Source organism: Acomys minous (genome assembly GCF_964271855.1).
Source record: "Acomys minous genome assembly, chromosome: 16".
Taxonomy (NCBI): Eukaryota; Metazoa; Chordata; class Mammalia; order Rodentia; family Muridae; genus Acomys; species Acomys minous.
Genome location: NC_140498.1, coordinates 89,060,106 through 89,125,828, shown reverse-complemented (window position 1 = coordinate 89,125,828; position 65,723 = coordinate 89,060,106). Strand labels below are relative to the sequence as shown.

The following is a 65,723-nucleotide window of genomic DNA, read 5'->3' as shown; positions in this document are numbered from 1 at the left end:
CTACACACACACACACACACACAAACACACACACACACACACACACACACACACACACACACACACACACACACAGAAATAAATAGATGATAGATAGATAGATAGATGAATGGGAGGAACAGTTTGAAAGGAAGAGTGCCTGAGGAAGATCCCAACGCTCCCCTTTGGCCTCCATAAACAAACGTGTACATGTGCACACACACACAGTGTAGCTGGGCACAGTGCACATACCTGTCATATCAGCATTGAGAAGGCAAAGGCAAGGGGATCTGTATTCGAGGCCAGCCTGGGCTACATATTGAGACCTTGACTTGAAAAAAAAAGAGGGAGTGGGGGAAATTAGAAGAAGGGAGGGAAGAGAAAAGATAGGGAATGGGAGGAGGGGAAAGACAGACAAGAGAGAAAAAAGCAGGACTGGGAGTGGGGGCCAGGGCCGGGTGGGATGCTTGGCACGGTGACTCAGTGGCAGGGAATGTACGCTTCTGCGCAAGGCCCTGGTTCCATCTCCGGCCATGGGAATAAAAAAGAGAAAGAAGCCAGGGCCATGCAAGAACTGCGTGCATCGTCAGAAACCTCTCTTCCACTTGGCTGGGACCTTCAGCCCCCTGAGGCTGCCCCACTAACCCTTGAAGTCCTGCCCCGTTTACCTGTGGATGTTCCAGACACTTTCCCTCCTTCTAACTTCTAGTGGTCCCCTAACTCAGCCTCCCAAGCAGTCCCCCCACCCCCCACCCTACTCCACCCCCAACCCTCAACCCCCCCCACCCCCCCACCCCCGCTGCCGCTGCCCCTTGGCTGCTTAAACTGTTCTCTCTCCTAGAAAGTGAGGATTCCTGACCCCTCTGTGCAGAAAAGGCATTTGACTAAGTGCTGAGCTTGGCTGTGGAGAAGGCTTAGCCAGACCCCCAGCCTTTGTGAAGGGATTACCAGAGCTAAGGCAGGACTTGTCTGTAGATCCTTTGGGGCGGAAAAAGCTCTGGAAAGGTGTTTGGTGGGGGGGGGTGGTGGTGGTGGTGGTGGCTAAGCTAGCCTTGTATAAAAAGAAAAAACATTAAAGACTCAAAGGACGAGATGGGGTACTCAGAACTCACTCAAGGGGTATAGCTGGGGTGGAATTTTTATGTTACATTTTGCTTTTGGAGGCAGGGCCTTATTATCCAGCCCCAGGCTGGGCTCAAACCTGCCATCCTCCTGCCTTGACCTCCCAAGTGCTAGGCTTATTATAGGTGCACACTGCCCTGTCCAGGTTAGCTGGATCTAACGTTTTATTTTTAACTCTGTGTGTGTGAGCATTTGCACATGCATGTGGGTTCTGGTGCCCAAGGAGGTCAGAGACATGGAAGTCCCTGAGCTGGGTTGGTCATGGATTCCCTGTTGTGGGTGCTGGGAATTGAACCTAGGGGGCGTCTGCAAGAACAGCAAGATATCTCTCCAGCTCCGGAATAGGCTAATTTAGGTTTTTGAGACTGGGTTTCAGGTAGCCCAAGCTAGTTTTGAACTTGCTAATTAGCTAAGGATAGCCTCCTGCTTTTACCTTCTGAGTTCTGGGTTGGTGTGTACAGGTGTGGCCACCATATCTAATTTAGGTGGTGGCTGGGATCGAAGCCAGGACTTCCTGCTTACCAGATGCGCTCTCTACCAACGTGTATATATATATATTGCATTATTTTCCAGTGCTAGGGAAAGGTTATAAAAGCACCCTACGAGGGCTGGAGAAATGGATCCGTGGTTGGATCAAGTCCCAGCACCCACATGGCAGTTCACAATTGTTTGTAACTCTAATTCCAGGGGATCCATGGCACCAGTCATGCAGGTGGTATATATATGCAGGCATGCAGGCAAAATACCCATATGCATAAAATAAAATAAATAAGTCTTTTTTAAAAAATACACTCTACCACTGAGCTATATCCTTAACCCTAATTTTTCCCCTTTGTTTGCTTTGCGGGATGTGTATGTGTGTGTGTGTATGTATGTATGTGTGTGTGTGTGTGTGTGTGTGTGTGTGTGTATGTATGTATGTGTGTGTGTGGGTGTGGGTGTGTGTGTATGTGTGTGTGTGGGTGTGGGTGTGGGTGTGTGTTTTGGTCAGTCTTGTATGTGTTCTATACTTCTGTTCCTGCCTCTGCCTCCTGAGTGCTGGGGTTAAAGGTGTATGCCACCAAACCCAGTCCTTTTTTTTTTTTTTTTAAGGTTTATTTGGGGAGAGATGGCTCAGTAGTTAAGAGCACTGGCTGCTTTTCCAAAGGACCTGGATTCAAATCCTAGCACCCATATGGCAGTTCACAACTGTCTATAATTCCAGGTCCAGGGGACTTGACACCCTCACATAAATATACATGGAGGCAGAAGATCAATTTAAATACAAATTTTAAAAAGATTTATTTTGATTATTTACTTTTAAAAATGATTTATTTACTTTTATTTTATGTGCATTGGTGTTTTGCCTGCATGTATATCTGTGTGAAGGAGTTGAGTCCCCTGGAGCTGGAGTTACAGGCAGTTGTGAGCGGCCATGTGGGTGCTGAGAATCGAACCCGGGTCCCCTGGAAGAGCAGACAGTGCTCTTAAATGCTGAACTCTCTTTCTAGTCTCTGTTTTCATGTTTTATTGTTTTCAACTGTGTGTGTGTGTGTGTGTGTGCACGTGGTTATGTACATGGTTGTCTGAGGCCCAGATGTGTCAGGTCCCCCTGGAGCTGGAGTTCCAAACTCCTGATGAGTCACCTGATCCAGGTCCTGGGAACCAAACCCAGGGCTCTCAAAGCAGTAAACACCTTAACCACTGAGCTGCCTCTCCAGCCCCTGTTCGTGTACTTACTCTCTGAGTCTTTCATTATCTCTCTTAAAGGACACTCCCCCTGCCTCCAGCATATATTAAACCCTCTCTATCAGGATCCTATGACCTCAAAGCCTGTAAGAGAAGCAGAGATAACATGTCCTTTTCTCCCTTCGCCCTGCAGTCAGTGACCCTATTGGATTTTTGAGTCTCCATGTTTGATTTCAAGTCCGACCTGATGCCTTTTCACTGTCCCCACCCCCACACCCCACCCCTGCACCCGCACAGCCTGTCTACCCATACCTTCTCCAGCCCTCAGGGTAAGAAGGAACCAACTGTCAGATCCATCCAGGAAAAAGAACTCTGGAATGAAGGGCCATTTGTCAGGCCTAGACTGTCCCTAGGAAGCGGAGCCAGCAGCTATGAACCCCACCAGGGGAACCCTCCAATGATTAGCAAAGATTCCAGATTCCTGGGTCTTGATAGCCTCCTGCCTCCCAGAAAAGCTGTGTGCGTGCATGCGTGTGTGCATGCGTGTGTGTGTGTGTGTGTGTGTGTCTGTCTGTCTGTCTGTCTGTCTGTCTGTCTGTCTGTCTGTCTACTCGCTCCCAGGAGGCCACTCACTACTGTTGCCCAGCTCTTATTCAACAGCAGGAGCCTTCTGATCCCTGCCCAGTCCTGTGGGTCATTGCAATCCCTCAGGAGTAAGAGGTTGGCCTTTGATCCCTGACTAAGAGCTGAGGGCAGGGACTGCAAAGATGAAGGATGAGGGAGGCAGATAGGGATGATGAAAGGCAGGATGCAGGGAGCAGAAAAGAGAGTGAGAGAAAGAAGGCACTTAGAGAGACAGGCAGAAGACAACAGCAGACACAGGGACGGGGAGAGACCACTAGACAACCAGAAAGACTGGGAGAGACCTGGGGTCAAGGCCAAGAAAGGAGGGAGAGAGAGAGAGAGAGAGAGAGAGAGAGAGAGAGAGAGAGAGAGAGACAGGTAAAGTCAATCAAGGAAGACGACAGGGAAGGGAGTGAGTAGAAAGAAATTGACAGGGGACAGGGCAGAGAGCAAATAACGAGCTGGATACAGACTTTATGCTCTGGATGAAGGTGCAAGATTATATAGTAAGGTGTAAGCCCTCTGTTAAAGCATAATTGAGCCGCCCAAACACACAGGTCCTTGAAACAGCCTCCAGCCCCAGGAGACTTGGCTTCCAAAACCATCAAGAGCATCTAATGCCAACAACTTAGAGAGGTTAGGTATTGGGTCGACTCTCAGAACAGAAAGGGTCTTCCAGATACCTCCAACTTGGCCCCTGGGGTAGAGGGTCAGGGAGCATGCAGCATGTGCCAGTTTCCCTTTGTGGTTGCCCTCACACTGAAGCTATTCCCCTTCCCCAGTGCGCAGGCAACGCTGCTGGGATACTTGGATGGCTCAGAAGAGGGCTCTCCCCTGCTTTTCTTCTCCCAGAGTACACTTGGGCAGAAAGAGGAGGGAGAGATGCCAAACTTCCTGAGACTACTTTTAGAGTGATGGGGTGAAACGGTGGAGAGAAAACCCTTGCCCCATTCTTATCACTCCCACACCCCAAGAAAGCATTTTATGCTTTAAAGTATTTATTCGTGTGTGTGTGTGTGTGTGTGTGTGTGTGTGTGTGTGTGTGTGTGTGTCTGTCTGTCTGTCTGTCTGTCTGTCTGTCACACCTGTGGCAGTCAGAAGATAACTGTGTGGCGTTGTTTCTCGCCTTCCAACCTTTGCATGGGTCCTAGGGATTGAATTCGGCTCATCTGGCTTGTGCGGCAAGCCTCTTTATCTGTTGAGACATCTCAAAGGTCCGAGAAAGGTATTTCATTTATTTTTTTTTTAATTACGTTATTTATTTTGTGCATGTGTGTGCACATGTAGGACACATTTGGAGGTCAGAGGACAACCTTCAGGAGTCAGTTCTCTCCTTTCATCACATGAGTCCCACAGAAGAAACATCAGGTTTGGCTGTAAATGTCTTAACTGGACCCCAAGAAAGGTATTTTAAATGAGGCATTTTATTTTGTTTTGTTTTGTTTTTTTCGAGATAAAATGAGGCATTTTAATGGTAGCACATAAAAGGATTCCTTCGTTGTTTTCTTCTTCTTCTTCTTCTTCTTCTTCTTCTTCTTCTTCTTCTTCTTCTTTCTTCTTCTTCTTTTTCTTCTTCTTCCCGCCTCTCTCATCCCTTCTCTTTTTCTTTCTCAAATACTTGTGTTTGTTTTGCCTCAATAAACAGCTGATAGTTTGTTTTAAAAGAACATAGAGGGAGGGGTGCCTACAGGGCAGACAAGCACTAGCTCTGTGTGTGTGTGTGTGTGTGTGTGTGTGTGTGTGTGTGTGTGTGTGTGTGTATGCACGTGCCTCTCCAGCAAGTAACAAACAAGGACCTGCTTCAGGTACAGACAGCTGGGCGGGGATGTGGAGGAATGTGAGGGCAGATTTACACCTGTCCTCACAGATACTATGAGGATGCTTAAGGCCTCCAGAAATGACCCTTGGTGCCGACTTGTCTGGAAGTCATCAGCGGGAGTTTTGAAACAAGAATCTTCAAGTGGGCAGGAGGGCAAGCTCAGCCCAGCCCCCCCTTCCTCCCCCCCTCCCCCTGCCCCCTCCCCGTTCCCCCCCCGCCATGCCTCCCTCATGAGGGTCCACCTCGCTGAGCCTTCCATTATGCAGGGCAGCCTAGTTGCCTACCCACCCCACCCCCTCCTTTTCAATCAGCCGATATCAGCACTGATTTTTCACTCCCACTGAGGGCTGGACTCTGTGCAGGATTAGCAGCCAATTCCTGGGGCCACTCCTTTCTTCCCCCAGGAGCTCAGTCTGGCCCCACTCCACCAGTTCCTTCCCTGCCATCAGCCTCCCTGGCCCACTGTCCAGACAAATGAGTGGCTGACAATACCCAGATGTCCCTGGAATCCTGCTCCTGGTCCCCACACAGTGCTAGCCTGCAGGAGTCAGAGCCTGGACAGCAGCACTGCCCTGCCTGAAACTTGTTGCCACCTCTCAGAGGCTGTTGAAAGCCCCACTCAGCAGAGCCCTTCAGGATGGGGACCCTGGAGCCAGGGCACTCAGAAGGGATGTTTGACACCTACACTGGGGACTTTGAGTCCCAGACTTTCTGCCCCAGGACCCATAGAGGTCTAGGAGGGTTGAGAGGGGGGCAGATTACAAATTGTACAGATACCAGTGAGGACACAGGGGGAGATCTAATACTTTGCAGGCATCAGAGAAGGATGCCGGCCCAGCCTTCATTGATTTGTTGGTAAGACGAGGAGGTGATAGAAAGACTACTGTGTGCGACATTCATGGATGTCTCAGTTGTTCAACACATAAAAAAAATTTTTGCTTTGATGTGTGTGTGTGTGTGTGTGTGTGTGTGTGCATGTGTGCACACCACATGTATGAGTATTCATGGAAGCCAGAGTGGGCATAAGATCCATTGGAGCTGACTATATAAGCAACTATGAGCTGGTCCATGTAGGTGCTGGGATCCAAACTTGGGTCCCCTGGGAGGCTAGCCAGTGCTCTTAACTACCTAGCCATGTCTTTAGGCCCTGCACACATTTAAACAAGCAACTCACTTTAGTCAAGGTGCATCATGGTTGAAAATAAAATCTTTAGGCAATTCTCCCTGGATATCTGTGGGAGGTTAGTTTCCAAGACTCTTATAGATGCCAAAAAAGCCCCCAAGATCTCATAGTGACTGGAACTGGAATTTTGACGCTAGATTAGAAGAACCCAGGGCCTTTTGAATGCGGAAGTGTGCCCTCTACCACTGAGCACACACCCAGCTTCTGCAGACGGCCTCTAGCTGACTTAGGTTACCTAATAACATGTAAGCAGAAGATCTCCATCTTTGGGTTGTGAACCCTTTTGGGGGTGTCAAACAACTGTTTCACAGGGGTCCCCTAAGACCATCAGAAAACCCAGATATTTACAGTATGTTTCACAACAGTAGCGAAATTACAGTTATGAAGAAGCAACAAAAATAATTTTATGGTTGGGGGGTGGGGGTGGTGTCACCTCGATATGAGGTGTTAGAGGGGGTCGCAGGGTTAGAGGAAGGCTGAGAACCATTGACGTGCAGCGGAAATGGCAGCTGTCAGGAGATAAGAAGAAGATATCCTCCTGGTGTGCCATATACACCCAGTCGCTTCTCTGATCTTTCCCGTGCATGCACCACAGCAGACCTGGAAGATGGATGAGCCGGGCAATACAGATGTTCAAGCCCAGTGGCTTCCCGGGATGAGAAAGAAACCAGAGAAGGCAAGAAACAAAGCCACAGAACACAAGAGCCGACATCTGACAGGTGACTCTTGCTGATGGGGAGGTCGTATGTATGTGAAAAGGAGGAGAGAAGAACTTCATGGATCATGTCAGAAAGACTGGCTGGGAAAGCTGACGTGATCTCCTCTGGGCCTTGGTGCCCCAAGAAGTGGGTATGCGATGGCTCGTGGGTTTTGTTTTTGTTTTTGGTTTGGTTTTTTGTTTGTTTGTTTGTTTGTTTGTTTGTTTTACTAGTTGAGTGGTGGTGTCCCGTGTTCAGATTTAGATTTTCTAGGCTCTGAGCTCATTTGAATCCCAGCTTGAGCCTTGAGCTGTCTTCTCTCCACCCCGTCCTGCTAATGCCTTTCTGTCTTCTCCAGACAGGAACAACGTTAGCAGATGTGCAGGTCTCTGTGGATGCTTCCGCAGACAGAACAAGGCGTTGCTTTACTTATGTAACAAGTCTTGCTGTAGCCTAGGCTCACCTAAAGCTTGAGATCCTTCTGCCTCCTGCCTCCCACATACCAGGATGGCAGGCATGCAGCACCACACCGGGCTAGCAGAATCTCTTTTATTTATTTTTCTTTATTTTATTTTATTATTATTATTTTATTTTTTATTATTATTATTTTGGTTTTTCAAGACAAGGTTTCTCTGTATAGTCTTGGCTGTCCTGGACTTGCTTTGTAGACCAGGCTGGCCTTGAACTCACAGTGATCCACCTGCCTCTGCCTCCCAAGTACTGGGATTAAAGGCATGCATCACCATGCCCAGCTCTAGCATATTCTTTTTTAAAGACATTACAAGATGATGTTAAATAAGAGAAATACCAACATATAAAGGAAAGTCGGGTGTGATGGCTTCCGATGTTGAAGGAGGATTGTGAATTTGAAGCCAGTCTGAGCTACATAGAAAGTTCCAGACTACTCTGGACTATAGGGTGAGACACCCCCCTATACGCATACACACACATACACACACAAAATCTTTGGCTCAGCAGTGGTGGTGCATGCCTTTGATCCCAGCACTTGGAAAGGGAAGGCAGAGGAAGCCTGTTCTATTCAACAGAGTTCCAGTTGCCCAGTCAGGGCAACACAGAGAAACCTTGTCTCAAAAAACAAAAACAAGGGCTGGGCATGGTGGCGCACATCTTTAATCCCAGCACTTGAGAGGCAGAGGCAGGCAGATTGTTGTGAGTTCAAGGCCAGCCTGGTCTACAAAGAGAGTCCAGGACAGCCAAGGCTAACACACATACACGCACACACACACACACACACACACACACACACAGAGAGAGAGAGAGAGAGAGAGAGAGAGAGAGAGAGAGAGAGAAACTTTCAAGTAGGCTGATTCAGTGCCAGTCAGTCTGGGCTACACACTAAAGAGACTGTGACTCAAAATTATCAAAACCCAAACCTTACCGAATTATCTTTGGGCTATGTACACAGCATGTGAATAAATCTTATTTTATACATGGGTCCCATCCACAAAATAGCTCATTATTATATATAATCATATGTCCTAAAAATCTACAAGAGAAAAGGAAAGAAGGAAGCAAAGCAGGAAAGCAAGGCAATCCTAGTTGCTTGACGTGCCTAAGGGTTGGGGATGTAGCTCAGTTAGTAGTGTGCCTGCTTGGCATGCATGAGCTCTGACTACAACCTCCAGTACCACAGAAATGAGCTGTGGTGGGGCACACTTGTAGTCCCAGCACTCTGGAGATAGAAGCAGGAAGAGCAAGGGCTCAAGGTCATCCTCAGCTATATATGGAGTTCCAGGCCAGCATGAGAAACATGAGACTCTGTCCCAAAATAACAAACAAAGCAGCCAAACCTAATACTTAATTACTCAACACTACCAACATGCTCCCAAGTTAGGCTTGTGCTCTGAGACTCCTCGTTAAGTCACCTATAGCAAGGCTTCTTTTTGAAAGGCAACTGAGGCTTAAAGAGAAAGGCCAAAAGATTCATTCAGAAGTCCTGGGCACTCGGTCCCCACACTCTCTGAAGGAGGTATACCAGAACTCCATAGGCGCAAGTCTACAAAAGCATAGAGCATCCTGGAGCCCACAAGCCTACACAGAGTCAACCGCCTACTCTGAGTGTCCACCTGCCAGATGGCACCAGGCAGGGCTTCCAGCTACTGGCCATAAAATAGTTGTGGGTCCCACGTAGGGGACACTAGAGTTACGAGAGTTGGAGAAGTGTCCAATGTGTTCTTGCACACAGGGAGAGCTGAGAAGGAAGCATGAGCCTCCTCCGGGAAGCAACCAGTGGAGACTCCAATCCTGAACCTCATTCATACACTGTAGCTCTACCACCAGCTAGCCCTTTTACAACCCACCCACCGCTATCTTTTCCTCTTTCAAAGGAGTAGGGAAACTGAGGTTCCAGGCAGTTGGCTTTGTAAGCACATCAGAAACCTCAGCCTGCAGAGCCTTTGGGGGGAGGTGAGAGCAAGTCTGGAGCCTCCAGTGAGAGACAGGAGGCTAAGCCTTAGGTTGCACAAGTACCTTCCAGCTTTGAGCCAAAACAACAAAGGAAGAAAATGACCTGGGTTCCAGCTGCAGTCTGAGGCCAGGGTTGCCTCCGCAACTTAGATGGGAGATGGATAAGTAAGCATATCCCAAGACAAGGATGCAGGTAGCTTACCTGGGTGCCTGAAGGAAGTGGCAGGGACTTTGACCTTGACTTTTGAATCAGAATTTTGTGCATTTGGGGAAAGAGAGTTGGAAAGACAATTGAATGGGAGAAACACACACACACCACACACAAACACACACACACACACACACACAGAGAGAGAGAGAGAGAGAGAGAGAGAGAGAGAGAGAGAGAGAGAGAGAGAGATTGAGATTATATAAAGGAGGTAAGGGTAAAGCAATGGCAATCTGGGGACACTCTTCTTGTCTCTTAATGTTTGCTTTGCTATCTGACTAAGGCAGGAATGCACTGGTGTCTTAAGTCCCTGATGAAACTGAAGCCAAGAGAAAAGGCATAGCTAGAGATGGGAAATTCAGCCTTTCCTCTCTTTTGCTGTGGGACTCCAGGAAAATGACCACAGCTGTCTGAGCACAAGCAGGTTTTGTGACTTGTGTCTCCCCTTGCTCCTTCCCAAAGAGCTGCTTCAGACTGGATGTTCACTGAGGCAGTTGTTTGAGGAGCTTGTCAAGTGGGATTCCAGATGGCCTCAGTAAATACTGCGTTAAATACAGGTCTTAACTTCGCGAGGGAGGGGACACAGGCTAGCGTTAGCAAGCATCCTCAAAATCTTTCATTACTTCAGAGGGCTGTGGCATCTCGGATTTGGACCTCGGATGCAAGAAGGAAGAAGTCTACCTAGGGACATACACGGAGTAAAGAGAAGACAATCTCAACCTCGATGGATGGAGTGTGAGGGAACTGGAGAGAACCGGAAAGGAGAGAGAGAGAGAGATGGTGATGGCCAAGATCAGAGAGGAAGAAAGAAGCCAGGACAGAAACAGACCGAAACAGACAGACGTTAGGAGGAGCGCAGCGCGCAGGGCGCCGGGCCCAGGCGTCCAAGCCGAGCTTCCCGCCGCGCCCCACCCGGCCCAGGTCCAGCTCCCCACCGACCCATTGACCCATTGGGCTCGCACAAAACCAACGCCCCAGGAGTCCTAGCCAGACTGCTGGGGTTTGATTCATTTCTTGACTAATTATCTGGAGCTCCGTGGTCACTTCTTTCAGGGTTCAATTAATTCGCCGCGGGCGGTGGCGAAGAGGCTGTGCTGAAGAGGCGCCGCCTGGAGCCCTTTTGTGAAGGATTGTCTGGGCCATATTGATTACACACACACACACACACACACACACACACACACACACACACACACACACCATTTTAAAAAAATCTTGGAAGATCTCCATTTCCAGAATTTAGGGTTTGTCTTCCTGCCACACCCCTGCCCTCCACCAAGCCATCACCCTCCTGGATGATGCACAAAGCTAGCTAGCATGATGTTCCATTGGTGGAGTGCTTGCCTAAGTTTGCTCCCCAGCGCGAGAAACCTAGTACTGGGAGATGGAGTGAAGGCAGGGGGTCGGAAGTTCAAGGTTGCTGCACAGTGAGTGATGCTAAGGTCACTGGGGGGAATGCATACTCATCAAGCATGCAAAAGCCATTGGGATAGAAAAAGCTCAGGTAAGAAAGTAAGTGTGCAACCCCGGGTTCGATTTATCTACGTGCCTCGCTGCTATGTCCATCCATTTGGTTGACTGGGGAAAATGAGCTTCCCTGTGAAATTACCTGCCTCCTCTGATGTCTGATGTGTGAGAAAACTGAGGATCTTCCCGACCCCATGAGGACTTCTCAAAATTTGTAGCTTAAAAAACAAAAACAAACAAACAAAACCCTAACTGCTAGTTAGAGCTAAGATGGTCCAGAGTCTGATTCCAATGCTAGAGAGTCAAGGATGCTTGGGAAACCCTGGGTCTAGGTGGTACATGGAAGCCCTTTGCCCAGCATGGGAGGAGGGTGTGATTTCCCAGTCTTGAGAATGGAGCTGGATACTCAGCTGGGTACCTGGGAGCTAAACTTGAAAAGCCACCTTTTGGGTGGAACCCAGCAGGCAGGCAAGAGGAAGATTTGTCAGTTTCTCAGTAGATGGAGAAGGTCCCAGTCTATTAGGTTGACCTCACAGTGGGGTGGTCTGTCTCCTTCATCCATCATCCTAACAAAGTATAGGGGAAAAAAAAATACAGACAAAGGAAGTGAAAGTGCCTCCCTTCCCAAAGCTGCTGGGAAGTGGCCCGAAGATACCAGAATCACTTCTGCCTAACAATCATTCTCACCCTTTTTCATTCACAAAACAAACAAAACTCATCTGTTTTCTGAAACAAATTTTGAAGAATTTGTCTACTTAGTCCATCAACAAACACGTGAGGATCACATTACCTGTGCCAGAGAGTGCGCTAAGGCACTGGGGAGCTGTTGGGGGTGGGGTGGGGCCAATGAGGAGTGGAGAGAGGCTGTTATTTTAGCCTCCTTAGACATCTAGAAAAAGGTTCAAGCTACTCATGAAAAGCTACTACTTAAGGAAAGTGCACCTGCTGCTGGGTGAGGGCATTTAGAGCTAAGTCTGGAGTCAAGTAGATCTAGGGAAGTCGGGACTGTGATAGCTGCTAATACCCTGTGCCAGGTGGGGACTTGGCTGCTGGACCCCTGTTTCCGAAGTCCCCAGAACTTTCCCAGGACTGAAAACTGCCCAGCCCTACACCACCTCCTGTTCTGTGCTACCTTTCTTAAGACGTTGGGCGGAAAGTCCCTCTCCACAGCCATGCTTCCTAGATTTTAATTTTTCTCATCTTCAAAATGAGCTAAAAACAATAATAATAGTTCCCTCCTCCAGCAAACGGAACTCAGAATGATAAACCCAAAAGGAATCCCCACTTGAGCTTCCAGAACAGCGTACAATGTCTGGGACTTTAATCTATTCAGCAAACTCTTGGTGGATGTTCTGGTGGGTTTTCCCAACCCATATACCAAGCTTTGTTTCTCTTTACCATCTTAGAATAGGTTTTCTTTTCTGAGTCTTGTTTTACACATTAGAATCCGTTTGGAGAAGTATTAATTCCTTAAAAACATATTTTGAAACCAGACACTGTCCTTTTGTTGTTTTTGGTTTTGTTGTTTATTCTTGCTATGTAGCCCAAGCAGGCTTCCAACTTGCTGTAATCCTCCTGCCTCAGCAGCATATACTACCACAGGCAGCCTAAACTAAAACTCCCCCTTTAGTCTCCCTCCTTCCCCCCCCCCAACTCTCTCTCCTCTTCTTTGGCATTCATTCCAACCCAGAATGACCACTTACTAAATACTTAACGAATGCCAAGCTCCTAGACCCGGTTCTGATGAAATCGGATCTGCACCTAAACCAAAGAAGCTGTGATATGTGCCTTGAGAGTGGTTGTCTCTCCCAAGATGGTACCCGACGCTGTGCACTTGCTCAGGAAGTCTTCCCAATGGGGTAGATAAGGCTTCCCTCTGGGTTTGAAGCAGCGATGGTTTTGAGACAGAATCTTGAGGGGGAACCCCCGGCTGGCTTCAAAGTCCCTTAGTAGACTAAGCTGACCAAGACGTGTCCCCCTGACACTGCTTCCTGAGTGCTAGAATTATAAGCCTCAGGTTTAGACTTAGCCTGAGGTTAAAATTGTCTTTTTTAAAAAAGAGTTATTTACTTATTTATTTTGTGCATTGTATGCGTTTCCCTGCAGGTATCTAAGTGCCAGATGCCCTAGAACAGGATCGTTGTGAGGCGTCATTTGGGTGCCAGAAATCAAACCTGAGTCCTTCGCAAAGGACACCGATCTCTCTTAGCCACTGAACCATTCCTAGGACCACTGAAGCCGTCTGGCAATCCGTGGTGTCCAGGCTCCAAGTTGCCCTAAACCCCTCAAAAGTAGGCGTCCTGAAATCGGAGTAGACGCAGACCACCTCCAGGTCCACCATTGCCTTCCCTTCCCTCCCGTTCTCTCCCGGTTCCTAGCACACCTCTGGCGTGTCCCTCACTTCTGCCCAGCGGCGCAGAGTGAGAAGGGACGGGGCGGGGCGGGGAGAGGCGGGGAGAGGCGGAGGGGGGCGGGGGGAGGGAGGAACACACACCCACACACCAAACTTTGCAGAAAAGGGGCGCAATGTTTTAGGATCTGAGAAACCAAATGCCTTTTGCGTGTCTTGGTTTCTGCGGATTTCTCCCCCCCCCCCGCCCCAACCCATGTAGGGTGCAACTGGGGCAGGTGGAGTCTCAGAGACCCAGGCGCATTCCGTGAATCCCTGTCCTTTCCAATCTCCCCAGAGGATTAACTTTCTAGCTCTGTCACTTATTAGATGACCCTCTTCTTTCCGGGCCTTCCCGGTTTTGGCCTCCTCAACAGTCACCGAGGAGTCTCAAAAACCGGGCCTTCCCCCTCCCAGCCCCCACGCAACCAGTGTGCCCCAAGAGATTCTTTCAGACCTTGGGAGGCACACGGAGAACCAGGCTCCGCCCGCCATGTTCTCCCCAGAGCCTCCAGAGGAGCCTCTCCAGGAGCAAAAAGTGGAGGGGGTCCCTAGTGGGCACCAGTTCCCTCTCCTTTGCTCTCCCTCAAAATAAGACACCCCTGTCCTCGCTCTGCCTAGGGCTGATCGCACCCCCACCCATTATTTACACACAACGTGTACAACCGGCAGGGAATGGTTCAAAAAAGGGGGAAGAAAAAGAGTTTGCAACACCACACCCCGGAGTCTACCCTGTGGCAGCTGGAGGGTTCAACCTGGGCTGGGTGACGCTCTCAGCTCCCGGCGCTGCGGACATGTTAAGTCCTGTCTTTCTAATTGTAGCACCCATGACCTTATACTGGCTGTAGTTGGGCGCCTAGACGCTCTGCCCCTACATGCAACGCAGACTGGGAAATTTTCATCCCCCTGCTTCCGAAAGGCAGCTTCTCCCTGCACCTAATCCTGCAAGCAAAGGCGGAAAAACACTACTTTCATACATGAGGGATGTTATCGCTAATTTTTTTTGGAAATGTGCCTAGGCACACACATATTACATATATTATTGAGCGGGTTAGTGGGAGATTTAAAAACATCGAACTTTTGCGAGGAGGGCATATTCTCCAATTCCCTGGTAATTTGTAACAGACAGGCTTTATTGCTCCAAGAGAGGGTAAGTGTGTAGTTACAGCGTTAATTTAACTCTGTCTATATGGATCAAATAGGCGAGTGCCCGTGGGGTGCGATTGCAATGCGTTTTTTAATCAGAGATTTAATTTCATACTCTGAGCTACTTAGAAAGCCCATATGTATACACTTGTACCCACAAAGAACATTTGAGAAATACAGATGTGATATTCTCTGACGTTTAAATTGTGCAAAGGAACACAAGGTCAAAGTTGCACCAAAGCGCATCTCAGTAAACTCCGGAGACTGTAGGTGGATCTACGCTGAAGTTTTAGTAGGATCCAGACTGCGAGCCAGACCCATTGCTCTGGATTTGAATTTGAAGCTTGTCTTCTCTTACCTCAACCAAGGAAAACTCTCTTCATCCCTAATTCCCCACGCCTTTCATTCATGGCAGGAAAGCTACCTTCTCACCCATGCCCATCACTAAATAAATGGATAAATAATAAGGTTTCTTTAAAATGTGCCTTTCATTCATATATATTCTATTCTGGCCCTTCCAAAGCACCATAGCCTACAGCCAAAAGGCCTTTCACCGACTTCAACAATTCTTCAATTCTAGATGGAGAAATGAAATCGAGAAGCCTGTTGGGGTTACTCAGGGCATGAATGCAGGAACATAAAAGCGAACAAAACCCGTCATATTTTAACTTGTCTAATAGAAAAATCTTAACTCCACTGGACCGTGTTTCCTCGTCTTCCTCCTGTTTTCAAAAGGACTACGGTGTGGGGGGGGTGTTGGGGGGGTAGGGGTAGGGGCCGAGGCACTTGGAATGAAAACAAAAACAAAAAAACAAACCAAAAAAAAAAAAGGGCGATATTTACACCTGCGAACTTTGGATGGTTGTATTCTGCCCCAATTGGTTTAATTGTAAATCTTTTCCGCATGGCCCTAACTCTTGGACCTCGAGCCCTCTGAGCCGTCTGGGTTTAATAATGCGTCCCCAGCACCCCCATCAAGGCCTAGCTGGAAAAAAAAAAATATAGACGATTCCCCCAGCCCCACCCCCATCCTACTCAGAGGTAATTAGAGCAACCATCCCTGCCGCCCCCTCCCCAAACCAAGATCCAGGAACAAGCAGACACGTGGAGCGCTCTGAAGACCTAACGAGGAGGAGGTAGCCCTTCCTTCTTTCTCTCCTGGCACCTTTGGCTTGGAGATGGGGCAGCTACAAGGTTAGCAGGTTTCTAGAATCAGCTGCCTCCCAAAAAACCGTGAAGGGACCCAGCAACAGCGGGCGGCCAAGGCCGCTCCCCCGACCGCAGTCTCTCCGCTTCCAACTCGCCCCCACTCTGCTGTTTGTCTCTCCTCTCTCTCTCTCTCTCTCTCTCTCTCTCTCTCTCTCTCTCTCTCTCTCTCTCTCTCTCTCTCTCTCTCTCTCTCTGTCTCCCCTTCTCCTCTCTACCCAGCGACAGTTGTTTGTTTAATACTTTGAGACACTAGAGATCCGTGCCTATATTTCTCCCACTATTTTCTTTCATTTTTCTTATCTCGCCACCCTGCAAGGTTTCCTCCACTCAACCCCGATTTATTCTTAGCAAGCGGAGCCTGGAGTCAAAAATGAAAAGGAAAAATTGTAAAAATTTTTGATTATACCACTCTTTTGGAGGGGGTCTCTTCCCATTACATCACTTCAACGTCGTTTTTTGTTCTCAAAGATAAAATAAATGAATGAATAAATAAAAGACCAGTTTACCCGGCTAGTGAGGTGCTGGTGCCAGCCGGTCCCGGAGCTGCAGGAACAGAGCAGGTAACCTGCGCTTAGTCACCTGCGCGGATTCCCGGGCCCATCTGGACCTGGTCGCGACCAGAGGCACTGGGAAAGGACACCTGAGTGCTGCGGCCCTTTGAGTGGCATTTGGGGAGGGAGCCCAGGCCCCGTGCTCCACCTTCGGGTGCAGTTGGAATCCGAGGCGTAGCGTGTTTTCTGGGTCCGCGCTCAACAAGGCCTGGGTCTGCACCGAGGTTGGTAAACCTTCCGTGCTTGGAGCCTAGGTAAGCAGGGAGAGACAATCTGTGAAACCCCCACCCCGCTGAGGAAAATTACTGAAAGTCGCCTCTGGTGTGCTTCAGCCGCTCCTCACCCGCAGCCTCTTCCTGGGGAGGCCGGGGAAAGGGCGAGCGCACGTTCCTCTCCGCTGCAGGAGACGGAATCTATCGAGTCGGAGGAAACTCTCAGGAGAAGCGCCCTTACAACCTCCAACATTCTCTTATTACCCGGTTTCCTCTCCACCCTCTAAAAGACAAATGACAAACTCCCCCCTCCTCCAAGAAAGAAGAAAGGAGAAACTTCTCGGCGCTGTGTATACTCAAAGCTCAAACTAAGGGACCTTTAAGGGATTCTAGGATCTTGCCTAAGTAAGGCCTCCAGTGGGCACTGGTCATTTCTTCCATACTGCACAAAATGCACGGGTGCTGGGTGTTCATGCTTGGAATATACAGGGTGTCTGGGTGGAAATTGTAGAGGCGGCTAGTCCTCCCGTGTGTGTGTGTGTGTGTGTGTGTGTGTGTGTGTGTGTGTGTGTGTGTAAAAGTGTTAGGGAAGTAATTGCCACCTCTGACCTGTTTGTACCTTTCCCCTTGCTGAACACTGTCCTCAGGTATAGAAGGTGGAGGTGGCTTAGGGGCTACTGCTTAATTCCCTGTTTGTGAGAAGTGAGTGTGGCCAGTTTGCCTAGCTGTGGGAGAGCAAGCCAGGCCTTGAAGCTAAGAGTTAACTGCCATGTTGTTGTTGTTGTTTGTTTTCTTGCCCACTACCTGCCAGGCACACCAACAAACCAGGGACCACAACTATGTGCCACAGGACTTCAGATAAAGATAGCTTCAAAAATTTTGGATTTCTTCCCCCCCCCCCAATCTCTAAAGGAAAATGCAAGGGGAGAAAGACTAGATGGGTCTTGGGGGGAGGGGCTTCAGGTGAAGCTGTGGGAGAGCTCCATCTTTGGGGGAGCCCTCTCTGGGTAGTCACCCCCACCACTTTGGAGAGCCATACAACCCTTGACTTTGGGTGCTGTGAGCAAGCTGAGTGGCTGGGAAAGAGCTAAGGGAAAGATACCGGGAGGAAATGGAAAGGGGAGGAGGAGAACCCTCAAGGGACAAGGACAGCTTCTGTGTCCCCTGCTGCTTTCATGAATGAAGTTGCACTAGGCATCCTGTTGAACTCTGGGCTCTGGCCCTGTATAATTGAAACCCAGTAAAGGGGTGGGGGAGGCGGGGCACAGTAATGGATATTGTATTAAGATTAAGAAAACGTGTTCTGGGCAACCAGGGGACAGTTAGTTCAGCAGATTTGGAGGCAACCATCTTTCTTGGGCCTGTCAATCTTCTCGACAAGAGGCAGCCATTGAATTTGCCATGCCGGCTCCCTTACAGTCTCCTCCTGTCCCCTCCGCCCCATCTGCTCCCAGGGAGTGACAGTCCAAGACCTCCATAGCCTTGGCATTTAATGACAAACACAACACCAGTAGAAGCAAGTGCAAGTCTGGCCTCCTGAATGCCACCTTTAGTCTTCAGGTGAGGGCAGGGGTTTGTGTTGTTACTGTTTTTCTTTCATTCTCTTAAAATGACATTAACACACACACACACACACACACACACACACACACACACACACTATAAAATCCTGTCGTGGATCACTAAGGGACTGTTTACATCCTAATCTGGAAAAATGGTATTGAAGAAAGATGGGTGCGGAATGATCAAAATGCCTGGGACTAAGAATTAGCTCTGGCCTGCATCTTGTAGATTCTAGGTCAGATTAAAAGAAAGAAAGAAAGAAAGAAAGAAAGAAAGAAGAAAGAAAGTTAGTTCAGCTCTTCCCTTGTGAATTAATTTCTGCTAGAGTAAGTAATATCTATTGCATTATTATTTTTTTAATTGGGTAAAACAGACACAAAGAACCTAGATGCTGGTGAGCTTGACATTGGGGAAACAACAATTAGCTCCTTTTCTGGATGGGGAGGGCCTGTGAAGAAGTATAAAAACCATCACCTCCCCAGACTCCCTTCTTACTGCCTCCACGTATCTGAATCACTAGCTGTGTTGTGGAGGTGGTTCTCTTTGATGAGGGGTGGGTGCTAACAAGAGTAATGTGGAGGGTCAAATCTCCCCCCCCCCTTTTTTTTTTTTTTGCCTCTGCAAGAGCCTCATTTACCTTAACAGGAGGTATGATTAACACCAGGTTAAGTACATACAGAAAGACATCCTAGAAACAGCATAAACCAACTGGCACCAACACAAGCCTGGCTTCTAAGAAGACTGGAGAGTGTCTCTCTCACTCAGTGCCTCAGATTCTTATACTGGATTGTCCTGGTCAATAATTTAGAAGGCTGTCAGAGGACAGAGAAATGTCCTGATGGAACTTGGCAGGAGCTAGGAACTAGGTTTTGGAGCCTAGCCTGCTGCCCCTCATCTTGGGCTCTTGACTCAGAATTGGGGAGGGTCCCAGGACATAGGGATCATGGATACTGGCCAAATTTTTTAAAGGGGGGGGCAACTTTGGAAAGTGATAAGAGAAGATAAAACTTGCAGTTGAGACAAATGAGCCAAGCCAGAGTGTTGTTTCTCTCTCCCAAGGAAAGCAAAGAGGCTAAGGTGTTTCTTAGGTATCTCTAGTCTGTCAGAGTTACTGGCAAGTGGGGTGGGGGGGGATGAGTTGGAATGACAGGAGGAATTTAGAAAGAGCCAAGACAGCTAGAGAAAGCAGACAGAAAAACAAAAACAAAAACAAAAACAAAAATGAATAGTGAACATAGCAAATTAAAACTTAAACGCCATAAAAGAACAAGGGAAGTGTGTCTGGCAGTGGTGACACATGCCTGTAATCCCAGCACTCCGGAAGCAGAGGCAGGCGGATCTCTGTGAGTTCGAGGCCAGCCTGGGCTACAAAGGGAGTCCAGGACAGCCAAGGCTACACAGAGAAACCCTGTCTCGAAAAACAAACAAACAAACAAACAAAAAACAAAAGAAAAGGAACAAGAGAGAAGCATGGAAGAGGCCTGAGTGATGGAGTCAGGAATGGAGCAGGGGACTCAAAGGGAATGAGGAGGAGAAGAGGGATGTGAAAGGGAACCCAGAGGAGCTGACACTTGTGCAATCAGAGAACTCTGAGATAAAGGGGGGGGGGGAAGGTGGGGGAAAGAAAGAAAGAAAACATGGGGAGGGAAAGGAAAGAGAGGTGGTAGTCTCTGTACTGTTGTTTAATGCAAAGATTTGTGCCTGCCCTAGGCAAAGTTGCAAGGGTGCTAACTAACCCCTCCTCAGGCAGACCCAAGCTCTCCCAGCAATTTTGGGGAGCAGAGAGGCGGGTAAAGGGGGCCCTGAATTCAGGCCCCTTCTAAGATGGAAGGACAGTCTGCACAGCTGTCAGTGCATGGGTGGGGTGGGGTGGGGTGGGGTGTGGGGGGTATTAAGTAGGAATTGAGCTGGCTGGGAGGGGACATGAAGTGCTAAGGTAGACCAGGTGTCCACAGAGAGACCAGGCTGGACCTTACAATAAGGAAATCCTGTCTGTCACAGAACAGACAAGATGAGTAAGAACCCTATACTCTGCTATAGGCAGTTTCAAAGTCAAAGGTGCTTTGTCCCCAATATCAAGTGAGACAGGGTATCAGGCCCCCAAGAGCCGTTTCCATCCTGCCAGATTACCAAGAACTTCTTCCCAAGAAGAATTAATATCTTGATTTCTCCCAACTTCATAATCAGGCCCCAGACCCCTCAGGAGAAACCCCATACCCTCCTCTCAATAAGAATAATGTGTGGTGAAGGGGGGGGTTAAGAGGGCACAAGAGTGTGACAGTGTCTCTCACAGAGTCCTGGCAGACCTCACACATGCCAAGGGATCTTCCAGAGAAAATTTGCCTAACCCAACCATCCCACTTTCTTACCTCCCCCCGCCCCCTCCCCCCCCCCCCCCCCCCCGCATTTCAGACAAACACCATTCGGTCACAAAAGGGTCTGTGTGGTGCCATCAGGAAAATGGAATATTGCAGGGGCATCTTCCCATTTCTCGGGGCTTGCTAATGCCTGCTGGGCATGGCTGAGGCTTGTGATCCCCATCTCATCCCCCTCTTCCTGCTTTTAAAGTCCCCTGCCTCCTCTTTTGCCTCAGAAGCCACTGCCGGCGTCGCGCTGTTTTTAATCTTGTTCAAAAGTCCAGGCCCTATAGGGCAAAGGAAAATTTCTCCTACTGCAAAAGGAAGGAGGATAATTTTTCCAGGGACATCTTTCACCTGGTTCTCGATTTTGTTGGAAAGACTGGCTAAATTCAATCGAGGCGTCTAGAAAGAGAACAAGCTACACCGAGGGTCAGCAGCTGGAAGCTCATGAGCCTCGCTAACTTTGTGGCGTCTCCAGGAGGCCAGGCCTGCCACAAGCCTGGGGAAGGCCCTGGCCAATGTTTAACCCTAATTCAGTGGCCACCAGGCCCCTTTTGTTTGTTCGCAAATTAATCATCCAGCGCACGGCCGGCGCCAGAGTGGGTTTATCACCCACCAGGAGGGGGTGCATGGCGGGCACACAAAGACGAAGAGGAGTTCGCACCTTCCCGCTTTTGATCCTAGCATCGCCGAGGCCTCCCTTGCAGAACACGAGCCTCCAGGGGCAGCGTCTGGGAGGTCAGTTGTAATTGGCGGAAGTTTGTAGACCATTAGCAACATGTAGACATTTTCGATTCAGAATCTCGAAAACTTTCCACCACCAGCCCCATACCGGCACACACACCCCCTCCCCTTTCCCTGGCGCACTGGAGTGAAGGGTGGAAGCCAGAAGTGGCAAACTGGGGTGACCCCGGGGTTAAGTTAGAGCTACAGTCAAAAAAACTGGCAACTGAAGGGTGTTTGTGTTGGGGGTAATGTAAGGGTCAGAAATTGCTGCCGGCCTACGTTGGAGCCAAAAAGCAAGGCCAGATATTTTCATGGAATGTTAGCGAGCTCGCCTCTGCGTTTGTAGAGCAGGACCCCCACCCCCACCCCACCCCCGCCGCCAGGCCAGAATGCTACAAACCCTTTGCCAAGGTCTCTCTGGCTAGTCTGTGGACCCTCAGGGCTTGGCGTGACCAGGGGGTCATACACACCGCAGTTGCACAACTGCTTTCCTGCACTCCACGCGGGAGCGCAGAGATTAACCGGTCAAGGCAGGCAAAGCAGAGCTGGAGTCCAGGGCTTCTCTGGCTAGGGTGGCCAGGCAAGGAGAGAAGGCTTGAGGAAAATCAGTTCTGACCGCAGTGGACCCTGCCGAAAGGGCTCTGGCCTGGCCTCCTGTACTCTCGGTCTGGAACAGGGGTTTGGGGGAAGGGGTGTTGTGAGCCACCGTCTTGGGAATCACCTCCTGGCTTCCTTTCTCTCCCCCTTTCTCCCACTCAGCAGAGGGACACACCCGAGACGGAGAAGGGGAAAGAAAGGGGCGAAGTGGCGAGTCAGACCAAGCTCACAGACTGACTCTATTCTCATTGGCCGCATGAAGGAAAGTTCAGGGCTGGCGCCAAATGCTCTTAACCTCGTACATCAAAACACAAGAGACTGGAAACGCTCCTGGCCTCAAATGTTCTTCCCTGCTTAGGAGAGGGAACTGCCTATTCAGCCAGTAGCTGCCAGTTCCGACCTGCAGTTGGAGTGGGGGTGCTGGGTGGGTGGTCCTCAAGGGGGGGAAAAAAATCTAGGCGCAAATAGTCCACACGGAAACATTCAAAGCTTAATCTCTAGGCCCGGAAACTAGCTCCCTTTTCTGTTCCCTCTCCAAGCAAAGGTCTTGTCCTAGGAAAACTAAAAACTCTGCTAAGACTACCTTCCACTTAAACTACGATGGCCCAGCTTACCCTCACCCTCTAACAAGGACTGTGATTTGGGGGTGGAGAGTCCTCTGACCCCCACCATAAACTGTAGTAACAGGGTCACCTAATCAAAGTCTGGTTCAGTCCATTGGCCTTCCTCCCCACCCTGGGATGAGCAGGGACTGAGCCTCCGGACCTCTGGAGTAAGGGGGGGGGTGCATTTCACGGTTTGTTTTACAAATTCGCCCCCCGACTTCTGCCAAGATAAGTCTCCGGGGTGGAGTAAGAACTGAGGCACCAAGAGATAAGTGTGATGCCTGGGGAAGATACGAGGCTGGAGCACCTCCCCCAACCAGCTCACCCAGCCTAGAGCGGCAGCTCCTACCCGAGCTGGCCCGGCCGTGCGGGCTGAGGCTTTGGGGAGACAGGCCCATGGTCGCTGCATTCACTTGGTTCAGCGGCTTCGTTCTCTCAACACCCACACCCCCAGCCGGGTGGAACGCCGATGTCAGCATTCAAATGGAAGAGGAACTGGGCTCAAAAGGGTCAGTAAATACGTTTAAAAGAAAAGAAACGAGTCCATATCGCAGAGCGAGCGTAGACTGGGCCGGCCTTGCAGGCCTTGTACGTGTTTGCGTGTGTTTTTCCGCGTGGGGTTCGGTCCCAGTGTGTTGGCGCGCGTTTGGGTACAGACACCCAAGGGGCATTTGGGTCTCTGCACGTGGCTGCGGATGGGGAGCATGCACCGGGGAAAGAGAAAGATTTGTGGGATCCCATGCGCTAGTGGCTCGAGAAGCCGGGGCACCCGGGCACGCGAGCTAAAGGGCTTGACTTAGAAGCAGCTGGGCGGCTCCACGTGGGGCTGCATAGCTGCGTAAGCCTGGAGCTTTTGTTAAGGTTCCTTGGCCGAACTGGAGGCTCCGTGGCCGGCTTGGTTAGCCCGGGGCCCGGGAAAGGGAAGAAGCTGCTGATCTGCCCAGAAAAGCGGTCGCGGGCTTGAGCTGCAGCGCTCGGAGCGCGCGAGAGGCGAGCGCCCCTGCCCGGCGCCTCGACTGCCGGGCAGGCTGCCTGGCTCCCGCCCTCGCTCCCTCCCCCTTCCTCCCTAGCCCTGCCTCCTCCCCGGATCCCCGGGGCTTGGATGGCTGAGGCCTTTCAGACGCTGGCTGAGCTGAGGAGCTAGGGCGAGCTCTCAGGCTGCTGCGAACTCTCTTCTAGATCAGCCACCTAGAGGCGACTTTGGTGCGCGCGCGGCGCCCTGGTGGCTCCCCGCCCTCCCCTCTGATCATGTTGACATAAACGCAGGACAGGCCGTAGTACCGCGCGGCGCAGCGACGTTCCAGTTTCCGACACCTTCTTTTTATAACTCGGCTCTATTCCCCCAGCACTCGACCTGTGAAAACCACGCCTATGCAGCCACACAATTGGTCCGAAAGCGTCAAAGAGCCAATCAACAAGCCTCAGGCTCCCGCAGCTCACAGCGCAGCCCGACCGTCCAGAGCCGCCGAGCAGACGCCCGGGGAATTCTAGAGGCGGAGGAGGGTGGCGAGGTGCTCACTTGCTCTCTTTCTCTCTCCCTCCCTCTACTCTCCTACTGCAGTTCCCAATCACTCCTCTCTTCTTCCTTTCCTTTTTTTTTTTTTTTGTTCCCGTCTTCTTGATCCTCCCTCGCCCTGCGCGCCTGGACGCTGACTTTTTTAAAAATTTATTATTTTTAGGAAAGTGATTTCGCTCACGGTTTTTTAGCACAAGAAGACAGCCGAGTCCCGGAGGCAGAAGATCGCAGGCACCATTCGATCGCCACCCAGACACTGCGCGCTGCTCGGAGTCAGAGAGGAGGAGCTCGAACCGAAGCCAGCTTCGCAGTTACCAGTTTTGATAGCGCCGCTGGAAAGGGGCTTAAATCGTTTGTTGTGTGTATGTGTTTTTTTTTAAAAGGAGAGACTTTTCCTCCCCCCCACTAGATCTCGCTGCCTGTGAAAGCAAGAGTCTAGCTCAACTAAGACGCCTCCTACGAGAAAGCCAGAGAAGAGCTAGGGGGCGGGGGAAGGAGACGAAAAAAAAGGTTAAAAAAAAAAAGTCTCGGAGAACCTTGCGCTTTGGCAACAAAGAGCGTGGGAGCCGGGGAGCCACCCCGGGAAAGGGCTGCTGTGTCTATTTCCAGCTAAGCCACAGGGCTCGGGCGCCAGTCGAGCCCCTGTTTGCTGCGTGTCGTACTGAAACCGACTTCCAGGAGAGGCTTTTCAAACACACTCCACGCACCAGGACAGCCCTTGCAGCGGCTATGTCTCCCGATCTGTCGCCGTGTCCTCTTTAAAAGCGGCATTCTCTTCCTCCCAAAGACACTTTCCCCCTCCCTTTCAAACGCTTTAATTGTAATTGGCTCCTCTTTTTATTTTAAACAAAACAAAACTATGTGTTGCTGTTGAATTTTTTTTATTATTATTTTTGAAAAGCAACAACAAAAGCGGAGCCAAGCCAGCAGCTGCGGACTGGTTCCCTGTCTGGAGTGGATGAGCCTCTCCATGAGAGATCCGGTTATCCCTGGGACAAGCATGGCCTATCATCCGTTCCTACCTCACCGGGCACCGGACTTCGCCATGAGCGCGGTGCTGGGCCACCAGCCTCCTTTCTTCCCCGCGCTAACGCTGCCTCCCAACGGCGCCGCGGCGCTCTCGCTGCCCGGAGCCCTGGCCAAGCCCATCATGGATCAGTTAGTGGGGGCTGCTGAGACCGCGATCCCTTTCTCATCCCTGGGACCTCAGCCGCATATGAGGCCTCTGAAGACCATTGAACCCGAAGAGGAGGTAGAAGACGACCCCAAGGTGCACCTGGAAGCCAAGGAACTTTGGGACCAGTTTCACAAGCGGGGTACAGAGATGGTCATTACGAAATCCGGAAGGTAAGCAATCAGTGGGGACCCCTCCCTCAAAACCATCTTCAGTTTTTCGCATCTCCTTTTTTGTCTACCTCTTAAAGTAGTAGATTCTGTCTGATTGTTACGTTTGGGACGAAAACTTCCTGTCCTACAGTATGTGTAGAGACTCCTGGGCCCTGCCTGAGGGTCAGGAAGTTTCAGCCTACCTGGGCCCCCTGCATGGTGGTTCTTACGGACTGCATGGTGGTTCTTACGGACCTGTGTCCCTGGTTCCTTACTGAATACAGGGTGTTTTCCGTTGGAGGCGCACACTCACGTTTACAGCCATCGAGAAAAGCACTCTTTTGCAGGAAGTCCGTTTGTAAAGCCACTCTGAAATAATCTTTATGTTTGGTTTTGTCTGTTAAGTTTTATTTCCCAAGACTTTAGACACTTAAAGCCCATTTTGTACCTTGTACCGTAGTGGTTGACCCGGAGGGATTCCGGAGTCCTTACTAATTCTTCAGCCTTGCCTCTGGGGCTGAAGGGGCCAAAGCTCAGCTGGTCTGGGACAGAGAAATCAATGCAAGGCTGAAGGAGTGGAGGACATTTGGGTTTCTTTTCCCATTACCATCTCTCATATCTGTCTGCAAGCCCGGGGAAAACAGAGCAGGAAATTTTTGTAATTAAGGTTATGTGTGTAGACCCAAGGAACCCTTGAGGATATGCACCCTGTTTTGTGTTTGAATATTATTAATACTTTACATAACGTTTGGTGAGTGCCCTTGCCTTGACCGAAACAAGCTTGTAAGAGAGGACACCAGGACCAGCACTTAAAAACCACTGGTTCAAGAAAAAAAAAAATAGCATGAGGTTTATCAGGATACCAGTTGAAAGGGCACAAAAACACAACCCCACTTTCAGTCTCCTTCCAAACTACTTGAGGCCAAAGTTTGGCATCAGGTCTTTCTCCAACCCACAAGACATTTAGTCGGTTTTCATAGCCGGGGACTTCCTTTTAAGTCAAAAGTACAGAAAGCCAGCACTTCTGAGAAATTAAACAGCGAGTCTTGCAGTGGCCTACTGAGTAGAGGAATGCGGTTTATAGCTTAAATCATGGATGGGTTACCAGGCCCAGGCGCTTGCCTGTCTCCAACCTCCGCTCTGAGAATCCACTTCGCCAGTCTCAGTCCATAACTGGGCATTTATTTTCCTCGATAAGTTTCTAATGTTTTCTCATCAGCGGGCAGGTGGAAAATCTTAACCTTTATTAACCACACTTTCTTAGAACCCTGCCTCCAGCTGCTTTAACCTAAGTACACTCAGGGGGGGAAAGACTTAAGGCAAGAATTCATTTCTCTTTACAGAAGGCAATCTAAACAGTCACACAGACAAACAAGTTTTTAAAATAAGAAATAGCAAATCCTCTTAGAGAGAAGAGGTTGCTGTAATTAATTAGATTTGAGGATTAGGATAGGAAAACGACGTGAAATCGAACATTTAAAAAAGAAATGGCTGTGTGGAAGTAAATATTTTTTCACTCACAGTTGCCTTACAGAGTGCCTGGTCCCAGAGAAAGCGTTAAGCTTTTAGATGGTGCCAAACAAGTCTGAAATCCTGAGCCATTTACTCTGTTTTATTTATGTATATCCCCTTTTTTGTGTGCTTTGCTCCTGTAGGCGAATGTTCCCTCCATTTAAAGTGAGGTGTTCTGGGCTGGATAAAAAGGCCAAGTATATTTTATTGATGGACATTATAGCTGCTGATGACTGTCGGTATAAATTTCACAATTCTCGGTGGATGGTGGCCGGTAAGGCAGACCCCGAAATGCCAAAGAGAATGTACATACACCCGGACAGCCCCGCTACGGGGGAGCAATGGATGTCCAAAGTCGTCACTTTCCACAAACTGAAACTCACCAACAACATTTCGGATAAACATGGATTTGTAAGTTTCATAGACTATCAGTAAGACTCCCTTAGGAGGTAGGGCTTCCTAGTAAACTCTGAATTTGGGCCCAGACACCTCTCTGGCTGATGGTTGCCAACTTCGTTCAATTTGCAACCTGGTTGCAGAGTGGATTTGGTGGTGGGGGGGGGGCGGTATCTTGCTGCCTGGATAGTGGAAAGCCTGATATTCTAGAATTTACAAGTTAGCAATCATAGGTCCTGGATGGGCACTGGACCCAGAGGTGTAGAGACAATACTAAGGGTAAAAAGTTATGAACGTTTAAAGTTTTGTACTTGGACAGGGTTTGTTTTGCTTATAAACATTATTTTATTTCTTTGAAATCAGCCTGTCATTTCTTGGGAGAGTTGAATGTTCGGAGAAGCCTTTACCTTGTTTGTTCAGTGCTGTGCATACATTTTGAAAATATATTTTCTTTTGCTAAAAGCAATTTGGGCTTGGGTGAAAATCAGGTAATAGGAAAGAGCTTAAACCTTTGGTGTTTAAAAAAAAATGGAGCATGGGTACTGGGGAATGTTTGAGGGTTTCGTGATTGAATGTGCTTAGAATCTTAAGACCTGCTTTGCCTGTGAAACTCAGGCGAAAGGACCTTTGCTTGTCCTCTGCCCCTCCCCAACATTTCAATAGAATAAACAAAGTGATAAGCGAGGAATAAGCAGAAAGATTAGGCCCAGGAAGAAGACATGAATGGCTCGGAAATATCTAAAGCGGACAGGGATTGCATTTGAAACCCTTGATTTGATTAGGGCATAGATATTCCTCTCTGGAGCTCAGCCTCTCGAGGCCTTAAGTGGATCGGGCTTGTCAATTAGTGGGCGCTTAAACTACTGAATCATTTTTGTAAATTAAAATGCATGTTTTTCTCTATCTTTTAAGACTTTGGCCTTCCCAAGCGATCACGCAACGTGGCAGGGGAGTTATAGTTTTGGGACCCAGGTAGGCTAGGGTTCAAGGTACGAATGAAATACGTAGCCGGTGAGGGTGGGGTTGGGGGGGGCACGCTTTAGATGCTGAGGAACAATTTGGAGTCTCCAGAAGTTCAAGCCTATGGAGTGCAATGTACCCCAAGAGGTGGGCCTTGGACCCAGCAATGGGGATGTTCTCAGCTTGGCAGGGGAACCTAGGATTTCATTGTACTGTTAAACCATTTCCTCTCCCCCCACCCCCCACCCTTTCTCTTGTAATGTACGTGTCCCCTTCCATGCTTCTACAGACTATACTAAACTCTATGCATAAGTACCAGCCCCGGTTCCACATCGTCAGAGCCAATGATATTTTGAAGCTGCCGTATAGTACATTTCGCACATACCTGTTCCCGGAAACGGAATTCATTGCTGTGACCGCCTATCAAAACGACAAGGTAACCCCACAGGGTTTTTCACTCTACCTTTAGGCTTGCTTGCTATCAGAAGTGAGAAAGTTACCAGGGCATTGGCCAGAACGTCTGGAATTTTCTTGTGTGATTTGACCTTCTGGGGAGAGAGGCCTGATTCCTTTAGAGGGGGTGAGAAACAAAACTCCCAGCTGGGAATCTGATGCTTCTTGTACTATATAACTTGGCAAAGCCCAGCCCTGGTCCCAGGGGCTTGTTACCTGGTGTTTCCAAGTTCAGCCTCTAGAGGAGAAGGGATTTAACTAACTAACTAACAAACAAACAAACAAACAAAATCACCCCCCCTCAAAAAAAAAAACCCAAAAAACAAAAACAAAAACCTGAAAGGCACCAGCTAGCAATTTCAGGTGAAAATCATCCGGGATCCTGGCAGGAAAAGCTGTGTAAAGCTCTCATAGCCAGAAATCGTGAATGGATTATTTGCTTTTAATTACTTTTTATGCTGCTGGTAGTGGTGGTTTGTGTGCAGGCTCGTGTGTGTGTGTGTGTGTGTGTGTGTGTGTGTGTGTGTGTGTGTGTGTGTGTTTTACACAGGGCCATGTTAATTTGAGCTCTCTGAGGCTTCCCACTTAAAAGTGGACATAGTCACCGGCTCATGTTAAAGCTTTTATCCCTTGGGCCTGCAGCTGGGGACTAATAAGGACCCCTGAGTGAGGACACACCTGGAACCTGCAGCTCACCTGCCCTGGAGGTCAGGGAAACTGAACTCAGAGGCCCACAGAAGAGAGTCCACTGGTGGTAGTTCAGCTGCTTGGAGCACCTGCGGGTGGATGGGGAGGGGCTGACACCCCTGTTGCTCTTTTGCTTGAGCCCCCCTCCTCCCCCGGACCTCAGGGAGAGTCCACTTCACTAGGCAGCACCTTGTACTTTGAACTCACTCATGGCCACTGTCCCTGGCCCCTCCTGTGGACACTGATCCTCCCATTTCCTAGGCTGCAAGTTAAGTCGCCATCTGCTCTTCTGCTTGCCTCGTGGAAAACCTCATGTCTGGCACCCTTTAAATAACAGAACTCAAAACCAATGCACAGGTTCCCACCTCCTAGTAACTGGATATATACTTTGTCTACCAAGGGCAGAGATTTCAAAGATAACAGTCTGCAAAGTGCAGGCTCCTCTAGACCCAGAAAGCTGTGAAAGTTTACTTCAATTAAGTTGTTACTTTAATGGCTTGGGGAAAAAAAAAAATCAGAGGCTGAGGTCTTTCTCTACCTAGTGGCAAAAACAAATAAATAACATAGATGGGAACAAATATTCCCAGTGGCCATACCTTCCTCAGTATTACAATTCCTTCAATTCCAATTGCCCCCAATTGCCTGGGGGAGGGGGAGGGGGCACTCTGCTGCAAGGTAGTGAAACCCCATAATTAATTTTATTAGGTTCACAGAAAAGCTTTTGGTGTGTGTGTGTGTGTGTGTGTGTGTGTGTGTGTGTGTGTGTGTGTACACATGTACGTCATGGGGGTTGGAAAGCAGCAGGAAATGGGATTTTAACATACTTTATAATTAATTACGATGTGTAAAATAAGTCAAAACAGAAGTCTACCGACTCGGAGCTATAGGCTGTGCCTCTTGGCTGCTTTGAGACAGTCTCATTTCTAAATCTAAGCTGTCCAAAGGAAGAAATTTCTTTGGTTAGTTTCAGTGTGGAATCCTTTCTTGTCTCCCAAGAACATGTAAACGTTGCTACATTCTCTTTTGATGTTCCAGCCCCTTCCTGTCTTCCTGCCCGTCATCTTTTCCCTCACATTTACTAGGCCCATCCTCCCTGTGACTCCTTGGGCAGTCACATTTCTAGAAGGGACTGAGGAGTTGAGGTGGTGGTATGGGGGTGTCACGTTTAGAACATTCTAGAAAGTGAAGCTAATGTCTATTTTGCTTGTGTGTCTCTCCTAGATAACTCAGTTAAAAATAGACAACAATCCCTTTGCAAAAGGTTTTCGGGACACCGGTAATGGCAGAAGAGAAAAAAGGTGAGCGGAGACTTTCTACTTAGGGAGTCATTAGGAGAAATTGTTTCCCTGGGCTTGAACTTGGGAATGTTAGAAGTGGGATACAAGATAATTTGGACCGAGGATGGAGGTGGGGGGGGGGCATCAGCTCCATTGTGGCCCAGGTAGAGAACATTCCATGTTACTTATTGCCTTTGAGGGAACTAAAGCTATACTGACCCAAAAAAAGGTCTCAGGGGTAAGAGATTATAGGGACGCCAATTAATCGTTTGCTAATTGGCATTTATCCTGAGCAAGACCCAAGACGAGACCAAGCCATTTACAAACATCTCCCAGATTGCACCAGCCTGGAGCTGGTGCCCCTACTTCCCTCTGGGGTCTCTGCATCAGTTTTGTTTGTTTTTTGTTTTGTTTTGTTTGCTTTCAGTAAACAGGTGGGGACCTCAGAAAAAGCCATACTCTTCACCTATGCCCCCTTTCAAAGATTTTCTACAAGCCAAAAACAAAAACAAAAACAAAAAACCTACCAATTTTTAAAGTTTATTCCCTTGGGACTGAGCATTAAATAAATAAATAAATAAACTTAAGCCTTTAATCCCAGAAGAGCCAGGCAGATCTCTGTGAGTTTGAGGCCAGCCTGGTCTACAGGGTAATCTACACTGAGAAACCCTGTCTTGAAAAAGAAAAAGGGAAAAATAATTTCTAACGTTGAAATAAACCTAAAACTCCAATTAATGTGAACCGATGATCATTGAGAATGCCATGCATGGGATGCTCTCTGCCCATTTTAGCCCCTTCCCTGGCAGGAGTTTTGTGGCCTGGGTGTGCGCAGCACCCTCCCTGCTTGCTGTAAGGACAGTCTTGGTGTCTGTCCCCAGCCAACTCCAACCTCTGTCCTGAGGTTTTAAGCAAATTTCCCAGGTCAAGTTCCTTCCCAATGCACAGACCTCCCAGTTAAAACAGTCAAGAACAATGCTGAAGTCTGTGTTGTTTGCTTAGCCAGCACATTTCACAGCCTTCACTTTGGTCAGTGGGGTGAGGTAGGTGCCACTCCGGAAAGTGGGGGAGAAGGAAACAAATAGGGGGAAGTGTATGTGGTGTCCTCTAATGATGGGTGTGGGGGCCTCTGTCACAGAAAGCAGCTCACCCTGCAGTCCATGAGGGTGTTTGATGAGAGACACAAGAAGGAGACCGGGACCTCAGATGAGTCCTCTAGTGAGCAGGCAGCCTTCAACTGCTTTGCCCAGGCCTCCTCTCCAGCGGTGTCCACTGTGGGAACATCCAACCTCAAAGGTAAGCCTAGTGTCCCTCTGTGGTCACTGGACTCCAGGCTTTCTTGGCCCTGAGGTCTTGAAAGTTAGGAAAGGCCCTGGGCCAGTAGGCTCACTTTAGAAGATGTAGGCCTTTCTAGAAACTGCAAGTTTGAAGTGGGGATAGCACAGGAGAACTTGGAACACCTTCCTCACAACCCCATTTGCGAGGGGTGTGTGTGTGTGTGTGTGTGTGTGTGTGTGTGTGTGTGTGTGTGTCCGTCCGCGTGTCCCCATCTGTGTCCAGGTCCTCTTGGACAAATCATTTGAAGCTCTTCTCTGTCCCTCTGTCTGTCCTTCAGTCTTTGCTCCCTTCTGTCTTCTTACCAAGCAAATCAACAGTATCCAGTTGCTGGTCAACCTCCCAAGTGAATTCTGGGAAATGTGTGGTGCAGGGAGAAGAAGGCCTGGGATCCCCAGTCAACCTGGTACAGGGAAGGTGGTAGAAGAAAAGCCACAGCTGACCTGAGGGAGGGGGACGAAGCCCTTGAGGAGGGAGGGGGTAGTTTTCTGTTTAAAGAGCAAGTAGCATTTATTTAGAAAGACAGCTCTCAACGGGAAGAAACCTGTTATTAAGTTAAATAAAAAGACAAGTATTTTTAATGTCTTCAATCCATTTAAGCTTTTAACATAAAGTGGGGTTTGTTGTTTTTCTCTCTCATTCCCCCCCCCCTCTTTTTCCCCTCCTTGGTAGGATACCCAGAGTGGAGGGTGTGGTAGAAGAGGGGTTGAAAAATAAAAAGACCTGATTGTCCACCCACCCACCCACCCATCTTTGTAGGAACTGAGAGACACACATAGAAGGCTCCCAGGGAGGGTGTTAGTTTCTGCCTGTTCCTATACAGACGTCAGGATTCATTCCAAACAAATCCTTCCTAAATTATTCCACAAATTTGCAGAAGTGCCTGCCCTCCATTGCCCTATGAGCCTCTGACTCTGACGGTAACAGGAAAGTATCCTGTAGAATTGTCTGGTCACCAGTTTTCATCATTAAAAAAAGCAAATTTGCAATCCAATGGAGATGCAAGAGAAAGCTTCGGCTTGGTCAAGGCTTTCTCTCTGGTTTTGTTTTGTTTGAAAGTAAAGCCATTACAATAAGAAAAGCTGCTAGCTGAGGGCCTGGCTGGAGGAGATTGAAAACCCCTGTGATTCTTCTTGAATTTAAGTGTAAAGGTGTCGCAGCAGCAGCAGCAGCCCATTTAACAAAAAGACAGGAAATAGGCTGGGTGTGGTGCGTTGGGGCTTGCTCCGGTGTTACACAGCCTGCCCAATGGGGAGTCTTGTTTCTGAGACAGCCTCACTCTGTAGTGCAAGCTGTCCTCCTGTCTCCGACGCCTCAGTGCTGGCATACCAGGCTTTGTGCCCTCGCATCCTGCTGGGAGGTGGGGTTTAAATTTGGGAACGAGGTTGACCGCCGGTTTCCCCCTGGCATATTTCTCTCCTCCCCAAGATCTGTGTCCCAGCGAAGCCGAGAGTGATGCCGAGGCTGAAAGCAAGGAGGAGCATGTCCCTGAGGCCTGCGACGCGGCCAAGATTACCACCACCACCGCCGAGGAGCCAGGGCGAGACAAGGGCAGCCCGGCCACGAGAGCGCAGCTGTTCCCCGCGGAACCCGGCCGGGCCCGCGACACCGCGCGTCTGGACAAGGCATCGCCAGACTCGCGCCACAGCCCGGCCACCATCTCGTCCAGCACGCGCGTCCCTGGAGTTGATGAGCGCAGGAGCCCTGGTCGCGAAGGTTCAGGCGCCGCCAAGATGGATGAGGCGCGCGCGCTGCCCGCCAAGGACGCCTTCGCGCCTCTGTCGGTGCAGACGGACGCCACCGCGCACCTGGCTCAAGGGCCCCTTCCGGGCTTGGGCTTCGCTCCTGGCCTAGCCGGCCAGCAGTTCTTCAACGGGCATCCTCTCTTCCTGCACCCTAGCCAGTTCGCCATGGGCGGCGCCTTCTCCAGCATGGCTGCAGGCATGGGGCCACTGCTGGCCACAGTATCCGGGGCATCCACCGGCGTCTCGGGCCTGGATTCCACAGCCATGGCCTCCGCTGCCGCAGCGCAGGGATTGTCCGGGGCGTCGGCTGCTACCCTGCCCTTCCACCTCCAACAACATGTTCTGGCCTCCCAGGTATTGCTCCTGCCTGCCCGCCCTTCATCGGTTCACTCTAGTCTCTCTCCGTTCTCATCCCTTGCCTAGGAGTGGTTGGTAGTAATCCAGGCTAGTAACTATTAGAATATTTTATTGACCCTTTGCAGGGTGTAGCTACTATCTTACTGAGCCATAGTGAACCCCCCCCCCAATCCCCAGTCGTCCTGTTAAGTTAGGCTATGCATGGCTTAGCTCCACACTTTTAGCATTGTGAAAAGTTTTTTGCTCATTTGATGTATCATCTCTGGCTCAGAGATGTTGAGTCCCTTGGCTCAGGTCACACAGCTGGTTCCCTGGTGGAGCTGAGCCAGTCCTGACTCTGGGGGCCTCTTTGATTTCATCTTCCAGCCAACATGTTTCTAGGGAGGCTCCTAGCCACTACTCCCCCAGGAATCGACTGAGGTGTGGGGAGAGGGAGTGACTGACTCTCTGGGTGAGAATTTGGTCTGGAATGACCAAGCCTTCCACCTAGTTCAAAGCTTTTCTCCCCAACCCCGCCCCCAAACAGGCCAGCCTATCTCCAAAGGGTTAAGGGGTTATGCACTCGTGGGAAATGTCAGACAGAGTAGGGAGGGGCTGGCAGTTGCAGGCCCTTGGTGTGTGTGTGTGTGTGTGTGTGTGTGTGTGTGTGTGTGTGTGTGTGTGTGTGTGTGCGCGCGCGCGCGCGCCTGGAGATCTGAACCTACTAAGAACCCTCTCAAGTTTTTTGGTACCCCACCCACCCACCTACCAGGCCTACTCTGACCTGACCTTTTGTTTTGTCTGAGCATACTCATTTCCCTCAGCCTGAGCCAAAAGGAGCATGTTCCTCCTCAATGCGGGAGGGAGAGAGTTGAGAAAAGAGCTGGCTTTCTAGCTTACTACCAAACCCTCCTAACTCACCGAAAGGCCTCCTCCAGACAGGCAGGTGACAGGTGGAGGAGGGGCAGCCTGAAGGGACAAGTCTAGTGGCATCTCCAGGCACAAGACACACCTTGGGCTCTTGCATTCAAATTCTGCTTCTGTACGTGTTCCTGCCTCGGTCTCCTGCCTGGAGAGCAGCCTTTGAGGCGGGGTACTTGTTGTTTTACTGTTTATTAATAACCAATATCTTTTCATTCACACACTCCCCTCCCCCATTTCCTTTCACAGCGCCCTTATTTTTCCCTACATGGGAAAGGTCTAGAGGATACAATTGAAGATACTATGTGCACCAGCATTGAACCCTAATCCATTGGTGGAGCCCCCTCCCCCCTCCAGGCCCCTCAACAGGCATAGCTCTTCCTAATAGCCCTGAGGGCCAGGCACCATGGATGACATACTTTGGAAGATTTAATAGCCACAAAGTCTTCAGTTTAACTAACCCCTTAGTTTAGACTGCAACCTTAGGGAAAGTATTATTCTCCCCCGCCCCCCCCCCAACTCCTCCCCCAAAGAGCTGGTTTAACCCAAATAGCCAGGGGCACATGAGAAGAGTCCCCACTCTCTAAATCCCTATGTTTCTTCTCTTCCCCCAGGGTTTGGCCATGTCGCCTTTTGGGAGCTTGTTTCCTTACCCCTACACATACATGGCTGCCGCTGCTGCAGCCTCCTCAGCGGCCGCCTCCAGCTCCGTGCACCGCCACCCGTTCCTCAACTTGAACAGCATGCGCCCCAGGCTGCGTTACAGCCCTTATTCCATCCCCGTTCCTGTGCCTGATAGCAGCAGCCTGCTGGCCACTGCGTTGCCATCCATGGCTTCTGCCGCGGGGCCCCTAGACGGCAAGGCAGCAGCCCTGGCAGCCAGCCCCGCCTCGGTGGCTGTGGACTCGGGGTCGGAACTGAACAGCCGCTCCTCCACGCTATCCTCCAGCTCCGTGTCCTTGTCACCCAAACTCTGCTCCGAGAAGGAGGCGGCTACCAGCGAACTGCAGAGCATCCAGCGACTGGTCAGTGGCTTGGAAGCCAAGCCAGACAGGGCCTGCAGCGGGTCCCCGTAGGAAAAAAAAAAAACCTGCCCCCACCCCCCCAAAGGTCTCTCCATTCCAGTGTGGTCAAATCTGCCAGTGCACTTTGTTAAATGTAAAATAAAAACCACGGGCCTTCCACAAGAAGAGACCCTTGTCCCTTCCAGTTTTGTCTGGGTAGGAGTGCCACACTCCCTCCAGAGAGCGCGCTAAGAGACCGTAGGCCCTGCCTTCTTGGGTCTTGGAATCAGGTCGCTGCTGCATTGAGACGCCCGGGGTGGGGAAGCGGGCAAACAGGCTTCTGAGTCTAGAGCAATTTCTGTGGAGGCTCGTGTGGGAAGTTGAGGCTGAAGAACAAGGTAGCCAAGCCGGCCAGGAGAGAGCGGGTATTTGAGAGACTTCACCCGAATCTCTTTTCTTCCCCTTCGTGTGTCAAGTGGAAACAAAAATATTTTTCCCCTAAACAAACAAAACCAAAACGGGGGACAAACAAAGCCCTGTGGAACTGTCTATGAAGACTGAAAACGCGTCAATTGCTGAGTACCTTTGCTGGGGGAGGGAGAGGAGGGCTGTGCCCTAGCCTGGTCTATATTAAAGGAATCCTGTGTCTTTTTAAAACTATTGTGATGTTTTAAGGGCCGATACTGCTCTCTCTCTCTCTCTCTCTCTCTCTCTCTCTCTCTCTCTCTCTCTCTCTCTCTCTCTCTCTCTCTCTTTCTCTGCATGTTACAGTTTTCTGGGGTTGGTTTTTTTGTTTTGTTTTGGGTATTTTTTTTTTTGGCGGATGTTTTTTTGTTTTTCCAGGAAACCAATGTAAACCCCTCGTCCTCGGCCCGTTTAAATCGGCAACCCCAGGAAGTGGGGTGAAAGGGAAACTTTGAGGGTGAAACCAATTGAGTTTATTTTATCTAAGCGCTGTAGAGGGCTTCGTGTGCCTGTTGGACCATTAGTTCTCTTAACTGTATATGCAATAACAAGGTTTTAAAGGAAATAATAAAGAGGAAACACGACTATTGGAAAAAAAGTATTTATGTAATTATTTGATATCTCTTGTAAATAGGTGGAATATGACGGCTCAGAAACGTAAACTTTAATTTATTGAATTGTACATAGCTGGTTGTAAATATGAGTGTGTCTGTCTGTCAGCATTTATTCTTGGTTTGCCTTTTGGTTTTTATTTCCAGGTCAGGAGATGGCTGATCCACACTAACAAACATAGGCTTCTGTCCCTGCATCTACATGCTTTCAAGTAGAGCTGGCTGCGAAGTTTGTTTGTTTGTTTTGTTTTTAAATTTCCAAGAGCTGGTGGAGGGGGTGGGGTCGGGAGTACTGTTTTCCTATTCTTCACCAAAATTGGAGAGGTATTGGCCCTTTCAGGCTCCACTTGAAATGACCTAAACTTGCCCCTGGAGGGGTTGAGATTGCAGTGGGAGTGAGCCGAGCGCTGGCTGTTGTTGAAACCTTCCTGATTTTTCATAAAGTCTGGCATCTTCTAAGTGAGGTTTCCTTGCCATTGTCCGTCTTGGTGTTTTGGATTGATGTACACAGAGGGACTCAGTTCAAACGACCATTAAAGGTAAAACAAAACAAAACAAAAAACTAAAAAAAAAAATCCATGAAGGCATATTTTGTGTTTAGTCCTTGATGAGTTTTCTGTGATTCCCCCCCTTTAAAAACATCACTGAAATTTCAATAAATTTTTATTGAAATGAGCTCTGAAGTCGTGTTAATGATTTCTTCTAGAGTTGGAAAGCTAGAAGGGAACGGTCTTCCTGTGTGCTCCTTTCCTTTCCTCTTTAACTAATAATTAAGACTACCACCCCCACCCCCAGTGAACTAAAATGAGATGTCACCCAAGTTACAAAGCTGAACGCAAAAGTCCCTTGCTCCGTCAAGGGGAACTACATCGATTTGAGGGTATTTTCCCTTGAATTTAGGGAGCAGAACGGGACAGGCTGATTAAATTTCGTAAAGAGGAGCTTTATATACTTCAGTTTTTAATGGGAGAAGATTTACCCGGTGCTCAAAGTCAGCTTTCCTCCCCCACAAGAATCCGAACAGAAATAAGCTCTAGGAAGCGTGTTTTTTTCCCCCCTTTTCTGAAATGCATCACAAAACAAAATAAATAAATTCCCCCTACACCCACGATTCTTGCACTGGGAAAGGCTAAGCACATTCACGGTTAGGACAAGCCAAGCAGGGCGCTCACTCCACCCCACAGTGTGCACACTTAGTTTGGCCATGAAAGGTAAGGTCATTTGGGAGCTCACGTGGAACCTCCAAGGCAAAAGTCACCCAGAAAGCTAGCATCTCTTCCCCTCACCCTGCTCTTCCCCTAACCAGTCCCGAGGCAGTTAGGCAAGTTATCTTTTTGAAGTTCAATTTATCTTTGAATCTTTCAAAAAAAAAAAAATAGTGGAGCCTCTGTCAGTCTTCGATCTTCCCACCCTTCAGGCTCATTTGGGGGAGGGGGGTGGGCGGGACTCCGGGGGAATGTTCTCTAAAGTTAGCCCTTAGGACTTTCTTGCCCTAGGGGCCTTGACTCAAAGACCCAGCCGGAGCCTGCCTGGCGGCTTACTGCCCGCCCCCAACCCCCATCCCGGAGCCCGCCAGCTAGGCCCTACGTCCCTGTCACCTTCAGGCCTCTTGAATGGCGGGTCAGGAGGAGAGCCCCTCCCCTCTCTTCCATGTGTAGAAGAGGATCCAGCTTTAGACCTTGGAGGGTTGGGCAAAGCTCCCCTTTTTTCTAGCCCAGGCACGTGGGGACCCCCACTGTTTCGACCCAGCTGTCTAAGGAGAGGGAAAACAAAACAAAACAAAACAAAAAAAACCGGAGAGCGTGCTTAAGGGGACCTCCGCGGGACCAAAACTCTCGCTGTCCGCTCTAGGAAGGTGGTAGTTGGCTCATGGCCTTCGGCTGCGCGAGCTCCCAAATTGGGGAGAAAATAGCTCGGTTTCAAATGCGGAGAAAGCAAAAACCAAATCAAACCAAACAGAACTTGCTTGGCCTTCTCAGTCGGATTTCCTCCTCTCTTCTCTCCTCCACTCTCTCCTCCCCCAAATTTAGGGACAGTGCCCAAACCTGTCCCCGGCCCCTCCTGGGGCTTCCTTCCTCCCTTCCTTCTTTTCTTTTCTTTTTTAATCTCCTCTGTATCTTATTTATATATAGGGCTGTTAATGTGTAACTCTTGTGGCGCTGATGGACCGGGGGTGACCTGCTCGCAATCTCTCTGGATTTCTGTGCCTATTACTCACCTGGCGCCGGTCGCAATCTCGCCGCGGGCTTTATGGTGGTGGTGGCGGCGGCTGCCGAGGCCACTCGGGGCCGGCGCCTGGGTCTTTTTTTTTTTTTTTTTTTTTTTTCTCCCTGGCTTCGAGTGCCACCTATCTGTCTGATCCACGAATGCGCCCTGCTGGACACTTCCGAGTCTTCAGGATTCTGGAACTTGGGGTCTTCACCTCTGTACCCCCAATCTGACGTACCCTCCCCAAAGACACCCCGCCACACCCCCACCTCACTTTCTCATCTCCAGTGGAAGAAGAGCCAAATTTTTCATTCCTTTTTGAGCCTTGGGTGAAATTTCCGTGGGATTTTTGGAAAGTCAAGGAAGGGACTGTAGGTCCTTATTTTCCCTGTGGAATTGTGTAGACACACACGTGTGTGTGTGTGTGTGTGTGTGTGTGTGTGTGTGTTAACCTGGTTGAGAGCGGCAGATAAAAAAGGAGATCCCCTCGGACTCTATCCACAGGCACAACTCCCTTTGCCGATGTTTGATTTTGTACTATATAAACTCCAAGTTTGGGGTTTTTTTTTTTTTCTCCTGGTCGCATCTACAGGGACAAAGGAAGGCCAGAGCTCCAGCAACCAGCAGTCCTGCTTGTGCTGGGGCCTGCAGAGCTCAGCGACTTGCAGATCGGTGGGTTTAAGTGATGAATGTGGGTACTGGCTAGAGCCCTCCGGGCACCCGGCCCGCTCGCCCGCCCGTGGGGGAAGATCGGCTCCAGGTTGCGCTGGCGTCTCAGACTGGACGGGAGGGGCTGGGGTCACTTTGCTGGGCTTTGAGCTGCGAGTTGAGGCGTCCGGGTTCTTCCTGACCTCCTGGAGCTAATTGCAGGGGCCGAAGGGCGTGCTTGGGCACTGGTAGAGGTCGCGACCCTACAGTCAGTCCCCTGCTCCCGGGTCTAGGTTGTCTCGAAGTAACCAGAGAAGGGTGTGTGGACAGAGCTTGTCTCTGGACCAGAACTGTCCTAAGACCCATCTTTTTTATAGGTGCGTGAAAGTTCCCAAAGTAGGCATAGGTCTTTCAAAAAATTCCATTCAAAGAAAATCAGAGATCTGTCTGACCTTTTCCCTAAGCCAACAGGCAGGCTCCTTGGGCCACTCTACAAGAGGCTTGTAAACTTTTCATCAGCACACTTTCTGCTTCGCTGCTTTCTAAATTTGGCCTCTTGTAAGCCAGCCAAGAAAACAGCTATGAGGGGGTATTTGTGCGTCCCCCCACCCCCGCAGTAGTGCCCAGGATCTTCTAGATGTTACCATAGACAGTGGTACTTTCAAGGAGCAGTGGGGTGCTGATACTCTGAGGCTAGGAGTTGCAGGTGTTAGAAAGCCATGTGTGTGTTTGCGTGTACTTGTGTGTGCTCCATCTGTGGATGTCTCTTCCAATTTGGATTTAGGACTTTCGTTCGAAAGACAGTTCCGGATGTAAAATGCACTTGGTTGTTTTATAATCAAGATGCGTATAATCAAGAGATATATGTTGCAGATGTGAGCGTTCAAAGCACACATAATAACCACTATAGGAATCACTGGCGTGCAAGATGCGCGCCCGCGCGCGTGTGCGGCTCCGGGATGGTCCCTCTAGGGGAAAGCACCCCACGAAGTGACCTCAGTCGCTCTCACAATTAACCCTGTAAAGTGCGTTCAGTTTCGTCCCTGTGGTACAAAGCAGATAGAAGGCACAGACCAATTAAGTCATTGACCTGAGCTGGAGGTGGGGGGAGGCGGATGGAACCCAAACCCAAACCAGCCAGAGCAGCCTTATTCCTAACTCAGGTGTTGCTACCTGCAGTCCCGGATGAGGAGGAATCCTGGGTGCGTTTGGGATTGGCCGCTTTCAGTCTTCAGAGGGTGGCATTAGTAATTTTGGTGGAGATTCTGCGGTGGAATGTCAAAGTGCGGCTTTGATTTGGAATGCCTACTTCCAGGTGAAGACTTCGGGGGTGAGGTCCTATAGTTCCAGATGGACGGAATATCTCTCTCTCTCTCTCTCTCTTCTCTCTCTCTCTCTCTCTCTCTCTCTCTCTCTCTCTCTCTCTCTCACACACACACACACACACACACACACACACACACACACACACACACACACATTCGTCCGTAGTGAAACACTAGAGCGGCTCAGGGCTTATAAACTGGCTTCTTCCTTCTGCCGGCCAGGGAACAAGCTGCGTGTCTCAGGCTCCCAGCTTCAGAGCCCCTGGGATTCCCGGTGTGTACATTTGTTCTTTAGCCAGGAGCAAAGGCCTCTGGCTGGGTAGACGCTGCAGGTGGGGACTCCGAGAGGCTGTTTTTGTTGTTGTTGTTTTTCCAGGTCCTCTATTTGCATCTGTGTGACTCTAGTTGGAAGTGGAGTGAAGGGAACAGGAGAGCAGGGTCTTACTGAGAAGCCAGAGATCATGGGAAGATGACCAGCCCTGTGGGTAACCCTAGGCCACACACACACACACACACACACACACACACACACACACACACACTCCCAAGCTCAGGTCCTGCTGCCGCCTGGCTGGAACTGTAAACAAACTGCTTGCCTGGGGAATACAGTCTGAGCCCTGAGCAAAAGGTGCTGAGGACTCAAACTGAGGACTTTTAAATTCTGGGTCTCCCAGCTTTGGTTTAGCTTCGGGAACTGGAGACCAAATATGGGGGAGGGGAGTTATAAAGGGTCCTTGGAACCCAGTACCAACTACCCGTGCCACCAGCTTCCACACACCCCTGCCACCATCTGCCCCAATGCTAGGATCCCAGGCAGCCCAGTATAGGCACTTTAGAAATCTGATCCCTCAGCACTTTGGTTTCCTGCTAATGACCAGGGCTCTGGTTTTGGATTGCAGAGCTGTCCTGTCCCCAAAGCCTAAAGCAGTGGCTTGGCCTCCCCAGGGCCGCAGAGCCAGCCCTGGCCTTGTGTTCCTTCACACCAGAGTTTTTCTGGCTTCCCCAAGTCCCCCAAATTTCAAGGACACTGTGGGCACCAAACTGACACTTGAGGACACCTTTCTTCCTGTCACCTTTGTAAATCACCACTTATCTCAGCTCCCCAGCATGACCATGACCATATATATATATATATATATATATATATATATATATATATATATATATATATATATAATCTCTCTGTGCCTGGAAGAGCCGTTCTTCATCCCGGCAGTAGCTCCAGCTGTCTCCCAGTCCTCCCAACCTGGCAGAGAGCCTTGGGGGAGAGCAGCTTTTGAAGGCCCCTGACAACATTGTCATGTCCAAATACCTCCCTCCCCCCTTCCCCTCCCAGCCCTGCCCAACTCTCCCCAAGGCCAGCTGTGCTGAGCTCCCTGGCTATTCTCTAGGGTGGGGAGGCTCGTGACTTTGAGGAGGAGCCCCCTGAAATTACATACAAAATGTCTTTTACAGATGTGCGTAGCTTTTTCAAAAGGACACTAGAAATTTTGATAGCAAAGACCCACTCACTCACTGTTCTGGGGCCAATAAACAACCAGGCTGGGGACATTGGGAGACATTTGGAGTGGGAGCGTGCCTTCAGCCTGGGCCTTGCCTAGGTTGACTTTACCTTTAGGCTCCTCCTCCCCACCCCCAACTGGATCACCTGCTTATTTTGAAGCTGAGGCTGGGGGGAAGTTGGGTGCTTTCAGGCACCGTATAATTAGTTGATTAATCAATTATATTAACTTATCAGCCAAATGATTATGAGCAGTCATTATCACCTCCCCCCCCCCATGAGCACTCTGTTAATTTCCTGTTGGGAGGGTCACCCTCCCTAGGCTATCACAGGCAATAAAAGAAAAGCTACTTTTCATAAAACAAAATTACTTCTCACTAGATGCCAGGATGGGGGTGCACAGGGAACTGCCAGGGAGGTCTTCTTCTGGGGAGATTCCTGGGGGGGGGGGTCCCAGCTGAATATTCGGCCTCAGTGTTCATCACAGTGTCAAGGTGAGAGTGTAGCCAGGTTTCTTCTATTGTTCCCTGACCCCTTTAGGAAATTAAAACGTTCTGTTTGAAGTTTCTTGTTTGTGGACCCCAAATCTCAATCCTCTTGTGTCAGACTCCTCAGAGTTCTGGGACTCCATAAGACATGCCCTGTGTGTGGCTTTTGGGAAATATCTATGTGTATGTGGGAGGCGGGTTACTTTGGAGCCTGGGGGACACACCTGTGCAAAATGCTGGTCCAGAGGTCCTGAGTTCAATTCCCAGCAACCACGAGGTAGCTCACAACCATCTATAATGTGATCTGACGCCCTCTTCTGTCATTGCAGGCAAAGCACTGTATACATTATAAACAAACAAACAAATAAATAAATCTGAAAGAAACTAGGAACCATTTCAACGGTAATTCTTTTCACCTTTGTTATCTAGATCTAAACAGGCACTTGACCCAAACCTGTTGTGTGAGTCCAGTCTACACCTGTCCAGAAATCCCATCATGTGAAAAACACAGACTTGCCTGGGTGTGTTTTCTACCTCTCTACCCTCCTGTGTGTTTGTTGTTATTGTTGTTGTTGTTAGTTTTTTGCTGTTTTGTTTTTTTGCTTTTTCTCTTTTCATCTAGGCAAACCTACTTTAAAATATATTAACATCTATAGAAGCACCACCCCCCACCCCGCCCGCCCTCGACACTGCGGATCAAGAACCACAGGGAATATCGTTTATTCTTATTTATTTCCTCCTGATTAGTAGTAACTGGGGAGGCCCCTCCACTACTCCATACATTAGCTCAGCCTCGGTGAGTCCTCTTGGGTCCTGCTCAGCCACAAGATTTATTTCAAAACGACCATCCATGAAATCGGAGGCGGTCTGCCCGCCTGACTCAAGAGGCTCCAGCCTGCCCACCAGACACCCCTATTCCAGGCCCTCAAGACAAAATTCCACACCAACCTCTAAGCCACTCCAAGCTTGCTTCCAGGATTTTTTTTTTTAAGGCAAGTCATAAAAGTGTGGGTGTCTGTCTCTCTGGGCACTGAGGATACAGGGCCTTTGCACTCTCCTTAAACAGGACCACTCTGGAAATGGCTAGAGTCAGAGTGACAGCCTCCAGGCACTTCTCGATTTCTTCAGGCATGTTCTCCAGGTCAAAACAGGACGGGCACTGCACGCTGCGTTCAACCTGAGTTGCTGCTGGGTTCCTCCACTAGGAAAAAGTTAAGAGCTGTTGCCTGAGCTCACGGCTTTGCTAGGCCGCTCCTTTGCTGCCATCTGCTGGTTACACTAGAGAAGTGCATGAATAATTCTCAAAAATGAGAGGGTTAGAGGTATATGGTACAGGGTTTGCCAGGCATGAGCCAGGCTCGAGATTCTATGGCCGGTTCCACAAAGTAAAGGAAGGAGGGTATATGTGGAATCAAACACTACACACACACACACACACACACACACACACACACACACACACACACACACACACACACCAAAAACAAAAACAGGACCAGAGTCCTGCTTTATTGACCTGCTTGGTACCTTGACTAAGTCGCATAACATCTCTTGGGCCATGAGATAGATGCAAAGTACTCACAGAGCAAGCCTGGCCCCTGAGTGTGAACCCCAGAAGACACATTTAAAAAAAAAAAGCCGGGTGAGATGGTACATATCTAAAATCACAACACTCCTATGGGGACATGGGGGTGTGGGAGTCGGGGACAGGAAAACTACTTCAAGGTCACAGTACAGCCAGCTTGGGGTCCTCAGTAACATGGACAGAGAACACCAACTCCCAGAATCTGCCCCCTGAGCTGCGTACACATGCCATGGCGTACTCAAGCTCACATGCACTGTATGTTAATTATTTTATTAGTTAATTAAAACACTGCATGAGCCAGCATGTAACTTGATAGCAGAGAGTCTTCGGAGCATGTATGAGGATGTGGGTCTTACAGGATGAGTGGTGTGCAGTTTTCTTCCTTCCGCCCGTGGATGGCCCTAAATGATCATCCTTGGCCCCTCGTCTTTCACGATCCTAGTCTCACCTCAAACTTTCCCAGCTATTCAATAGTGGGTCTGAAAGCCGGACGTGGTGGTGCACACCTTTAATCCCAGCACTCGGGAGGCGGAGGCAGGTGGATCGCTGTGAGTTCGAGGCCAGCCTGGTCTACAAAGTGAGTCCAGGACAGCCAAGGCCACACAGAGAAACCCTGTCTCAGGAGAAAAAAAAAAAGTGGATCTGATCCCAAAGTCCTGCTTAAAAGCATGTTTCAAGAACTGCTGTGGTCATGGAACAGTGTCACCTTCCACTGCCTCCTTGGACTGGTTTGACATGGCCTCCCCATCCTTTCCAGACAACACTCCACCCGATTCTTCAGAAGCAAACTATATAGTCCATGTTGCTACCTCCCTTATCCCAACTCCCAACAGTGATGCTCCTGCAGCTTAGGCTTTCAAACTTGGGCACTGTTGACATAGTCAACTGGCTGGTCCCTTACGTTCAAGGCTGTCCTGTCTGCATTTGGGAAGGAGTAGCAGCATTTAGCTCTTGTGTCTGCCCACTAGATGCCAATAGCATCATTGCCACAGGAGACAACCTAAGATGTCTCCAGATGTTGCCGTGGACCATGTTGGCAGCATCAGCCTTGGTTAAGAACCACCGCTTTGGTCTGCGTCACTCAAGCATATCCCCTTGGTGACATCAATGTCACTTCATCCAGAACGCCTTCCCTGAACTTCAAGACTGGGCTGGGACTCCTATTTCTGTCCTTGCTCTTGATACGCCAACACTAAAGGCTTCCTGTAGGAGCGTGTGACATAAAGCAAGGCCACCCCTCTGCATCTGTTGTCAATGCCTTTGCTTTGCTTCAAAACTTCAGCTCATTTGCAATGTTTCCATTTGTCCCTCCAGCATGCCCTGCTGTCCTCTCTGTGGGCAAATGGAGGCATTGAAAAGATGGACAGAACGTGACCTACAGGCCAAGGGTACCCACCACTTGCTTTCACACGAGATAAGGAAGGTTATATTTGGTTGGTTAGTTGGTTTGAGGGCAAGGTCTCCCATAGTCTAGATTGGTTTCTGACTTGTTATGTGCCTGAGGATGACCTTGAACCTCTGATCTTGCCAATTCCACATACCCAGTGCTAGGACTGCAGGCAGTTGCTACCACACCCTGCTTATGTGGTGCTGGGGATGGAACCCAGGGCTTGTGCATGCAAGCCTAGGTGAGCCGAGCCCCCAGCCCCGCTTACTGTTTCATTTTTATTTGGTAACTGTAGACCAATTTAAGACTGAAGCCCAAAAGTTTTGATTTTGGAGACTGCACCATTATGCTGCCAGCTGGCCTCAAACTCCCAGCCCTTATCCCAAGCACAAGGGCTGCTGGTATAGACCAGAACCCTCAACTTTACTCTTCCAAATGGGTGGAGGAGATTTGCTTCATTTTACCTTTTCAAGACAGGGTCTCTCTGTGTAGTCCTGGACTCACTTTGTAGACTAGGCTGGCCTAGAACTCACAGAGATCCTCCTGCCTCTGCCTCCTGAATGCTGGGATTAAAGGCATGCGCCATGATGCTTGGGATGGGTGTGGAGTGGATTTTTTTTTTTTAAGTGAACAATACACATTTTAGTACTCCTCAATCAAGTTAAAATGAAACCCAACCACACCCATTCATTTGCATACTGTGTTCTGTTTAAAATAACACAGCCAAACAGATAATAAAAGAGTGTGGTGAACCAGGCATGGTGTGTCCAAGACAGCCAAGGCTACACAGAGAAACCCTGTGGAAGAAAAAGCAACCCATTTAGCTAGAAGCTTGGGAGACAAAGCCTCCCTGGGATGGTCCCGCGTGTGTGTGTGTGTGTGTGTGTGTGTGTGTGTGTGTGTGTGTGTGTGTGTGTGTACATAGGCTGAGTGGAGGACACAGGTCATGTATATATTCCTGAAGTTTATAATTCATCCTACATAAAGTCAGGGTACACAAAGCGCCTTCATCACCTTCTTGACCTCTCCTTTTGCTCTCCATCCCTCCCTGCCCCTTTGTTCCTCCCTCTCTCCTTTCACTCCCTCCTTCCTGCCTCCCTCTCTCCTCCTCTTCCCTCCCTTTCCCCTTTCTTGCCCCCCCCCACACCCTCCCCAATCTAAATAACAATCATCCTTTGAGGCCAGCCCAGGAAACAGGCTGGAAGACCAAGCTTTCTCACCTAAGCACAGCCTCACCACAAGTCCCCGCAGCTCGCCCCTCTGTCCCTCTGTTCCCCTGGCTCCCTCTCGACTTTGGCCTCAATGAGAACCTCATTATTTATCATTTTGAAGCTCCAGGATTTTCAGAGGCCCAAATCCAAGCTTAAAATGGAGGCAATTACCCAGATAATTTAGGTAAACCTCGGGGCTGTGTCGGGAGTAATTGTTTCCACTCCCACTTCTCATTGTAAGGCTGAAGAGGCCAATTCGGTCCTGACGGCCCCTGTTTGTTTTGTCCCCACAGAACAAGGCCCTGTAGCAAAGAAGAGAAGGCAAGAACAAAGACCCAGGGGCAGAGGAGAGACAGGCCCCGACTCCAGCCAGCCAATTTGTGTTGTAGGTCATTAACCTTTGTGCTTCCGCAGCACACCCCATCCAGGGGGTTCCCTCAGCCCCTCATGTGTCTGTTCTCTGAAAACATGCCTGACATGCAAAATATCAAAGCAACAATGGGTGCATGTGTATTAGGAGATAAAACTAACTAAGTCTCTCCCTCTCTCTCTCTCTCTCTCTCTCTCTCTCTCTCTGTGTGTGTGTGTGTGTGTGTGTGTGTGTGTGTGTGTGTGTGTGTGTGTGTGTGACTTTCTTTTGTGATTTTTTTTCCAGAAAGAGAGAGTGAAATTTGGGGGCTCACATTTTTGTTTGGTTTGGTTTTGCCTTGTTTAAGCCAGTCTTCCTATGTAACCCAAGCTAGCCTAGATCTCTTTCTCTCTCCTCCCTCTGTCGTGTATATATATATATATATTAAGAATCTGGGCAGTGGTGGCGCACGCCTTTAATCCCTGCACTCGGGAAGCAGAGCAGGTGGTTCACTGTGAGTTCAAGGCCAGCCTGGTCTACAAAGTGAGTCCAGGACAGCCAAGGCTACACAGAGAAACCCTGTCCTGAAAAACCAAAGAATAATAATAATAATACAATTATAATAAAAATAATAAAAATTAAAAATTAAAAAAATAAGATAATGATAGAATACAAGGCTCAAATATTATGTTGTACGGAGTTCATTAAATGAGCATGGGGGAGGAGGAAAAGGGGGAAGGGTACTCTGCATAGAGAGAGAGGAGGAGAGAGGGAGAGAGAGAGAGAGAGAGAGAGACCACAGTGAAGGATCTGTCCTTTATGTCCCTGCTCCATGGCAGGTAAGAAAGGATATCACAAGTAGGCAGACTGATGCAGAATCCTAACACCCTCTGCTTCCCCAGAGCTGGGATTATAAGTAACTACACTGCCATGTCTGCCTTGGAGTCAGATACTGGTGTCTCTCGCCCCCAGTTTGCTTTCGACTTGTGCTACCTCAGAAAGTGATGAAATTCTCTAGAGGCCTCAGCTCTTTCCTCTTAGATAAGACTGCCTGTGTTGAGGTGTAGCTCAGGGGCAGAGAGCTTGCCTGGCCTGAACAGGGCCCTGGGTTTGACTATAAAACTGGAGGAAAAATAATAATCAAACCATCTTTGCTTTATAGGGCTGTAGGGAGATGCCACAGATACAGCCCAGAGCCCTGGGATTGGTAACCAGGGAGTTTGACGCAAGCTGTTATTGTAGTTGCAGGCCTAAGTCTCTATCTGCTTAAAATGGTCACAGGCACACCCAGAAACAGACAGGCCACCACCCCCAGACCTCTTGCCCTCTACTTCATGTCTTTCCTGGTCAGCATATTTTTTGGGGAAACAGGACGCTTGGTGCCCCTAAAGGATACCAGAACAATGGCCAGTCCACTGACTCAGATTTTATAGACCTCACTCAAAAGCAACAGGCTGGTATCTGATGACATCAAGTGGAGCCAGGAGCCCCAAAGTGCACATGCTGCATGTCCCTGTTTTTGTTTATTTATGACCATCACGTCACTCCTTGTCGGCAGGCTTGTTTATGACAAAGATCACAATGACATGGAAGGGCAGAAGGGTTAAGAAGGGTTAGGCTCTATTAGCGGAGCCATTTCCAGGCCACGGCGCTCAACATTAGGTGGGGGGAGACCCCTCTCAGCCAGCAAGGATGCAGAGCACTGAGTCTAAAAGGGATGCTGTGCCACAGTTATTCCACGAGTACAGACCCTCCATTTAATACTGCCATTCTCAAGCTGGGCATGGAATCCCAGGACTCAGGATGTGGAGTCAGGAAGGTCAGGAGTTCAAGGCCAGCCTTGGCTAGATATCGAGTTTAAGGTCAGCCTGGGCAACATGACACTTGGTCTTAAAAGAGAAGAGGAGGGGAAAGTAGAAGTGTGTGTGTGTGTGTGTGTGTGTGTGAGAGAGAGAGAGAGAGAGAGAGAGAGAGAGAGAGAGAGAGAGAGAGAGAGAGAGATTGATTCTCAATCCTATTTCACCTTAGATTCACCTATGGAGGCTTCAAGGATTGCTACGTGGGTACCACCCAGACTTACTGAATCAGAGTGTGGGAGCTGCAGACACTGAGCATTCTGATTTCTTGTGGATGTGTAAAAGCACTTGCTGTGCTAGCCTGATGATCTATCTGCATGGGACTCCCATAGCCCATTTGAAAATCCAGCCTCAGGAACTTTTCATCTGTAACCTCGGCATTCCTAGGATGAAATGGGAGGCAGAGATGGCAGAGAAATTCTTCTAGAAGATCGTGGGGCCCCCTAGTTCTGTGTATAGAGCCCAGTAAACAGAAATGACTGAGACCTTGCCTCAAAAAAGTTGGAAAGCAAGAACTCATTCCCAAATTGTCTTCTGTGATTTTATTCCACACCCCTCTCCATGCCTCTGTCTAATCAGTCTGTCCCCCTTTCTCTCTGTGTCTGTGTCTCTTTGTCTCTGTGTCTCTGTCTCTGTCTGTCTGTCTGTCTGTCTGTCTGTCTGTCTCTCTCTCTCTCTCTCTCTCTCTCTCTCTCTCAAAGATTTATTTCTTTATTTATTAAGTACAGTGTTCTGCCTACATGTAGGCCTGCATGCCAGAAGAAGGTACGAGATCACATTATAGATGGTTGCGAGCCACCATGTGGTTGCTGGAAATTGAACTCAGGTCTTTTGGAAGAATGGGCAGTACTCTTGACCTCTGAGCCATCTCTCCAGCCACCCAGAGTCTCTTATGAACCCAAGACTCACCAGTTCTTATCTGGGGATCTCCTGCCCCTTTATTATGAGTGCTGGGATTGTAGGCAGCTACCACACCCATCTTGCTTTTACATGAGTGCTAGGGTTCTGACCTCTGATTCTCAGGCTTATGTGACAACAGCACTATTTACTGAGTTTTCCTCTTAGCCTCATGCTTTTTCTTTTTTAAAATAATTTGATGTGGTATAGTTCTCAGGTGTGAATCTATAGATGACAATGCCATGATGCAAAGTCAAAAGTTTGCTCCCACTTGGAACCATATGCAGCTATTGTTAATGCTTACAGGCTACTCATAATAATCATTTGTTATTATTTTTGTTATATTTATTTGCACATGCATGGTGTGTGTGTGTGTGTGTGTGTGTGTGTGTGTGTATGTGTGTGTGTTTCATGCACATGCACAAACCATGACATGCTTATGGAGGTCGGAGAACAACTTGCAAGAGTCAGTTTTTCCCTTCTACCATGAGAGTTCTAGGAACTGAATTCGGTTGGCAGCAATCATCCCTAGCTCCTGAGCCATTTTATTAGCCCACATGATTTAGAAATCATTTTTCAGAGGGGTGGACAGGGGGAAAGAAAAGTATCCAGGAATGGGGGCCCATGCCCAAAATTCTAGTACAAGGGACACAGACACAGGAGAACTATGAAGGCCAACCTAGGTGACGTAGAAGATTCTTTCTTTCTTTTTTCTTTTTCCTGAGCCAGGGTTTCTCTGTGTAGCCTTGGCTGTCCTGGACTGGATTTGTAGACCAGGCTGGCCTCGAACTCACAGTGATCCGCCTGCCTCTACCTCCTGAGTGCTGGGATTAAAGGCATGGGCCACTACCACCTGGCGACATAGAAGATTCTGAGGGGGGAGAAAAGCCTAGAAAACCAAAGGTAGATGGTTCCCTCAGTGAAGAAGTTGGTTTATAAACCTGGAGACTTAAGTTTGAGTCCCAGAACTTACTTAAAACATCTGGGTCTGTGCCAGGCATTTGTTACCCTAGCACTGGGGTGTCAGAGACAAATGAATCCCTGGAACTCACTGACCAGTCAGTCTAATCTTCCCCCAGAGTCTCAAGACAGTGAGATACCCCGCCTCAAAAACAAACCAGTGAGAGAGGCCCTGACTCAAAAACAAGCCAGTGAGAGAGGCCCTGACTCAAAAACAAGCCAGTGAGAGACCCTGACACAACAAATCAGTGAGAGACCCTGACTCAAAAACAAGCCAGTGAGAGACCCTGACTCAAAAACAAATCAGTGAGAGACCCTGACTCAAAAAGCAAGCCAGTGAAAGACCCTGACTCAAACACAAGCCAGTGAGAGACCCTGACTCAAACACAAGCCAATGAGAGACCCTGACTCAAAAAAAGCCAGAGAGAGGCCCTGACTCAAACAAGCCAGTGAGAGATCCTGACTCAAAAACAAGCCAGTGAGAGACCCTACTTCTAAAACAAACACAACAGTGAAGCCACTAAAGAATTGCAGCCACGGTTGACCTCTGACACACACAAGCATGGAACAAGCAAAGGGAAGGCACAAGCAAATTTCTTCCACTTTGAATAGAGCAGCCAGCGAGCCCCAGGCCTGAATTTGGGGTCATCAGAAGGCCCACCTGGGAGCCAGCTCTCAGTCCCATGGTCCTCTGTAGCAATCTGTGAGTCTGCTGACAGCATGTAGATGGATTAGGGTTCCCATCAATTTTTTTTTCCAGAGTAAATATGTAACAATCTCCTCTTTCCACCAAAAGTTGAAAAGTCACTGTTACAGGATCAACACAAACAAATCTAGTCCAGGAAAGACACTGAAAGGCTAAAGCTGTGCGTCACAGTCCCATATCCCCCACCATAAAGCTGGCATCAAGCCCAAACTGCTCAAGGTCATAAGGTCACTTCCCAGGGTCCTCTTGAACTCTAGTGGTGCCCGCGTGTTCTTGGAATGTATTCCTAGCATCAGTTCCCATGGCTCCACGGTCCTCCGGGTTTCCTCGGACATCCTCAGGGGTCTTTTGGTTTTGTTTCTGACACAAGGTCTTACTATGTAGAACAGACTGGCCTGGAATTCAAAGAGCCTCCTGCCTCTGCCTTCTAAGTGTTGTGATTATAAACCTGTACTGGCATGCTAGGCCAAGGGATCAGATTTTGGGTTGGGTTTTGGCTTTTTAGATTTTTTAAACTTTATTTTTAAAAGTATTAGCCAGGTGTGGTGGTGCACACAGCTTTAGTCCCATTACTTGGGAGGCAGAGGCAGGTGGATCGCTATGAATATGAAGCCAGCCTGGTCTACAAATTGAGTCTAGGGCAGCCAGGGCTGTCCGACAGAGAAACTCTGTCTCAAAAACCCAAAATCATCATTATCATCATCATCATCATCATCATCATCATCATCACTTTTGCCCATGTATCATATATGTGTCTGGAGACTGCTGATGTCAGAAAAGGTCACTTGGGTCCCTTGGAGCTTGAATTACAGATGGTTGTAAGCTGCAATGTGGATGCGGAAAACAGAACGACAAGCGATCTTAACCCCTTGTGGTGGTTTGAAGAAGAGTGGCCCTCATGGGCTCATATTTGAATGCTTAGGGAGTGACATTAGGAGGTATGCCCTTGTTGGAGGAAGTGTGTCACTGGGGGTGGGCTTTGGGGTTTCAGATGCTCAAGCCAGGACCAGTGTCTCTCTCTTTTGGTTGTCTGCCCATCCAGATGTAGAAATCTCAGCTCCTTCTCAAGCACCGTGTTCCCCCCCCCCGCCCCACCCCTTGAGTGCTGCAATGATTCCCACCATGGCCTAAACCTCTGAACTGTAAGCCAGTCCCAGTTAAATGCTTTCCTTTATAAGAGTTGCCATGGTAAGAGTTGTCATGGTAACGGAGTCTTTTACAGCAGTGAAAGCCCTAAGATGCCCTTTAAGCATCTCTTTAGCCTTTAAGGAATCAGTTTTTAAAATGTCAACATGCTAATGTTTAGGGTGGCAAAGGAAGAGGTAGGGAGATCTCTGTGACAGGGCCACATAGTGAGACCTTGTCTCAAAACCAAATCAAACCAAAACAAAACCAAGAAGGCTCTATCTTGCGTAGGATCTTCAGGGCCTTGGACCAACTAGGCATCTGCCCTCTGTATTATGTCAGTCACACGGTACAGTCACACTCTTGTCTCTCTGACAGATTAGCTCAAGGACCTCTTTACACACCTGTCTGAATATGCTCATGTCCCTTACATGGAATGTCATATTCATATATAGTCTGCATACATCCTATCATATATGTTAAATTATCTCTCCATCACTTACACTATAATCACATGCAAAATTCATGCAAATGTATACAAGAATACAAATAAATATACAACATTGTTTAAGGAACAGTTGTTTAAGTAAGCATATTGTGTTTAGTATAGACACCAGTTTTTAATTTCAAGCAATCATGACTCAGGCTTGTTGGTACCCATGTGTGGACTCTGTGGACAGGATAGAATGTCTATTCAACTTGAATCTGTTGTCCCTTCTCACCATTGCATTTGTTTGTCTGTTTGTTTTTTGGTTTTTTGTTTTAAAGACAAGTTCTCATTTAGCCCAGGCTAGCCTCAGTCCCACTATGCAGCCCTTTCACTTCTGGGTTTCCAGTGTCACCTTCTGGTTTTCTCCACTTCTGGGAAAAAGCAACAGGACTTGCTCAAGCTGAGCCCCAGCTGCATAAGAAGCTCTGCCTCTGGCCCTGCATTGTTGACTGACACCCACCAACACACTGTGTCTACTGTGCTAAGCCTATGTTTTATGTGTAGAGTCTGCAGTGTGCTAGGGGTGTGGCTAACTTGGTAGGATGCTTACTTAGCATGCATGGGGTCCTCTGTTTGATCCCCAGTACCATAAACAGGGTATGATGGTACACATCTGTAATGCTAGTACCTGAAAGTAGAGGCAGGAGGGTCAGAAGATCAAGGTTATCCTCGGATATATGTATATCCTGGGCTACATGAAATCCAGGAAAGAAGAAAGAGAAAAAAAGAAGATGGAGTTGGCCTAGTGGTGTAACTCAGTGGTATAGAGCTAAACACTTGTGAGAGAGGCATTGGGTTCCATTCCTCAATGGACCCCAAAACCAAACATACCCAAAGTAGGTATACCCTTGAGCTCTTGGGATTCACAGTCTCAAGAAGAGAGAGTATTTATTTATTTTTATTACTGTTATCATTGTAACCTTAGCTGGCCTCGGAGTTGTTAAGTAAACCAGACTGGCATTGCACTCAGAAATCTACCTCCGAGTGCTGGGATCAAAGGCTAAAGGTGTGGGCCGCCAAGCCCAGCTAGTAGGAAGTATTAAAGCATTAAAGTAAGAAAAGGGGCTGGTGAAATGGGCCTCTTAATCCAGCAACTCAAGTTTAGCAAGTTCAAGGCCATCCTGTTCATAAAATCCCATCTCATAATAAAAGCTAAGGAATGAGCTGGGGGATCCACCTCAGTGGACCAACAGCTGCCTATCCTGAGTGAGGCATTGGAGTCAATCCCAAGTACTGGCTGGGAATGGCTGTGCATGTATGTCTTTGATCTCAGTAGAGGCATAGTTCAAGATCACTTGGTATACATAGTGAGACTTCTCCATCAGGCCTGGCCCCTGGGGGACCTCCATTTTTTACTTTGTCCCGGTGAAATCAAGGCCCTTGACAACAGTATCTCAAGGCCAAGTGTCTTAACGCACTTCATCGTTCTTTCTAGAAGATTCCTCACGGAGCGTGCCCACCGCTTGAACTACACAGTACTTAATCATCTGAAAGCCACAGGGTCCTTTGAGAAAAACAGGTGTCCATTTATAGGCAAAGGGCCTCATCTGTTTTTCCCTCTGAGTTTCAAAACACATAGGCCATCCACTTCCTTCCTGCAGCTGGACTTATTTTTATGAGCTCAGAACGGGACAGCAGATGCCTCACCCCACTTTGTTCTTGTTCAGTAGGAGCTGGGAGCAGATTCTAGATAGGGCCTGAGATGGAGGCTTAACAAGTTTCTGTCCCTTGGGTGGTGGGCTCTTCCTCCCCCACCCAGGGGCTTGCACAGTGTACTCTGAACTCCTCTAAACCTTCTGGAATCAACACGTTGTCCATGCAGTTAGGAGAGAGTCTTTGAGAGCTGCGGAGGAGGTGGGGACAAAGCTCTCCCACTCAGGGAGACCACAAAGCCACCAAATCCTCCAATAAGATTTGCCAGTCCCTTTTCTAAGGGTTCAGAAGAGAGCCTTGGCCAGCGGGAACAGGGTAAGAATGCAGGGTCATTGTACACGCTGCAATGCACACTTCACACAGACTCTGAGTTCTGGGGATTCATTCAAATAAGTAGGAAGCAGGCGTCATGCTCGGGCAACGGCTGCCTGCCAGCAAGCGCCAGGAAGCAAGAAGAATCTGTAGTTTATGTTTAAAAAAAAAAAAACAACTCAACTTTGTTTTTGAAGATGTTTTCCCTCCACTCTCATCAACCCAAGACAGGCAGGAAGTGTTGAGTGACTGGTACAGTGGACAAACTGGGCTGTGTGAGCAGGAACACTGACTGCATCATTAGATGCAGCCCCCTTTGGAAGCTATTGGCTATAGTGGGGGACAGGACAGCTCTCCTTGGACCCTCAAGTCAGATGAGCGGCAGGATGGGGCAGAGGGTAAAGTATATATTCTCAATCAGGCAGGTGAAGATTGGTCCTTGTAGGGAATATGCCAAAACATCTTACTCTTTTTAAGTTGAAATTGCAACCCAGAGAGACATTTTGGTGTGCAGAACCTTTCCTATTGGCTCTTACTAAAAACTTGTTTTTGTTTTTGTTTTTAGCCAGGCAGTGGTGGCGCACGCATTTAATCCTAGCCCTCAGGAGGCAGAAGCAGGTAGATCTCTGTGAGTTCAAGGCTAGCCTTCTCTACAGAGCAAGTTCTAGGACGGCCAACGCTATACAGTGAAACCCTGTCTTGAAAAACAAACAAATGAAACATTGCTTTTTAGACTTCTGGATATGCATGGGTGTTTTGCCTGCATGTGTGTCTGTGTACCAAACGTATGAAGTCCCTACAGAGACTAGAGGAGGGCACTGGATCCCCCCTGGAATCACAATTACTGATGGTTGTGAGCCACCCTGTGGATACTGGGAATTGAAACGGGCTACTCTCTCAAAACAGCCAGCGCTCCTAACCACTGAGCCATCCTTTCACCGCCCTACACCCCTCTTCGTTTATAACCCACTGTGTCCAGTAAGCACTGCCTCTGTGCACATGGCTGTGTGGTCACTGGAACACGGACAACCAACCAAAGACTGTGCCCACAGGGAAAAGATGACTCTCCTTTCCCAGAGCCATCAACTGTCCATAGTCTCAGTTTTTAAAGGTCAGATCTCCCCGAGCCCCCCACCCCTACCCCCATTCCTGCTGGAAATGTCACTGGTTTGATCTTGGGCACAGCACCGCCACCGCCGCTGCTGTGAGTTCATGAGTACATCGGCTATTTCATGTTTAGAAGGCAGCATTTCACAGCCCATTCTCCCTGTTCTCTGATTCTTATATTCTTTCCCATTCCTCGGTTTCCCCTAAGCCTTGATGAGGGGCTGATCCAGATGTCCCATTCAGGGGTTGAGCACTTACCGTCATGTGTCCTCAGCACTTTGACCAGTGGGAGTCTCTGCATCAACAACTGTCCTCAGCAGAAAGGGCTTCTCTGACCAAGGTTGAGCACAGTGCTAATCTGTGGGGAAGGACATAAACGTTTAGAAGGGCAATTTAACAGCTTGACCCTGTAGTAAAACATCTACAGCAGGGTCCTCCCAGGGCCTGTGACTTCCCCAGCCATAGACTTTTCATCTTGTTCACAGCACTGGGCATGAATTCCCACCTGTGAAAGAGGCCTCAAAACCAAGCAGAAAGCAGGTGTTGACTCACATGACACATGTGCCATTACTACATCAGGAGGCACATTTTTTTCGGCAGGTCCATATTGCATCATGCAGGATCCAGCACTGAGTAAGGACCACTGATGGCTTTGCTCCCTCAGCAGACTGCTGCATGGCACCATCCAGCACTTATCAAAGCCAGGCAGCATGGAGCAAGCTACTGGGGCAGTTCCAGCTTGACTTCCCTCATGCAACCAAAGTGTGTGTGTGTGTGTGTGTGTGTGTGTGTGTGTGTGTGTGTGTGTGTTCAGCAATAGGGTCTTATTATATAATTGTGGTAGGCAATACCCTGTGTTGTTTGTGGGGCTCCTAGGGGCTCCCTGACCAGTAACAACAGAGTGGTGTCCTCTGCCTAGCACTGGGATTTTTTTTTTTTTTTTTTTTGTTTTTGTTTTTGTTTTTGTTTTTCGAGACAGGGTTTCTCTATGTTAGCCTTGGCCATCCTGGACTCACTTTGTAGACCAGGCTGGCCTCGAACTCACAGCGATCCACCTGCCTCTACCTCCCGAGTGAGCACTGGGATTTTTAATAGCCCATGTCTTCTGGGAACAACACAGGAAACTTCCATTCAAACTCTTTTTTTCTCCCTGGACAGAGTTTCTCTGTGTAACCATAGCTGTCCTAAAACTTGTTCTGTAGACCAGGATGGCCTTGAACTCAGAGATCCACCTGCCTCTGCCTCTTCAGTCTGGGATTAAAGGCTTATGCCACCATCTCCTCCTGGCTTTTTAAAAATAATATTTTACATTTATCTATTTAGTTGTTTGTTTGTCTGTTGGAGACAGGGTCTTGCTCTGGCTGTTTTGGAATTCTATGGCAGTGGTTCTCAACCTTCCTAATCCTTTAGTACCTCATGTTGTGGTGACAGCGCTCCCACTATAAAAGTATTTTTATAGCTGGGCGTGGTGGCACATGCCTTTAATCCCAGTATTCGGGGAAGCAGAAGCAGGTGGATCTCTGTGAGTTCTAGGCCAGCCTGGTCTACAAAGCAAGCCCAGGACAGCCAAGGTTACACAGGGAAACCCTGTCTTGAAACGAAGCAAAACAAAATAAAAAACTCCAAAAGTATTTTGCTGCTACCTCATAACTGTAATTTTGCTACTGTTGTGAATTGTAACGTAAATATCTGATTGCAGAATACCTCATATATGACCCTTGTGAAAGGCTCACTCAGCTACCGACAGAGTCTTGACCAGAAGTTTGAGAACTTCTGTTCTACGTAGACCAGGCTGGCCTTGAACTCACCAAGCTCTGCCTGCCTCTGTTTTCCGAATACTGGCATTAAAGGCATGTACCACTATTCCCAGCTTTAATTATGTGTATGCATGCGTGTATCTTTTATGTTTTGCTTTTGTTTTTGCTGACTTTTGAACTCACAGAGATCTGCCTTCCATGTGCTGGGATTAAAGTCATGTACTAGCCCCCACTCCCCAGCCAATTTTATATATATATATATATTTTTTCAATTAGCTTCTAATGCAGTGGATTTTCACAAAGCTTTCTTATATATTTTTCAGTGTTGGTTAAACTACCCAGTCTACTTGTCTCCTCTCCCAACTCTCATCCCTAATTAAATCAGGTGCTTTTGTGGTACCAATAGCCTTTCACTCACCTGGACACTAACTCAGATATACATGCAGGCAGAAACCCGTATACATGTAACTAAAACTCAGTAAACATTAAAAAAATGCAGAACACTTCACACATTTGCATGTCATCCTTACCAAAGTGAATTCTATATTTTATTTCCAGTATCTTAACATTTCCTTATTTTGCTTGTATGTGTCCCAGCAAGCTCGTGGATGTCAGAGGACAGCACTGACAGGTCCATTCTCTCTTTCAGCCAGATGGACTCAGGGAATGAAGGCAGGTCATCAGGCTTAGAAGCAGCCATCTTACTTTCTCAGCCATCTTGCCACCCAAATATATATTTGTTTTACACATATACCAATATTTTAATGCATAGATATGTGGGCCTGTGGGCCAGGGTGTGCATGTAAGTGCAGGTGACCTCAGAGGCCCCAGGGACATCGGATCTCCCTATAGCTGGAGCCACAGGCAGTTGTCAGCCACCACATGGGTGCTGGGAATTGAACTCAGGTCCTTTACAGGAGCTGTATATGTGCTTAACAGCTGAGCCTTCAACCCCTGAATTTTTTTTTTCTTCCTTCCTTATTCTCATTTTTTTTTTCTTGAGACAGGGTTTCTCTGTGTGGTGCTGGCTGTCCTGGAACCCACTGTGTAGATCAGGCTGGCCTCAGAGACCCACCAGCCTCTGTCTCTTAAATTCCACCATCACCCAAGCCAGCCCCCTATATTTTGGTTGTTAATACAACTATCAAAACTGTGTGTGGTGTGGTGATCCTGGCAACTCTGGAGGCACAGTCATCCTTAGCTACATTGTCACACGGGGCTAACCTGAGCTACATGATGGCCCATCTCAAAATATACTGCTTATCATTTTGGAATTCAATTTTTATTTATAATGTTAACACGATTTCTCTTTTCACGCCCCTATATCTATCCCGCCTTCCTTGAGATAATTAACAACGTGTCAAAATAGTGTCTTGTGTAGCTTCTTTATCCCTCTATCTAGGGGAGTGGGTGGATGTTTAATTTTCAACATAGAGGACAGACCATTTACTCTTTAAACACCACTCCTCTCAGGCCGGCTCCCCCACCTTAGGGACAGGAGACAAGCCTGTTTTTAAAGGTTAGGATCCCACCCCCTAAATTGCCTTTCCCAGCCTCTCAGCCTCACAGAGAAAGCTGGGGAGCCCTTTCCCCAGCCCCCCTTTCCTTCTGGGGTGGATGGGAATGCAGTCGTCTCCGCCCGACCAGGCCAGCCAGCCCGGGAGGACTTAATTAGGGCTAATGATTTCACGTCTTTTTCAGGACTACAAGACGCCACCGCGTCGGGGAATCCCCCGCCAGGGAAGGGGACATTGTAATGCAACCGGCTCTCTTTGAAAATAGGGCCCGGGATGGCTTTTTAACTGGTGGGGACCACAGCCCAGAGTCTTAGGAAAACAAAGAGAAGAGACTCCTGGAGCCAGCAGCCGCTTTGGAGCCACTGGGGCCAAAGGCTTGTTCACTTATTCACTGACTGCCTCGTGCCTTCAGGAATTTTAAAAGAGGCGAAAACAAACATTTGTTTACTCATTCTTTGGGTTGTCTGCAAAGATCTTGAATCTCCTCAAGATCAAGCAACCAGAGGAAGTGACTGGGAGGGAGCCTTTAAATTTAAACTCTCTTCAAAGGATGCATGCATGCCTTTGGAACATGGAACCATACAATTTTTGTATATGTCCAAATATAATGACCCGACCCCACCCAGTGCCTATCAGCATTATGTCTACCCCAAGCGGTTTGACTTTTGCAGCCCCTACCCCATCTTAAAATGCATCAGTCATAGGCTGCTTGTGTTGTCTTGAAACAAGGTTTTACTCTGTAGCCCAGGCTAGCCCCCAACCTTTCCATCCTCCTACTTCCCTCTTCATTACAGGTAGGCACCACCCCACCAGGCTACAGTTGCTTACGGATGAAAGAGTGGGCCACCAAGGACTAAAGCTTCACCTCACTCATCTTAGGGCAGGCAGGTTCCCCTGGCCAGTGGGTCACTGGAGGAAAAGCCTTTTTTTTTTTTTTTTTTTTTTTTTGGTGCCTTGGATCACCTGGTTTTAGATATGCAAAACGACACCTTAACTGAAAAGAGCCATTCTGCCCCTTGGAAATCGCTTAAAACAATGGCTGGCCGACCCCAGGGGTCAGGTGGAGTACCACAAGTTAGCCCACCTGCTAGTGAAAATAAAAATCACATCAAAGCAAGAAGACACTTCCCTTTAATTGAGGTATCTTTCCTTGAGCCAGCCCCTCCCCCCAATCCACCAGAGACAGGCTGGGTCACTGAATAGCCAGTGGGGAAAAGGGGTGATGCCCCCTCTCCCTGCGCTGGTGTGAAGCGAGAGGGCACAAAGATGCATGCCTGCCTTATTTGCCTGTGTTTGTTATCAAACCCATGTGATTCCTCTTTACTTACTTTCAGGAGGATCTGTGAGCAGCGCAGCAGAGAGGCTAAGTCCAAAGCCTGGTCTTTACTCGCTTGGAGATTAAGTTCTCTCACAGTCTGGCGTGATCTGTGGGTTCCCAAACAACTGAGTCTGAGAGTTTTGTCTCCATAGCTTGGAGATAAAAACCATCCTCACCTCCCCTTCTCTCTCCACCCTGAGTGGGTGATCACCTTTGTTAAAGCAGCGTGTTTGCCAAAGCTCCAAGGCCACAGGCTTACACCAGTGATTCCAGAAGAATCTCTATGGGCAGCATCTGTCTGGGTAGACATATTCCTTTCTCTGCTGCTACTAAACACCAGAAACAGATGAAAACAGGAAGGGACTGAGCAAGAAGCCGCTAGGAGGGGCATAGACACCTTCCCAAGATGCCCCAGAACTCGGCCCTCTGTGTACTGGCACGCAGCACACTTCTTACAAGAACAGAGGGCAGGGAGTGAAAGACAGCTCTCACTATGTAGCTCAGGCTAGCCCAGGGAGAAAGACACCCTTAAACAACAGCACTGGGGCTCCTAGCCTGTGTAGCCCAGGGACCCAACAGCTGGGCATGATGTAGAAGGTCTAGGGATTCTGTTGAATTAGGGTGCCACCTACCTCTGGAGAGTTGCTTATTCCTGGGAGGAGAATAGCGGGTCTTCCTGGATCCTCAGGGGAACCATCCCTTAAGCATTAGCTCAGAGAACATGCTCTCAGCAGCATTTATCCAGAGTTCATTGTGGTCAGCGATACATAATCCAGCTGCTTCCTATTTCTACCTCACAACTATACATAAAGTGGTCAGCACACAGGCTGGAGAGATGGCTCAGAGGTTAAGAGCACCATCTGCGCGGGTTGTGGTGGCGCACACCTGTAATCCTAGCACTCAGGAAGCAGAGGCAGAGGCAGGCAGATAGCTGCAAGTTCAAGGCCAGCCTGGTCTACAAAGCGAATCCAGGACAGCCAAGACTACACAGAGAAACCCTGTCTTGAAAAAACAAACAAACAAACAAACAAAAAGAGCACCATTTGTTTTTACAAAGGTCAATTCCCAACAACCACATGGTGGTTCACAACCACCTGTAATGAGATCTGGTGCCTTCTTGTGGTGGGCAGGCACACATGTGGGCAGAATACTGTATAGATAATAAATCTTTAAAAATAAAAGGGGGGATCAGCGTGCTGTATCAAGCAATCTGGTTGTATATAATTATATGTACAAGAGCCTATATATTTGTTTCTAGTCCCTGGTCACTGTCACTATTCTTTTTGTTTGTTTGTTTTTGTTTTTTTTTTCGAGACAGGGTTTCTCCGTGTAGCCTTGGCTGTCCTGGATTCACTTTGTAGACCAGGCTGGCCTCGAACTCACAGAGATATGCCTGCTTCTGCCTCCCGAGTTCTGGGATTAAAGGCGTGCGCCACCACACCAGGCTGATTGCCCTTCATAACAGTGTGAACGATATACCCAGTGGGCTAATAACAGGGGTCCACCTCTCTGCTTTCTCCTCCTGTCCTCACATTTAGGAATGTAAACCAAGCAACTGCCGTAGAAGGGAAGTGTTTCGAGATATACTGTAGAGGAATTCTAATCCAGCAACACAGCTACTCTGGCTGCAATACAGACACACCTTAATCCCAGGGGACAGAGGCAAGCAGATCTCTGAGTTCAAGGCCAGCCTGGTATAGAGCAAGTTTCAGGTAAAGAAAAGCTGAGGTCCAGGCGTGGTGCTACATGCTTTTAATCCTAGCACTCAGGAGTCAGAAGCTTACAGATCTCTGAGTTCTAGTCAGTTCTGTTCAGGCAGTTTGGTTGAGAGTGAGTTGAGAGGCAGTGTAGTGGCGTTGAGTTCATGACAGTCCAGCTTGTGGAATTCAGAGGCAGTTTTTACCAGGAGAGTTTTACAAAGACAGGTTGAAGAGAGACCAAGCTAGACACAGGTGAAGACAGAATAAGGCAGAGAATGAGAAGGAGCCAGAAGATTAAGATAAGAGATCGATAGAGTTAGAGGCCAAGAGAAGCCAGTTTGACTTAGTCAGCTTGGAAAGGAGTTTGAGCAAGAACAGCTGAGTCAAACAAGCCAGCTAGCGTTCAGAAAGAAGCTTCCAGAACTGGGCTTAGGTTAGCAGACAGAGGCAGTAAGTCTCTGAGATGACAATTGGACAGGGAATTAAAAGTTAATTTTATAATTTACTTATCAACTTTGTTACTACTAATTGTTTTATCTTTATTATAAATTGTGATTACCTTGTTTCCAAGTGGATTTCCCACCTATCTTTTTAAAAAAGTATAATTTACTATTCTCTAATATAATTGACTACTGCACACACACACACACACACACACACACACACACACACACACACACACACAAGCAATGCACACGCAGTGCCCACAGAGGCCAGAAGAGAGCATCTGGTCCCCAGAAACTGGTGAGCCAACAGGTGGGTGCTGGCAACTCAATCTGGGTGTTCTGGGTACAAGGCTATATCAATTGTTTTTTAAAAAATAGAGCTTTATTTATTTATTTATTTAAAATCATGTGTCTTCACATTCATTGCCCACAGAGGCAATTGTGAGGCACACAATATGGACGTAGGAATCAGGACTTTCCTATAAATGAGGAGGTGGTATCCTAGTACTGTGACTGAGGCTGGGGCTCGAACCCTGAACCAACTGGCACTCTGCCGCTGAGCCACAGGCCCCCATGGACCCCAAAGCTAAATTCTAAGCCTGTGCTCTGGATTCCTGTGTAGTGATCTACGGCTGAGCCATGTTCGGATGGTGCTTTACACACGGCTGTAAGTGCTCAACAGAAGCCCTCAGCATTAGCTTAAATTCTTCCTCACAAGTTTACAAAGTGGGCGTTGCAGTGCTACTATTTTAAGGAAACCGAGGCACACGGAGAGGGTAGGTAGCTCGTCCCTAGTCACACAGAGGGTAGGGAGTGAGTTAGCAACTTCAAGTGAGTCCGCCCCTGGGCAGGACCGCTTCAGTAGGGAAACCGAGGCTTTGAAATGCTAATCTCGTTTGTTTGCATTACAAGCAGAGGACACCTGGGTTGGTTTCCCAGCGCCCGACTTCCAAGAGCTCCTGTCTGGCCTCCAGGGTTTAGAGAGCTGAGCAAATTCCTTTTCCCAGTAAGGGCTAGAGGGTGGCTCTCCAGCCTCAGGGTCTCTCTCTGCCTTCTGTACTTTCTCCACTCAGCTCCAGTTTTCTTCTCTGAAGTCTGCCTGAAAACATCTGATCGTGGACCGCTGCCCCTCCCCCCCCATCCTTGACTAGAAGGAGGACGGACACTGAGTCTAGGCACAACCACCGGAATTATATCCCATGCCCGGCTGTTGGTGTGACTCAGTAGTGGAACACTTAGGAACAAGCCCAAGGCCCAGGTTAGATCCTTAGCACCAGAAAAATAAATAAACCTTGAATAGTTTTGGTTGTGGTGTATGTGTGTGTGTGTGTGTGTGTGTGTGTGTGTGTGTGTGTGTGTGTTAGGTCCTCACAATGACAGTGAATCAAATACAGTCCACTATCAGCTAGGAAAGGTTGGGTTTTTCTTTTTTTTCTGCTTACAGAGAGACGGAGGAGCCATCTCTGAAACCGGGGAGAGGCATTCTTCTATCCCCTCAGATGTCCACAGACTGCGACCCAGGGCAAGCAAGCTCATCCTCTGGGCATCTCCTCTCGTCTGTAAAATGCAATGCTCAGATGTGGGACCTCCACAGAGCACTTGCCCGAGGCCCTGAGGCCCTCCTTCTGTCCCTAGCAGAACACAAAAGCTCAAACAGCAGTAACCAAACTGGATGAGGGGGAGAGGAACGTGAAACAAACTGCTTGACAGGGCCAGCAAGGTGGCTCAGTGGATAAAAAGGTCTTGCCAGCAAGCCTGAGGACCCGAGTTCAATCCTTATGACCGAAATACCCAGATAGTGGAAGGAAAGAACTGACTCTCATATGCCTCGTGGTATATGAACTCATGCGCACACATGCAAAACCAATCAATCTATCTATCCAAATGGGGTTCAATATAGATTAGAAATCATTGTGATTAGCCAATGTGTGTGTGTGTGTGTGTGTGTGTGTGTGTGTGTGTGTGTGTGTGTGCAAGGGCAAAAACCTACACATTCATTCACAGGCCAGATGTCTTCCTCTATATCACTCAATCGTATCAGAGACAACCTCTCTCATTGGAGAGAGACTTGCCTTTGCCTTGG

At 48.6% G+C, this 65,723-nt stretch overlaps 1 protein-coding gene across 2 annotated transcripts; it reads left to right on the top strand.

Annotated features, from left to right (window-relative positions):
- The first annotated feature begins 22,876 nt into the window (after positions 1 to 22,876).
- Positions 22,877 to 37,081, top strand: TBX3 (T-box transcription factor 3). Of its 2 annotated transcripts, XM_084761702.1 has the most exons (10): positions 22,877 to 23,062; positions 23,900 to 24,064; positions 24,233 to 25,416; positions 27,051 to 27,318; positions 28,216 to 28,275; positions 28,553 to 28,699; positions 30,625 to 30,701; positions 31,816 to 31,973; positions 33,441 to 34,111; positions 35,629 to 37,081. In XM_084761702.1, exons 3-10 carry the CDS (start codon positions 25,028 to 25,030, stop codon positions 36,088 to 36,090), a joined length of 2,232 nt encoding a protein of 743 aa, XP_084617828.1. In that variant the 5' UTR covers positions 22,877 to 23,062; positions 23,900 to 24,064; positions 24,233 to 25,027; the 3' UTR covers positions 36,091 to 37,081. The 2 variants fall into 2 exon arrangements, with proteins under 2 accessions (XP_084617828.1, XP_084617829.1); XM_084761703.1 differs by lacking the exons at positions 22,877 to 23,062; positions 23,900 to 24,064; positions 28,216 to 28,275 and having other exon boundaries at positions 24,072 to 25,416.
- The last annotated feature ends 28,642 nt before the right edge of the window (positions 37,082 to 65,723 follow it).

Bases quoted from the DNA above. Each gene is read 5' to 3' on its own strand.
- TBX3 (XM_084761702.1), top strand. From the start codon at position 25,028: ATGAGCCTCTCCATGAGAGATCCGGTTATCCCTGGGACAAGCATGGCC. The intron at 25,417-27,050 runs GTAAGCAATCAG...TTGCTCCTGTAG, and splicing joins GTCATTACGAAATCCGGAAG to GCGAATGTTCCCTCCATTTA. The intron at 31,974-33,440 runs GTAAGCCTAGTG...CTCCTCCCCAAG, and splicing joins GGGAACATCCAACCTCAAAG to ATCTGTGTCCCAGCGAAGCC.